The following is a 72,089-nucleotide window of genomic DNA, read 5'->3' as shown; positions in this document are numbered from 1 at the left end:
TAAAAAAATGTGTAAGGTTTTACCGACCATTTTAGTTGTTTAATTTAAAAATGTTTAAGAAAATGCACAATAATTTGGTAATTTATTGTCACGTGATTAAAAATTACCACTATAATAGTTGAAAAATTCTCAACTACGTTGTTTAATTTGAAAATGTGTAAAATTTTAACACTATAATAGTGTGAAATCGGATAAATTAATTATTTACTTGCGATCTGTGCGAAATTTCTCACTATTATAGTCATAAAAAATTTTCAACAGTGTTTTGTAATTTAAAACTGTTGAAAAATACTAAAAGTTACCACTATTATAGTATGATTATAGTTTTTCACATTACTATAGTGTGAAAAAATACACAATTTTATGGTATTTTTTGTCACATGAACAAAAATTAACACTATTATAGTTTGATCATAATTTCTCACACTATTGTAGTGTGAAGCCTTGTGTATTTCAACCAAAGTTGTTGAATTTTTAAGTAAAAGTTGTGTAAAAACTGTTGAATTTCTACTTAAGACATATACTTCAGTCGAGATGATTTTCATTGGGAAAAAGTCATATAGAACATCAAATATTTATACACTGAGAAAAAAAACAGGGGTGCGATTAACTTGTTTTCCTTATAACTTTAACACTTTTTAGGTGAAAAAATATATCAAAATTTTTTTTAATGTTAATTTTACACCTTTTCAAGGGTAAAATTAGCATGAAAAGGGTAACTTTAACCCCCAATACACCAAAAAAGGGTAATATTGACACCGATGTTCCGATCAATACTGCATGGTAAAATAAACATTTCCGGAATGTTATTTTAACTTTTTCGGATTTCTCTCAGTGTATGCATAATAAGTACATCATGAAGATCCGAGCATCAGATGTAATTATTTCGCATTAGGGAGGATCACGAGTACAGGAAAAAAACATTACAAATGTTTAAACGGCAAAAAAAAACTAAAATAAACGAAATGAAATGAAAATTCAACAATTTTTGAGTTTACACACAAAAATTCAACAATTTTTAAATTCAACAACTCCAAAATGAACAACTTGAAATTCAACAACTTTAAGGTCTGAAACCCGTATAAAAGTGTATCAATTAAGAAGTAACAAAAATTTAAAGAAAATACCTTTGGTAACGAAAATTCAAATTCAATTTGAATTTTTCGAACTACATTATTTATAAAATACAATAAATAGTTTCTCAATAGTTTTATAAGGAATTACCCAAGACGGAAATATGTGGAATTTTATTGATACTATTTTTCTTAAAATAATGTAAGACTTCCATTTTTAACAATGAAGGTACTTCTAAATTCGAAAAGGAGTAGGAAACCGTATGAGACTCGTTGTGGAATTAATAAGAAGTTGAAGTAACTTTTTTTTAGGATTGTGAATGAGATCTTCATTTTTTCCTTTTGGAAAACTATGGCTGGTATTCAGGCTATAGACTTTGGTAATCAAATTTTATAAAATAATTTACTTACACTAAGTAAGATTTTTATCCTAAACACTATCCTAATTTTTAGTTTTTGTATTTTTTAATTTTATTAATTGAGTTTTTTTCCAAAAATCGTAGACAAACACTAAGAATCCCCAATATCAAGAAAATCCTCTATCATTGACACAGTTATTCAATGGCATTTCAGTGCAAAAGGATCATCTTGTTCTGAAGACGGAAACTGTCTTCAAGGATAGTCCCTTGTTCTAATTAAACATCTCAAGTTGTCAGAGTAGTCTCCGCATTCGCAAGACTTTTGAGAGAAGTCCAAGTTGTGAAAAAAGGCACGTAAAAGACGTGTTAAATCATCCGGAAGCATCAATTTTTGTACCACATTCACCACCCACACTCTCCATTGTGTCTCCACAGTGTCTTCTCAAGTGTTAAAGAGACATTACACAAAACGAGAAAAGAATCAGAGACTTTTATTGTTTGGATCTCTATTTAACATTGCGCACAGGCCATGTACACGAAAATTCAAACAAATTAACATTAACTACGTGGTACTAATTTGAATTTTATTCCTCACAATTATTCAACTTATTCTCTAATGCGAAAATTATTTTCTGGGTACTGGCATCTATTAACCACGTGGAAACTTTTGCAGTTTATTTAAGAAGTAAATATCATAAATTATATACGTTGTCAGAAGACAGTCTAAATGGTTCAATTTGCTGAAGAAATAAAGCGATATCATATTGTTTCTTTTTTTTGTTGCAAAAACAAGAAATGCAAGAAATAATATCGCAAGTAGGTGAGTGAATAGAACTCTTATTAAATCAATAGATCACATTAGATGAGATTTTTAACAGTCTCATTTACTACGCACAAAATTTTATGTCCTCCGATCGCGCTTAAACTTTGCCAAAATGTGTTTAGCTACTTCCTGATAATTAAATAATACTGTTTTTTTCTCAATTGTATTATTTTTTAATTGAAAGTACATAAGATAGGATTTACAGTAGGAATCATAAGTTTGTTACGGTGTACGAATCATTAAAGACAGAAGCCAGGATAAGATTGAATTGAATTTTATGTATTAACATATTCTTATGATTGAATTATGATTGAATTTTACTTTTTATTAATATCTTCTTACGAGTTTATGAGTCTTTTCAAGGATTCTTTTGATAAAAAAGTGATTTTTCTAGAAAAGAGTTTTAAAATAAAAGAAAATAAAGTAGGGGGAAGTGGGGTACCTTGGGATTTTTCACCTGTTTATAAATAAAATTGAGCCTTATTGTGATATAATTTAGCTGCACAAACAGATTGAGAAGCTAAATTACATTATGATATGGTTCAGTTTCACTTAAAAATAAGAGAAAAATCCCAATTTCAAAGGTGCCCCATTTACAAAGGTGGACCACTTTCCCCTATGAAGAATTATATCTTGGATTTCAGACAAAAAGTGTCCAGCAAGCGTGATTACCGTAAATCGGACTTTCTGAAGAGGCAAGTTATCATAAAGAGATTCCGTAGGGTAAAGTGGTACAAGTTGGACAATGGTACAATTTGGACAGCGCTTTTTGTCTTGATAAATTTAGTACTTCATTTTTATTTGTATATTTTTAATGCATTAGGTTTATAATTTGGTTCCTTGTGCTTCAAAACAAATTTTGTACTATATTTATCAAGAAAAAAGCCATGTCCAACTTGTACCGGCGAATTGTCCAACTTATAACACTAATTCCAAATTATACATTTTACCCTATTGGCGTATCAGTAGCAAAATTTACCAAGTTCTATAGAAAATCACGGCCCTCAATCAACAAAGTGATTAAGGTCCATGGTGAGAAAGCAAGAGCTTAGCCAAAAAAGAAAGCTTCTGATAGTCCAAGATCAACAACCTGGAGAAATGCATACTATCAATCTGTCTTGTTCGGAGGGCAAACAGGCCCCTTTTGTTTGCAATATTCTACGAAGACTGCATGCAAGAATGAGAAAATCGCCAGAAATTTTCCCTTTCCAATTAGAGCAATATACAGAAAAGGCTTCAATTCTATTTGGATCACGTTTTCAAAAGCCCAGAATTCTGGACAGATGAATCGATGATTCGAAAGAAATATTTGCATGGTCGAGGGTTCATGTACCGTCGACAGAAAGAAATGTTATCTTATATAAGTGTACAAATTCGACTGTTAACTCTTTCGCGTCATTAGGGTCATATATGACCCGGGGAAAAAACAATTTTTTTGACTATTTACATTAATTGAAATCTATCTGTTCGTGCACGACATCATAATAGAAGGATGTAAGATTCTTGGCTAATTTTCTCAAGACTCCAGATATTCAGGAAAAGAAAATATTTGAGATGAAAAATCACGAATTTCGAACTTTGTGAAATGACTTTTCTTTTTCAAAATTTTTTATATTAATTTATTTTTTTCAGCAAAAAGTTCTTTAGAAACACAAAGTAGAATATCCAAAGATTGTATATTGCATATTTTGATATAATAAACTACTCTCAATTTTCCAGAAAAGCGTGTAGAATTTTCCGGGTCATATATGACCCTATTGTCCCCAAGGGTAACAATGTTTTCGTCCCAAACGTATAGCGAAATGTAGTTGGGACATTGTTTTTCTTTGTGAAATGCAGGTGGGACATCTTGCTTCTGGACATTTCATCTTATATCTGATGAATTATAACATATTTTGCAATATTTTAGAGTATTTTGCAAGCGTCTCATATTCTGCAATTGTATTGTGTGTGAATAAATATGTGGATAAGTTTATTTTTGCCAAATACCACCCAAAATATTGTGATAGTGACTGTTCAAGGGATTACCAGGAAGATTCCTTGAACACCAGGAGTACAGTGTTCATCAAGACAATCCAGTTTGCCATGGTTTTGGCCAAATTAATAACTTCAAGCAAAAAAAAACTCTTAAAAAGCCCGTGATATAGATTTTGAAAATGGTATGTACTCTTCATCATAAAGATCATAAAGCATTAGGAAAAACTCAATTTTACATGAATTCATCTGCTGAATAAAAGTGTGACGCGAAAGAGTTAAAGGATTATGGCAAGAAGGTTAAGAAATAGACTCCCTCTGGATACGTTAGGGGGTGTAATCCTTAGGTTCTTGACAGACCTAAGGATTAGTCGAGAGACGGCTTAACGTAATTATTTTAGAAATAATTGTTAAACTACATTTCCATCATTTTCGACTAAGTCGTCTCTTGGCTTAAGTCACAAATGTGTCTAGGCCTAGGGCATTGATTACAGAACAGAAAAACACAAAATTCTTTGCCAAAGCTTTCGACGCTTCAATGCGTCTTCCTCAATGGTCAAATCTGTGATTTGTCTCTGAAATTTTGTCCACACTGTGTATCCACTACTCCAAATGAGGATTTACAGGGAAATTTAGGAATTCATCGCGGGTACTCCTTCTTGCACAATGGTCTAAGGCCAACTCTGAGTTCAAAATTTCAGAGACAAATCACAGATTTGACCACTGAGGAAGACGCTCTGAAGCGTCGAAAGGTTTGACAAAAAAATTTGTGTTTTTGCTATCTTGAAAGGAATACACCCCCTGACGCATCCGGAGGAAGTCTATTTCCTTAATCTTCTTATGCTATTTGTCGTCAGTAATCTACCAAGATTATAGCAAGTTGTCATGGTGCGGGACTGTTTGACGGTTAATTTGATGTGAAGATTGCTCTTGGAAGTGATAATACGAAAAGGAAATCGTCTGACTGATCCCGATTTTATCATACAGCAAGACAACGCACCAATTCACAAGGTCAAAATCTTCATAAAATACTAAAATACCTTTAGAATGGAGGCATTAATATTATCAAGGCCACCCTAAAGCCTAGACTTCTCGCCTATTGAAAATTTTTGGTCGTTGTTAAAAACCAAAATCGCCGCTCAGAAACCCCATTGTTTGCAAAATTTTAAGGAGATTATCCTTGATTGAGACTCCCTCTTTTAACACAAGCTAAGTGTATCAAGCTTTGGCTTTTCCATGCCCGAATGAATTGCTGATTTATATCGCAAGAACGGTGGAAATATAAAATATTGCCGTAGACCGTAACAAACTTTTGATAAATGAAATGTTGTATTTTTTTAAAAATTAATTTTATTAGTAATGAAAAATTAAAATAATCTTTTTTCTAACCTAATATACCTATAGAATGTAATGTATAGAATGAAGGGGAATCAGTGGCGCAATAGGCAAGACCGTTGGCTCTTGGGCGGATCGATTCCCTGGCTCGACTTACTGTTGTGAGTTCGAGTCCCGCCCGGTGCAAAGATCTGAATGTCTAATTTAGACAATTTTCATATGTTAATAACGTAATATAATGCACCGCCTACGCCCAACAATTCCGGGAGCATAGAAGAAGCATCCACAATACGGGGAAGGCGCTCCTGGGCGAGTCTACAAACGGACTAGCAGGTTCTTCTAACACGGGATATGGACATTCTAAAAATGATTACCTTTGTAATGAATATATCTCGATACGATTAATAATAATAATAATAGAATGTAATGGAATTAAAAGCTTAACTTTTAAAAATATTTACAGTAATTTAATACCGCCATTATACCTAGAATTGAGCACCGTAACAAACTTATGATTCCGACTGTATATGGAATATTGACCGTTTCAAAGAAATTTTTGCATTTTATGTGTTTTAATAAGGGTGGCTTATAATAAAAATTATGATAGTCAGACTTTCTTAATAAAAATTTAATATAATTTTCTAGAATTAAAAAAAAAACAAGATTGTGAACAATCCCTGCTGCTATACACATATTCCACTGAATTTCCCTCAATTAATCTAAAGTAGTAAAATGTAAACTAAGTTGTTGACATTCTAAACTGATTCTTCGAATTTGCCTTTGCAAATTTCAATTGTTTGCAGAATTATCTATCAATTAATTTGTTTACACACCGAAAAAAAAATTATATGACAAAGTCTATAAAATTATTAATTGTTTCCTATTCTGGATTGCATGGAAAACTTCCAATTTGATTAACTTATGGGGCGCGTACAAATAAATTTGAAAAGAGAGAAAATTGGACTTTTGCACTTACGTGAGATTGTCAAAGTTGAGTCGTAGATTTTTAACATGCATATTCATCTCCCAGAATGCCCTTGCCTCCAAGTCCTAGAAGAGAGGGAATGATTTTCCGGAAGGTTTTTTTTTAGTATAATTTTCGTGGAAGAACTTTAAATGGCGGTATGATGAAGTTTACCTCTAGTTGCGAGTGCGTAATCTTCAGCCAAATTGCTGCATCCATCTGAAAGCGATCCTGGAGAGCATCGACGACCTGGGTGAACGTCTCCATTCGCTCACAGGTCACCACAATGGTATTGGGAAAAGTTTCATGGGGTGCACACGTGCAAGGTGATATTTCCCGCCGGACAGCACAATGCAGAGATGCTCCAGCTGTTATGCCGAAGATCGTATAGAGCAATGTGGCCATCGTGAATAGAAATCACGAAGGACACTCTTGAACAAAAAAAATATCACTTGATAGATCACTGGAAAATCTCTTTCTCTCTCTTTCACAGATCACTATTAACACTGATATTCTATTTTCTTTTGTTGGATTCACTTGAAAGAAAAAAATCCTCCCAATTCTTCCTTAGATATCGCAAGAAAATCCCAGTTTTCGGCGCACTTTTTCTCCACTTTCCCAGAGGATCACTTGCACCTGTTCTCACAGATAGGACTCCCCACTAGGATAAGAACTGATATATCTTTCTCTAAAAATTCTAGTCACCAGAGAGATGCTGCTTCTAGAACGTCCACAGCATTGCATGTCCACGAGATGACTGAGAAGTCGTGCGATATTCAAATCCCATTGGACTTCCCATCCATATTCCCCCAAACACTCGAGCTCTGACACCGTATCTCTCTCCAGTCTCCCATATCACTTCTGCCCGAGAGACAGAGAGAAAGACAGAGAGAGAGACAGTGAAATTTACGCAACCAGCTACACACATGACCAGGAAAGCACCACTTGAAAACCTCCCCAGAGTGCAGAGAAAAACATCTTCAAGAGTTTTTCCCATTTTACTCCCATCTTCAGGATTTCCTCCATGGCTATCGAACATCCATCCTGAAAATGGAAATGATCTAAATGCCACATGAGTTTTATTAATAATGCCTTAATCACACATCAAATGAGTCACATGCTTTTTTTGCACCTCCTGGCGTGTGGGATTCTCTTGATGTTTAGATAGAGACCAGGTGACTCTCTCTCACCCACAATTTCTATCCCAATTTCAGAGGAATAAAAAATTTCAAATGATCTGTCACCAGAAGAAAGTCCCCGAAAATACACCCATTTCATTGAATTTCTTCAAATGATGAATTTGGAAAAATAATATATAATTGTTATGGTTCCATTCCATACTATTCTAGCCAAGAATAAAGAAGACGCAGATATTTAATCATATTCCCGATAATCGTAAAAAAATTGTATCTTAAAATAAGTCACTTTAATAAACCCAAAGCTAAAGCATAAGAAAAGAAATTGAAAAAATATGACAAAACTAGGATAAAATGTATAAAATACTAGGGTAAGTGTGCCAAATTCCGGCCAGCTTGCAATTTCGGCCACCTTTTTTGTTCCTCGAATTTCCATGAACTTTTAGATTTTACGTACTCTAGAGATTATACAATGCAAAAGAATAATAAAAAATGTAGCTTCGACAAACGAGATGACGTGAAAAAGATATTGGAAGAATTCCCGAAGGGCAAGGAACTATGAGAATGAAGGTGGCCGAAATAGGGCACCAAAGCTATGTCTATATTTTTATTCATTTTAAAATGTATTAAGAATGATTATAAAGTAAATAAAGACGGTAAACTCTTTACAAGGTTCCAAGCAACACTCTTTAAGAAGAAAGTATAAAAAAATCAATTTGAATTTAAAATATTACATTTCAAACTTGAAACTTTGACGCTTGCATGCAACTATGCCGAAATTTGGCACACTTACCCTAAATCACTGAAATTGCAAAGTTTTCGGGTACCAAATCTAAAATGTCTTGTATCAATCTCCTTTAGTTGGGCGTAAAAGAATAAAAGACAAAATTAGTCGTCTTGATTGACCGATTGAAAGGTTAAGACTTGTGTAAAATTTAATACCTAACTTATTTAAATTTTTTGAAAGCGAACGTTAGAATGAGCATTTTAGTTCCATTATTGTTACGAATATAACTGATTATACGCTCCTTGGAAATTACAAGGGGTCAACTCACTTTTTTGCGATTTTGAGATTCCAATGCACTTAGAAAGACAATTTAATAAATAATCAAGTAATAGGGGAAGTGCTTCTGATTTTGGACAGTCTGCATATAAGCATCGATATCCTAAGTTTGAAGTGCCATATTTTCAATACTATTTGACTTTTCTTGTTATTCTCTTTTCAGAAGGATTGTTTAGAAACTTGGCAAGCTATTTATCATCTCATTTTTACTAAAATTAGTTTTAATACGTTTAAAAATGAATTGATATGTAGAGGTGAATTTGACTCTTATTTTGGACAACTTGGTTATTAATTTTTACAACTTGTCTGTAAATTTGGACAGATAATCCGCCTCAACAGGATGCCCATTGTTCTTCATTTTATGAACCAATCTTACCAAGTCCTCTTCCTGGTCATGTAAGGGAAACGTGGAATGTCACAAGAAGCCCACAAACTTTCCATATCATTCATTAAAGTGAGTTGACTTCGGTACTCCAAGTACGTGCGGATTCGCTCATTCCCTGCCCTTTCCGGGAGCCTTTCAAGGCATTTCTCACTGCATCTCTTTTGTAGAGATGATGCTCCTTCATTTCTCCAGGCATTTGTCCAACTTAGTCATCACAAAAGCTAAAACTTCACGAAATTTCGTGAGAAAAACACCTGTCCAAAATAAGAATCATCACCTCACTGGTGAATGTCTTAAAAAATTTCCCATTTTTCACACGAAAAATATAATTCACAAGGCAAATCTCACTTCAGGTCAAATGTACAAATCATCAGTAACGTGAATCAACACAATATTCAATGAATATTCAATAATATCACTCAAAAACAGCGAACAAACTTTGTTAGTACTTCACCAAAACTAAATAAGACTGAAGTAAGCCACGAAGTCCTGTCATATTTCTCGTAAGCAATTGCTCACACTGAATTTTCAACAAAGCAATTTCAACTCAAATCATATTCAAATTTTAACGTATTTAGTGTTAAAATATTCCAAAAAGAACAAATATTTAGATAGAATTCATTATTCATCAAATATTGGAATAAAAATCCATCATTTTAATCAATTTATTTTTAGTGTCCAATGTTATCCTCAAAGTGTCCAAAATAAGAAACTGGACAAAATTAGAAGCATTTCCCCTATAAGTCATTAAATTGCGTTATTAGAAAAGTTTTTCAAAATTTTAAGCTTTTTCATTAACTTGCATAATTTTGTTTGAAGTAAAAGGGCACAAGATCTATTCATCGTTCAAATTTTTGTGAAACAGGGGACTAACTCAAGGAAGTTGATCCCTTGTCATTCTAATTTCAGAAAAATTTGCACATCAACGACAAGGAGCTAACTCATTAAAAAAACATATTTTGAAAGGTAAAAATACAAAAGTTTCGATGTTTATATTAGTGATCATACAAATAGAAAAGAAATAAATTGTTTTTGTTCAGTCATTAAATTGAGATACTTATTTACACAAAGTTGAATCTTTCATGTTGTCTCCTGAAAAGTGGCCGAAAATTAGTTTGCCCCTTGTAATTTCCAATGAGCGATATGATAGATTAGATACTGCACACTATCGTAGTAATTTTATTGACCGAATTCAACGAGACCAATAAAACAGAATCCTACCGGGCTATAAGCCAAACGGTAAGAAATATCAACTTTCGAACTGCAGTGACCTCCCCTATCTCGATATCATTTAGAGGTGTCTTGTTCTTTTTTCAGCATATCACTCCCCTTTCCGAAGAAACCACGCTTTTTTTTATTACTCCCTCCGTTCTGACAAAAGGCGTACATTTGCTAGTTCATTTTGTATATAAAAATATACGATTTTTTTTCAGAATAGAGGGAATGTATTCTTAGAGTTTGTCCCAATCAATTTCTTTCGTTTTCGGATATGTTTTAGAATTCGTTTGACCGGACATATCAGCCAAATAGGGTAAAGTGATATAATTTGGAATTAGTGTTACAAGTTGGACAATTCGCCTGTACAAGTTGGACATGGTTTTTTTTCTTGATAAATACAGTACAGAATTTGTTTTTTAAGCACAAGGAACCAAATTATAAAACTAAAGCATTAAAAATATACAAATAAAAATTAAGTACTAAATTTATCAAGACAAAAAGCCCTGTCCAAATTATACCATTGCATTGTCCAACTTGTACCACTTTACCCTATGCTATGACCGAAACATTTATGACAACAAATATTTTAAAATTAAAGATAAAGTTTTTAAAGGTTTACGAACCGGTTTAAATGCGGTAGTAAACCGGTAATCACTCAAAAATAGCAGAAGTAAAGGAAAATTTAGTAGAATGCCCTATAGCATGAGTTTGAGCATTTAATGTACTTAAAGCAATTTGTCACTTCTGTACGTTAAGGTAACTAATGAGAAAAAGAACTTTTCAAGATCGCAAATTACTATCTCTAAGTATTCAGCCACTATCTCTGGCGATAGATAAATGGACAAATAGCGTGACCTCTAACTTTGTACATTACAAAGATTTTTAGAAGGTTTAGGTATCTGAGAACGAAATGTCTATCTGGAATCTGGACCATTTCTGGAATATATCCAAAAACGAATGACTTCGATAGCTTAGTTCTCCAAGACCTTTCCAAAGTGGATTCTGGAAGAAAAGGGGTGGGATGTTCAGAAAATGCAAGTGATATTTGGATTTTTTAGACTGGCCAGATTAAATTAAAGGAAGGGGGTATTCTGCAGATTCCAAATAATTAAGCTAATAAATTAACACCTTGGCCGTAAAATAATCAGAAGAATCTCTTTTCTTCTGACCAGTAGGGGAATTCTGTAACAGTATGACAATGTTATGTGACAAATTTAATTTTTTTTAAATAGTAAATCCGGAAGCACTAACCATAAATCTGACTTATATCAGTTACTAAAAACTTCATAGACTTCCTTGCAATGGCCATTCGATGGTCGCTGGATTTTTATGTTGTCCTACTCCCGATTTTTTTCATACAAATTTGTCATATGACATTGCCATACTGTTACAGACTTCCCCTTCAGGTCTTATACTATGTGGTGAGAGGAGTGGACCGTATTTGGGATTAGGATGAGATTAGTGTGGTATTTAGTTCCCTTTGGTAGGTTTCCTGTGGTTTAGGGGCAGGGGTTATATTTAAAGGATTTCAATTCTTTTTGTTATTCTTTTAACAAAAGGATTATTTTTGATCTTCTTCAGCATTTGACTTGTGAAGATTAACATGGCTGGATAAAAATATTAACGTGTTAAAGAAGGTTCCTAGTTTATTCTTTTCTAAATCTTTGTTATATTTCGACATAAATTATTCTGTATAGATGATCAAGATTGGATTTGAGCAGGAGAATTGTGGCAGAGCGCAGTTTCTCAGCGATAGTCCGAATATTTAAGAAATATCAAGAAATTGCAAAATAGAGATTATTTCTGTTAATATGTTTACGGACTTAAAACGCTGCTAGGAATATAATATATACATTTTCCACCTTTTGTGCTCCTTTCAGAGGAATCAAATATGATCGACTTTCTCAAAAAGTTTATCTTCACCCCAGAGGGACCACTTTTCTCAACATATTTTCGCTTTTCAGGCGATTTCTGAAAATTGGTGTTACGGTATACCGTGTGTCCGTCTGTCTGTCTGGCCGTTATCACGCTTAGTGCCCAAACTGTTAAACATGACCATACTATCGAAGCTATGATCTGTCTAATTCTAATTGATGAAGCAATTCTTCGAGTATTAGCTCTTCATGAACGGCTACGTTCTTTACTCGATCTCGACGAGTGATTCCCTTAACCGCCCTGAGGTACCTCATATCGGCAGTTTGCACTCGCGATCTTACTTGTTGGGTCATTACCCAAATCTTACGACCATAGGTGATAATAGGAATGAACACAGCCTTGAAAACCGATAATTTAGTTAGACGAATGACTAAGCTCAGTCTTTCTCTCTCCGCTTTTGCCAAGTTCCCTCATTACTGAAGAAGATTGACCGATTCACTATGATAGTTCGGTGTCCATCCTACCATCACTCGTGAATTTATTATTATTATTATTAATCGTGTCGAGGCTTTAAAAAAAAAATTAAGTATGTCTTGCCCAGAAACGGGCCACGTAAATGGGAAGCGGATTTGCCGACATCAAATCTTCTGCTCCACAAGGGGCAGGGGACAACGGACAAATACACAAATGGGGGGGGGGGGGGGTGGTGTGGAGTGGACCACCCCACAGTCACAAAGGACGTCACAATTGGAGAAACCCCATCGCTGTCTGTTGTCTCTCGAACGCGCTACGCCGCTTCACAAACGATTGAGAGACTTCCATGTCTTCCAGTCTTGGTCACCACTAGGAGGAAGGCCTTCCCTTAGTTCGACAAAATCTGGTGGAAAGACTTCCTTCCACAGATTAAGTCTGGCCTCCTCTGGAGATTGGTCAAGTGGTTTGACAGAGTGGCAAAAGCTCTTGCGAGACTTCAGCCTTGCTCTTGGTTTTTTGTGACCGTGGAGAAGATGCCTTGGTTCGGAAAGAACCAAGGCAAAAGAACCAAGACTCGTGAATAACACTCTGAGATTCTTGGACTTCTCCACAATGAGACTCCTCTAATATGTAGAGTACATTGTACAGGCTGTCGGGTAGGGAGATCACCATTACCTCCGACCATGCTTTCCAATGAAAAACACAATGTGGTGACTGTTGTTTATTCATTTTGTTTAATATTTTATGTCATATTTCTGGCTAATTTTAGTTAAATTAAGTGCTAATCTTTATTGTTAACGGTACATGAAGTTTTCAAATGAATTAATTACTTATTTCGTGAACGAAAAGGTGTTTTCTGAAGTGTCTGCAAATGCTTCAATAGGAGACCCCGGAAGTATGATATTCTTGGATGGATTTTCTTATTGTTTTAGATGATAAAGGAGAAAAGACCAGGAATAAGAACAAATCCTGCACTCAGGAGCAACTCTACAAGATTTTGAAAGCCTTTCGTCGCAGTTTAAGTTACGCTGTTTGTCTCCAATTAGAAACTTTTCTTGTCTCCATTTGGATTAATTTGTTTCTAATAGCAGCATTTTACACTCGCGTATTTTTCTTGTATTTAAGAAGTTTTCAAATTATATCTAAAGAATTTTCACTAAACAGTAACATTCTAGAAGAGTCAAGGAGCAAATTTATGTAATTCTCTTCAGAAAAAAATATGAACTTAATGTGTTGAATCTTCTGTCAAAGTTAAAGCGTCTGGAAATGGTTTTGAATTAGGACATTTACCCTATACTCGAAGGGAGAGTACTTTCCCCTAGTTCCTAAAAAAAATTATAATGCATTATTTACTCTGCACTTCTCATCAATATGCTAAATGATTCGAAATTAATACCCTAACAATTATATTTCTAGATTTTTAATCTGTATTGATACATTTATAACATAGTAAGAATGTAGTTAGAATACTGCGTAATAAGTGTGACCATTATGAGCTTTAAAATTCCCATCTAGCCATTAATATTTCCACGAATCCGTGACAAAAGCAACTTGGGCCAATAAATAAAAGGGAATGCAAATGCAGAATAAAAGATCACAATTTTCTCAATGATAGGCATGAACTTGTAAAAGAAACTGATAATGGAGTCACACAGATTTTCTCTCCTCTCCTCCCAATCTCATTCTTCCTTAAACTCGGATTTTTTTTTCTTTAATCGTCTGTTGTCATGAATTCCCAATGATATGAATTTGGAAAAGGAATGCTTTCGGATGAGTTAAAATTGCTGAAATGCTTTCATAATACACAGTAATATTTTTAAACCACATCCAACAATAAATTATCCATGAAATTCCCACACGTTTTTCTCATTTTTTTTTCTTTTCATTTGCATTTAACTTAATCTCAATCTAAAAATATTAAATTTTCGATAAGAGACACATTTTTCTCCTTTTATTGCTTTTCCTTCCGATTATTTATATTTTTTTCTGACACATTTGTTATTTTAAACTCCGCAAAAAGGGGTAATTGCAAATATCATTTTGATAGGTTCAAGAGCAACCCTTTTGCCACTTCTATGGTCACACGAATTCCATGGATGTTTTCCATCGCTCCCGGTCACATATTATCAATTCTTCCGTCACCACACTTCGACCTTTGGCACTTTGTGCTTCACACCAACTCAAGATGACGATACCAAAATTGAATTTTGTGGTATTGAGTCAGTTTATTCAGGCCTGGAGTGGTTTTTGTATTGTCAGTCTTGGAAGATAATCAATTAATATTAAAAGACTCTCCTTTTGTCATATATTTTCCCACTCTTATTTTATGCTGTATTTATGCTTTGATCAATCTTATTTTCCATTTTTCTTTTATTTGCAACAATGTATTGCACGAGATTTTAAAATGTCAATTAAATTGAACAACACAATTTTGTTTATGTGATTTATGAAAATAAAAAAAAACAAGATAAATGTTTAATAAGGCCCATTGGGAAAAAGAATTTGAAGAGCAAATGGCTAGGGAAAATTCTTTCAGATTTCGCACATCCTCTGGCTTCAAACACTTCATATTTTTTTCATATTCCTTTAACCCTTTAAGGACGATTGGAACACCGGTGTCCCATAAAGAAAATAATTTTTCCTGACTACCTAAAGTTATTTTTTTCTTATGTCTGTACATAATTGTAAAGTAGAAGGTTGAAGGAATCTAGAATATTTTTTGCAAGTCTTCGGCTATTTGCTATGCAGTAAATATTTAAGCTCAAAAATGGCGAATTTTTAAATTCTCAAATTCATAATCGATTTTATTTATTTTTTATACTTCCAATTTTTTTATCAAAATCCTTTTGGCAATAAAAACTACAATACTCATACGTAATATTTTTCATTAAAGCGAAAAATATTATTTATTGGTATTGTCAGAAAAATTACTTAAATTTTTGGGCTATTTTTGTCCCTATCGTTCATAGAAGCACAAAATACACCGAATCAGACTCTTTTGGACTTTCCAAGGTTAGATGTAAGACTTATCTCTGATTGTTTCTCAATTTATTTTTTATTGTTGATTTTCAGTCCGTGAAAAGTGTCTCGTCGTTAAAGGGTTAAGAAATAGGTTGAATTAATTTACAAAACGCTTTTCATTACAATAACGGTTTATCTTGCATTTTCGATGTCAAGGGACAATTTCTCTAGATTTTTCTAAAACAAATCATATCCCTATCCTTTCATTTTTCTGTATTTTCTTGATTTTCCTCACAAATCCTTGAATATCCTTCAAATTCAAGAAAGCCAAGAAGCAAGATAGCTGCCTTATAGAACCATGTATAAAACAAGTCTTTTATTGCACTTTTAAAAGACTTAAAGTGAGAATATTCTGTTGAAATTCCTATAGAATCTCTTAAGATCCTTAAGACTGCGCCACTTGACTTATAGTAATCTCTGTGATGGAACCAAGAGCGTTATAAGCAAATAAAAAGATTTTTGGTTCTATAGTGTCTTACTTAAGGAATCCTACAAGACTATATTAAGAAAAAATTGTTTCTTGGGAAGGAATTGCATGTATGGCAATATCTTTTGTGCATAATTATTAGCCTAGAAAAACAAAAAGAGTTAAACTTTCTGGAGATTGGAGGGTCCTAAAAAATACCCGAAAATACTGCTATTAGGGGAATGTTGGCATGGTTCGCACGCAGTGAGGCTTCAAACGATGCCCATTTTCTCTTTGTAAAGATCTGGTTCGTCCATTCTCATCCCGGCTCATGAGGTTTATGATTATCTATCTCATGGTTAAGAAAGAGACGAATTAACCTCTTGAAAACCAAGAGAAAATGGGCATTGTTTGAAGCTTGACTATGTGCGAACCATGCCTACATTCCCCTATACCCTGAACTTTTCTTAATAATTTTTTAATAACGCGATACCTTTTTTTTAATCGTTATTGAGTAGCGGGAGATATGTTCAAGAAACAGGTCCCGGTCAAAATGCCGATAATCAAAATACCGAAAGATAAAATCCAGGAATAAACAAAATACCGAAAGACAAAATCCCAAATTGTTAAGAGTATTATAGCCACTCGCATGATTGCATCCACTCTTGCTGGCAGGAGGATAGCCAGTTTAATAAAAAGTGAAGCTATTTTTTACTTTACCCTGTTAATATTTTGCAGATTTTGCACCTCAATTCAAACAATTTGCTTGATTTTGTGTTTTGGGAAATCATTCTGAACATTATTCTCAGTGTGATTTCGACTTTTTCAGGATTTTGAAAACTCGGGTATAGTGGCCCATTTAGGATTTTGGCTTTCGGGATTTTGGTTTTCCGGATTTTGGTTTTCGGAATTTTGACTGCCACCGCAAGAAACACAAATGACTCCGAAAACAGTGGTGATTTCCCATTACAGGAAAAGCTGTAATCGATAGCTCGACAGCTTTAAAAACTCATTACTTTAAATGGGAGTAACTAAATGAAGTAATCAGAGGTGCAATCTAAAAATATATATTTAAAGCTTAAGTGATACGTCTACTTTGAGCCGAATTAAGCATATCGTTAATTTTCCGAAAACTGATAGTTCTTTTTGGCTTAGGATTTGGTAGTTTTTAAAACTTATATCAATACTTACAATATAGAGCTAGCCCAATCTCAGCGAAAGGTTGGATCAGTAGCCCAATACATTTTTTTCCATTGTCCTTTACTTCTTGACTTTTTAAGAATATTATTGTTTACTAAATAAATACGAGAGAGCAAAACACTATGCTAGCATGAGCGAATTGGGCAAAATTGGAATAAGTATAGTATTGGAGATATTAAGCTAATAAATTTATTGCATACAGATTATTTTATCTGTTCAATATTTAAATTGAATTATATTAAATCTTCTAGGGGATAGTTCCCATGCTTTGCACGGTCCCAAGCTTCATAATGACTAAATTTTTTCTATGTTTCTGAATAATATAGGAAAAGCTAGCATAGATAAAGCTTGGGACAGTGCAGAGCAGAGGCACTTTCCCCTACTTCTTTTAGGTGTGATTCCTTCTAATCACACCTATTTATCGTTTTCTTTTTACCCATCTAAAACAGCGATGAAATCTCTCTAATAAAATCATATTCTCAGAGTTTAAATTGATATTGTACAAATTTCATAAAACCTATTTTATTCATAAATTAATAAGCAATCGTTATTAAAAGTTTTGTACAGCAAACGAAGTTTGAGTTTCTGATTCGAATAAGGTGGCTCGCAATAAAAAAATTAAGTTTAATTAGCAATAAATCAAATTTCAGTACTACTCAATTTAGAACTTTAAAAGAGTGAAATTTTCATGTAAGTTTTGACCGTTTTGACAAAGAGAAAATAAAGAGTCTTCCATTGCATCTGGAATCATAATAGATATTAATTTAAAATGAAGTATAGACGTTTTTTTGGCAAAGATTTAGAGAAATTGTGACAAATTTCGAACAGCTTGCAATATCGTACACTTCTTTTTTCTCAATATTTCATAAATTTTTTTATTTTTCCTGTTTATTTTCTAGATAAGTTGAATAATGCCAAAGAAATATAAAAGTGTCACCAATACCAATAAGATGATGTAAAAAAGCTTTGAAAAAGCTCTGGAAAGGTAAGGGACTTCGAGTGACGTAGTGTCCGATATTGTACACAAAGGAATTATTTATTTTTATTTAATTTTAAATGCAAAACAAATGTGATAAACTGTTTTTAAAGTTCGAAAAAACCCTGAAGAAGTAACAATTTTTTTTTCAATATTACCCTTCAAACATAGAACTTTTGGGCCTATATAGTACATGTCCGAAATTTGGTAAAGTTCTCCTACATTTTTTACAGACTTAACTTTATTTTTTTTTACTGCTCATTTGTTCTTTTTTCTGTATAAAATTGACAGAAAAATTAAAGCAACGATTTTTAATGATGATGCTAAACCACGTGTTTATATAGTTTATACTTAGATCCTTTCCTTACTAAAAACGATCGTATCATCTCGTCGTGCAAAAATGTCTAAAAATTATCTGCACAAGATCGAGCACTCTGCGAAAATTCTTCAACTTGACCTTATCCTTTTCTTTTCCAGAGAAAACGCAATTTTAGCAGATGATGCCATCTTGGACAAAGAGTTGAATGGAAGGAAAATATCTGTTAGAAATCCAATGAAAATTTCTTAATAAATCACAAGTCATGCATCATTTTGGTTTGGGATTGGAAGGCAGATAAATAACATGAAAAGTGAAATATTGCATTTTAGTGCAAAACACTGTCAGCTGCAATTTTTTTTTTCTTCTTATTGTTGAGAGACTTCTGACACGAGCCTGAAAGAGCAGCGATTCACCCACGAGAGATTCCTAACTAAAATAAAAAGAATTAATATTACAAACGCCTGGCGCCTCTCACATGGTGCGGAATGCCAGTGTCACGCCATCAGAACCAAGTCACGGGACAATCTCTGGGTGAATCCCAATAAATCTCTCACTAGTACTTTTTTTTTAATGCTGTGTGTGCCCCTTTTTGTACCCTGGGCCCAGCAGAAGTCTCTCTCTGCCACAGAAGAGGACACACAAAACATTTTGGCACTCAAATCACGCGACAGAGATGATGCCATGACTGAGGCATTTTAATTATTTATGAGTGAAAATTCTGTGCAATGTGAAGAATGCGCTTTTTTCTCCATGTTTCACGCACATCACTCTTTCACTGAGAGAGAGATTCATAAATTTATGGACATCGAAAAACTCAACTCCTGGCGCCTGCACAAAAATTCGCTCAGCATTTAACAAAAAAAAGGAACAGTTTAAAAAAGTCACAAATCAAAAGTTAAGCGACGAATACAGAAAAAATATGCTAAATTGGAAAAAAATACAAGATGATACTGTGAAGCTCTCTCTGGGGTTTAATATTGATTTATTTCGAAATATTTTATCTTTTGTTTTTCTTAAAAAAAAATCAGTAAACTCTGTAAATTCACGTTAACACGAGGCATTTGATGACCAGAAGACAATTCATAATTCGCTAAAAAAAAAAACGGTAGAATTTTTAGGGAAAAAGGCAAAAGAGATGGCAAAGCGTCCCAGCTGATGCTGATCAGCTTAGCTGGGAATCTATACGGTCGATTTCGTTGTTCTTGCAACTCGGATCGAAATGCGTATAAATTCGATCGTGAGTTTAATTTTGGGCGTAATGGCTCCGGCACACCTTTTAGATCAGGAAAATTTCGTAAAGTTGAAATTCGAATCTCTTCCTTTCTCAAAAGATTTGCATAAGTCTGTTTCACTCTTTCGGTCTCAAAATTGGACTGAACTAAATTAAATTTGGTGTGATGTTCAAAAGAAGAAGAAGAGTGCGAAAGAATAGGATAGACTTATGCAAACAATTTGAGATGGAAAAGGATGTGAATTTCGATTTCATGAAATTTTCCCGATCTAAAAGGTGTGCCGGAGCTATAAAGCTACTTTTCATAACACTAAAAAGATTTAAATTCTGATAATTGGGACTGGATCTACATCTACAGCCATATTAATTAAGCTCCATATAAATCGGGTCAAGAGAGATAATTAAGAAACTCACCTATTTGGTATGGAAGAAATAGACTGACGAGAATAAAAGGAAAAACACAACTAGATAATCTCAATTTAGAAGAGATTATCTAGAAATCGTAGTAGATTAAGGAGAAGCCTATCTCTTACAGTCCGAAAAAATACATAGGGGAAAGTACGATCCCTTCGAACGTTCATGCCTTCGAATAATGTGAATTTCTTTTACTTTTCCTAAGACATTTCCACATGATTGTCACATAATAATCAATAAAGCTAACTAATACTTCATAGAAATGTTTAAGTCTCTTACTTAAAGAAAATTCACATTATTCGAAGGCATGAACGTTTGAAGGGAGAATACTTTCCCCAATAATGAAAAAAAAATTCAATATCAACAAGAGAAATATCGATATTTTATTGATTCATTGCCAATTACGATCGATTCTATCGAATTTCTAAAACCATTTCAATAAAACCTAATCTTCACCTAATCGGTTAACAAATAAGGAAAAGTGGGGCAGCTTTAAAATCGGTTTTTCTCCTATTTTTCAATAAAAGTGGACCTTATTGTGATATAATTAGTTCCACAAACCAATTACGAAGCTAAATTGAATTGAAATAAGGCTCAATTCCATTTAAAAATAGGAGAAAAAACTCATTTTCGAAGCTACCGCAATTCCTACTAAGCCTGTTTTAGAATTTTAAAATTCTGAATAGAATTGGAAAATTCAAAATGGCGAATTTTCCTATCATTGGTATTGACTTAAAAAATGTACTTTTTGAAGTACAGGATCGGTAACGTTGATTTTATAGAGCGGTCATCGAAGACTAGAATTTGATATCTCTTATCGTTTGAGGTTCAAGTCATTGATACACTGAAAAATTTTTGGGTATAAATTCCTATCTCTTACAATTATTTGAACAGTAAAATTAATTAATAGGGGTGGCAAAGCGGCTTAGGCTTTGCGAACAGCTCGAACTCGTGACTTAGATTCTATTCCTCAAAAGTACTTTCGAATCATTTACCATTTACCGGTTCTCAGTCGATTTAAACCGATTTGTAAATCGCACTCGAAAGATTAAACAAAATAATTTTAAGGGTAATAAAATTGATTTTCGGATACAAATTACTTATCGGTTCATTAGCGCTTGACAACCGATTTGAACCAGTTCAGTTTTGTTGGGAATTCCAAGACCTTTCCAACGAGCCCAAACATGACTCCAGGGGGGTGCTATTAGCTCTGAAAAATGCAACCAGTTTTAGTGTAATTTTTTTCCTGTTTTCGTACACATTTCACGAGATATCTCCGAAACTACGTAGGTTGCCAATTTGGGGTTTTCCGTTGCCCATTCCATATTAAATTGACTTTTATTTTGTATTTATATTTTTTGCTAATTCATTCTATACTGACAGAAAACACCGAAAAAGCGTTTTTTCGGCACGCTGGAAACATATGGGAAACATAGGAAACGTTATGCCCCATGACCCCATTCGCCTGATAAATGTATCTAGAGCTTTTTTTAATCTTTGATCTTCAAAAACCGTTATTTAGTAATGATTCAACGATATTTTCACATATATGGTCAATTGTCCGCCTGGGTAATCTCCTAAAATATATTGACTTGTCAGAATATAAGTCGAATAAGTCGATTTTTTGGAAAATTCGTTTTTTTTTGCTTTTCGGATACTCCTTGACACCCTCTACCTTCCCTGTAAATTTTATACCGGAAAGTCACTTACAGTAGACTCTCGCTAATTCGGCTCTTTTAAGATCGAACTACTTTTTAATTCGGGCAGCAGTTATTATTATTATTATTAAACTTTTAAGGATTTGTTAATATAGCCTTTGGTTTTGAGTGCTCAATGCACTTTGTGCATTTTATAAGATTTATTGTGTATGTAAAATTTTGATTGATTGTTTATTATTATTATTGTTTTTGTTTAATTTTGGCAGCAGTTAAATTTGAAAAAAAATTGCCAACATTTTTCAAGTTTCCGAATGAAGCAAATATGCTCAACTTTACCATGGTTAATGATGTGATTTTGCATTATTGAAGGGTTTTCATACAATTTACAATAAATATGAGAAAGTAAAATTAATATCAGTGGTGCATATATACAATATATCGCTGCATTTCAAAAAGTTTAACCCCGAATTTCTCTCTAAATCGGGTGACATTTCGGTCCCAAATGCCCGAATTTGAGAGAGTCTACTGTATTCCCAAAGTTATAGGGGTATTTAAATCTCAAAAACCCTATACTGAGCATGTAAAATCTTAACTTGACAACGCTCTTTTGTAAAGTTGACCATTCGTGAGTTATTCGTTTTATATTCTGAGCTGTCGAATATTCAAAAATGAAAAAAAATCGCACGCGTTTTCGAACAATTCTCAAAAAACATGGTTTTGGAGGGGAATGAGGGACGTGTTAACGATCCTTGAGTCGACTTACGGGGGGGGGGGGTCCCCTTATGACTCAAGTCGCTATCTCCAACCGTTTGGCCTCTATAGCTGGTGACAGCCGGACGGACAAACGGACAGATGGACAATCGGACAAACAGCGTAACGACATTTCTCTCAGAAATCTTATGAAACGCGATCTGTGGCGTTCAAGTAGTAAAATTCCCTAAATTTCGGAAAAAACTTTATGATCCTTTGAGATTTTTCCTAATGCCATTGCTAAATTCAACTTGATTTATCTCTTTCTAGAGTTAAAATTCAAATTTGAAATAGCCAAGATCGCTTTCAATCAAATATTCTCAATTGTTCATTAAAATTTCTCCCTCTAATTGAGGAATGTGATATGGGATAGTTGGAATGGATTGATTGAAGTGATTTGAGTGAAGTGTTGAATTTTGCTATTTTGAGACGTCAATTGGTGCGAAAGAGCATTCAGCAAACAAAATAATCCAATAAATCAAATCACATGCCATCCATTTTCGTGATTATCATTCAAGCATTTTTTCTTGAAGAGAGAAAAATGAACGAGATATTTTTCTCTTGTTCGCCAAATCCTTCCAAGTTCATCTGAATGAAATTTCTTGCCTCAAAGACATTTTGTCTCGAGGAGTTTTTCATTTTTTTTTTCTTAATTTCATTCACACTTTAAATTTTTGTGAATGAATTTTTTCTCACTCTTTTGCGTCATTCTCTTTTTTTTCTTTTGGACTATTTCAATTGAGGCCTGATGGCACGAAAAACAAGGAGTTTTTCGAATGGAAAACTGAAGATTGGACTCAAGTGTTTTTGCACAGAATAAAAAAATTACCTTCAATTTCAGTGGCTGGCGCACTTGAAATTCTTCAAATTCCTCTCATCATCTCTGCATCTGGTGGAAATTCCTGCAAAAATAGCCAATGAGTTCGTCTGCACTTTCCCATAACATTCTTCTATCGCTGTTTTTTTCCTTCTTCCATTCACAACTTTTTTTCTTCAACGGCTACGTGGACTCAGCTTTAATTTATCTTAAATAATTTTACTTTTTTTCAAATAAAAATTCATCAAGGAGATCTGGAACGTCTGGAACGAATTTAGAAAATTTTCCAAAATACTTTACAGCCAAATTGAAAAATAATATATAAAAAACAATGTGTTTTATTGGATATTTAAAATGTTTATCTTCAAATTATTTTCATTACATTTCTTTGCTTTTTCCTCCTAAATATCATTTTTTTTTCTTCAATAATAATCCAGAAGAATGGGAAATTTTTAAATTAGCATATTTTTTTCATCTATCATTTGCTCTTTTGATAAATTTATTAAAAATTTTCATTTGATTCACTCATCTTTCACAAACTTTTCCTTTTATACATCCAAAAAAAAAAAATTAAAAAAATGAATATCATATGAAAATCACTTTTAAAAATCTATGAAAATACGGAAAAATAAAAATGGGCTTTTAAAAGCAGAATTAAATAAAGTGAAAAACTTTTTCTATGATAGTATGGAGAAAAAGCAATTAACAAATTATTTGTCAATAATAGTTAAATCAATTAATAGATTAATAATATTTCACTCCTTTTTTGTTTTTACCTTTATCTCTATCACTCATCCAAATCACGCATTATTTTACCACAATTCTTCTCCCAATAGCCCAATTTGTAATTATTTTTTTTTAATTATTCAGAAATGATTTCATTTCATTGGATTGAAATATTTGGAAATATTCGGAAAACGATCCGGACTGTAGTCAGGATGATCCATATATTGATGAGGCATCCACTCCTTCATCTGATCATGATACGATGCCTGGACACTTGAATCTGTTGCAATTGCCCTAGAGATATCATCAACTGGTGTTTGGCTTGCACAGCTGAGTCCTGTAGCCTTAATGGCTTGCCTAACACCCTCACTCACCACCTCCTGAACATCCGTCGAAGCTTTCGAGCACGCAATCATCTTGCGCCTCTTTGATGACATTCCAGCTAGATAGGCATCAGAGAAAGGCAACTGACTCGACTGTGAATCACAGAGAACGAAAAGAAGGGAGTGAAGATTTATCCCAAACGAATCATACACTTAGGGTTTTAGGATCATCGATCAGAGATCCTTGTAGTGACTTTTTGAACTTCCATCTGAAAGTGATCATCGAGACGAAACCAAAAAGCCAAAATTAAGGTCAAAATGTTAATTAGAACCGGAGGTAGAGGCCGGTCAATATTCGAACTTTGACCCCTTATAGCTCGGGTCAAGGGTTATGGATCGACTTAAGTATTTTTTTGTTTGATAGGTATAATCTGCGGCTACAACATACTAAAATTCGAGCCCGATGCACAAAGGAATTTTTGAGTTATTTACCTTAGAAAATTCAAAAATCTTCTTATTAATAATAACGCCCCTAGCGGTGGTTTTATGAACTTTCGATGTTAGAAGGGGAAGTGGCATTTCACGAGAGCTTTCCAAAACGCCCTTACTTTTTAAATTCTGACATTTAGAACCTGAGTTATGCCCATTTCAAGATTTGTTTTGGACCCATCTTTAAATTTGGTACTGATCGAAAGCTTTAAGGTCCAGTTATAACATACTAAAACCAGTGATAAGCCCAGATAAGCTTATGGTAGCTTGAGATTCTTTACAGGCGACCTCGAAATGCGTGCAACTCGGTGTCAGTCCATTTGATGGTGAACTTCAGAGTGAAGAATTGTAAAAAAGTCCAAGTGCAGTGCAACAGCAGATTTTCTCATTTGTACGTGTTTTTTCCTCCAAATTCGAAACCTGATGAAGAGGATATCTATCCTCGAAACGTCGTGAAGAATTAAAGAAAAAAGGTCAAGAAAGGTCAATATTTCCGTTCACTATTTGCTATAACCCATTAGACCGAGAATTCCTCCTTGCAACTCGGAATGCGTGAAAATTCGATTGTGAATTGAATTTTGCGGGTAAAGAATCGCGTCGAGCAAATGGTTTTCGGCCACCGAAATGGAGAAAATTGGCTCGGCGCGATTCTTTATTTAATTTAATTCACAATCGAAATTTTACGCATTCCGAGTTGCAAGGAGGAATTTCGGTCTAATGGGTTATAGCAAATAGTGATCGGAAATATTGACCTTTCTTGACCTTTTTTCTTTAATTCTTCACGACGTTTCGAGGATGGATATCCTCTTCATCAGATTTCGAATATGGAGAAAAAAATACGTATAAATGAGAAAATCTGCTGTTGCACTTCACTTGGACTTTTTGACAATTCTCCACTCTGAAGTTCACCATCAAATGGACTGACACCGAATCAGTCTCGAATCAGTTTCGGTGTCAGTCCATTGGATGGTGAACTTCAGAGTGAAGAATTGTGAAAAGTCCAAGTGCAGTGCAACAGCAGATTTTCTCATTTGTACGTGATTTTTCCTTCATATTCGAAACCTGGGGTGAAATGATAACTTTAGCTTTCGCTAGTATCGACTCGATACTATCGAATCTCTAGTATCGTTAAATTCAAATGATGAGATGAAATGAGTGTCGGCTCTTCTCGCATTGTCGACTCGTTATTGTGACACTTTGGGACAGTGCAACATAACCTCGCTAGTTCCTTATTTTGATTTGCAAACAAAGTTTTTCCAATGATTTTAGTGATTTTAATTAAAAAAAAAGATGACTCCGGAGAAACGTTTTTAAGAAAATTGTGATATACTGAGGGACTATAACTTTCATTTTGGACAAGGACTACTAAATTGCGGCCTTAAAAGAATTCAGAAGCTTCCGGAAGATGTGTAAGTAGCAAATGTTCATCTTTATAAATTTATATATTTACGCATACCTTTTTACTTTTCCTTAAAAAACCAACACAGTTACTGACCCTGAAAGAATTGCTTCACATATGCTGAAGAAATGGTTCCAGTAAATTCTGAAAATACGTCGTCCGTCATTCCAACAATGCATTTGAACCTCAAGATCGAGGTTAAAAAACAATCTGAGAGAAAAGTTGTACATCAACGAAAATGTAGCTGATTAAATTCTCTATCAAACCCACAAAACAGATTGTTAGGAACAGTCCTAGTTTTCGAGATATTTTTGATCAAAGTTGCTAAAAAGTTCGATTTTCCCATGTTTTCTGACATATTTGAGACTACAGCGCCCCTGGTGTCAGTTGTACAAACTTCATCTGTTCAGAGGATTTATCGGACAAGTAAAGGAGACCAAATTATTCCATAGTGAGAAATACATCAGTTCATCAGAATCGGAGATATAGGAACCCAAGTATCAAAAAACGGTAAAAACGGTTTTGCCTGGATTCCAGGCGCAAAATCCAAATGAAATCAAAATGATAAGTATTTTCGTAAATCATTTGACTCTAGCAATAGAAAAAATAGCATGAGAACCTAGGGACAAAAAAAAGTTCAAAATTGTTGCACAGTGTTAGAGTCCGGTACATTTAGATATAGTAAGGGTGAGACATCAGAAATTGCTTCGCTTTTTTGTTACTTTTTACCCCAAGTGGCCATTTTTAATAAAAGGATTTCTGGAGAAAAGAATTTTTGTGAAATTCTAAAATAGATAGCGGATTCGTATTTAAAAAATCCAAATTATTTAGAAAATATTCACCAGTGCATCAATTTTGGAAAATAAGTAGGTAATAATTGTTATTTTCTGCAAGTCAAATATTTCAAAAATAGGACTAAAAATTTCGATATTTTTTATTTTCTAAACTCCTTGTTCGAATTCCAAGAAACTTAGGACATTAAAGAAGGTCTATGGAGGCTATCTATAGAAAAACATTTGAGCCGCTATCTTTTTTACCTTGGAAGATATTGAATTTTGAATTTTTCGATTTGTGACTTTTTGCACCAGTCTCCAATACCTATTAAAATTTCATCGAAATCGCTTCAGAAAGATCAAAAATATGGTCCGGTCGAGACATTTTCAATTATAGCTCAGGTCAGGGAACCTCGAGGGAGGAATGCGACCCATTGTCGGAAAGGTCTCGACCTCACCTACAACATACTAAAATTTAAAGAAAAAGCATCGTCTGGTTTTCGAAATATTCGAGATCGATTAATTGAAAATCGATTTCTCGATTAATCGGACTGTCGATTAAATCGTATAAAATTTTGTTGTCATAAGGGTTGTAGTATTCCACGAGAGCTTTCCAAAGCACTAATTTTTTTGAAATTCTGATAGAACCGGAGATATGTCCATTTGGAAACCGAATTGTTGAGCCCTTTTATCTCGGGTCAGAGGGGTCAGGATACCTTAAATTTGATACTGATCGAAAGGTCTTAGGCCCAGCTATAACATACTAAAATTTAAAATCGATCGATGCCATATGGGCTGAGTTATTAAAAAAAAACAAAATTTGGGGGTATTCCAAAATGGCGGAAAATGGACACGATCTGACGAGGTCAGATTTAACCTGTGACCACAAAAGCTGAGATTCTAAAAAATCTCAGCTAATATGGAAAGGAATAAAAGGAAAGTAAGGTCGTGTTATCTATTTTCCAAGGTCTAATCGTGTGACCTTTAGAAATCTCAAAATTAACTATGTCAATATGAGTCCCTCCTGGATGAAAAACAGATAACTATAAAAAAGTTTCGATAAATTTTGGGATTCACTTTCAGGGAGTAGTTTTTTTTTTTAACCATTTTCCATTTTTCAATACCCTGTAGATTTTGAGAAACAAGACAAAGTTGACATTTAATAAAGGAACTAACCTGTGGTCGCCTCTGTTTTTGCACATCTTTCGTTATGATTGGAATCCAATCAGTGGGAAATTGTCTGTGCCATGGTTGAGGTTCTATAGGGCCTTCAAGAGGATCATCATCGACATTAGTATTTTGTGACTGACTCTGTGAAGGCTCCTCCAGGACAAACTCATCTGTCTCCATGGGTTCTTCTGGTGGCTGTTCAGGCCTCTGTGCAGTCACTTCGGGTACAACTGTTGCAGCTGGTGGTGCTCGGGCACGGATCACCAGGAAAGACTGAATCTCTTCCTGATTCACATTGCCAACACTATCGAGAATTCGTTCAATTTCATTCATCAAATGTCGATGAAACGGTCGCAAATCTGCAACAAAACCTTTAAGAATTATCAATCAAAAGTCCTAAAACAAAAGACTTTGGGTGGGTCATCGGAAACTCACTGTCTGCTGGTGCTTGATTATCTATGTACATTCGTGTGACTTGACTCAGATACCGCTCGGAACCTTCTCTACCGATGCAAAACAGAAGAATTCGACAGAGACGTTGACTGAAATTGTGAAACATTGCAAGGACACGTCTCCCAAAGTCAGTTGGATTTTCCGACATGACCACATCAAATGCTCGTGGAATTGTAGCACGTAGGAGATTCTCCACAGAAGCCCTCACATCGTAATCTGAATCTTCTATTCTAGGCATAAGGGCAAGGACTTGCTCTGCATGTCCCATGAAGACATCTACAGCCTGAAAGGGAAAGTATTTCATGCAGAAACCGTCGACGGTATCTTACTAGTTTTATATCCCGCGATTGATCTATTTTAAACAAGTTTTGCAGCATTTGTTATAACCCAACAATTTCTGGAGCTCTTGCCTTCTAGGACACCTAAGAGGCCTAAGAGGTAGCTTAAAGTCACCTACGAATAATAGTGCTATTCCAATGATTTTTTTAGCACATGACTGTTCTCAAGTGCTTCTGCATTATCGACTTTTCTTTGTCTTGGTTCCTGTCATGACTATTCGGTAGTTTTAGAATTCAACGAGGACTTGGGAAAAGGGTCGAGACAGCAACCAACACGAAGAAAAGTCGATAATACAGAACCACTTGAGAACAGTCATGTGCTAAAAAACAACTCCATTTTTCATTGGATTAGCACATCATGTGCTTCTGCATTAACGGCTTTTCTTTGTCTTGGTTCCTGTCACGACTATTCGGTAGTTTTAGAATTCAACGAGAACCTGAGAAAACAGTCGAGACAGCAACCAACACAAAGAAAAGTCGATAATACAGAAGCACTTGAGGACAGTCATGTGCTAAAAAACAACTCCATTTTTCATTGGATTAGCACATCAAGTGCTTCTGCATTAACGGCTTTTCTTTGTCTTGGTTCCTGTCACGACTATTCGGTAGTTTTAGAATTCAACGAGAATTTGAGAAAACAGTCGAGACAGGAACCAATACAAAGAGAAATCGATAATACAGAAACACTTGAGGACAGTCATGTGCTAAAAAACAACTCCATTTTTCATTGGAATCACGCATCAAGTGCTTCTACATTATCGAATTTTCTTTGTCTTGGTTCCTGTCACGACTATTCGGTAGTTTTAAAATTCAACGAGGACTTGAGAAAAGAGTCGAGACAGCAACCAGCACAAAGAAAAGGAGACTTTCGTCGAAGTAACCGCAGCAGCTGAGAGGATGAGACTCAAGGTTTGCGAAAGTAAAACGAAGTACATGGTCACTGGCGACACAGCACTTACATCCCGTCAGAATTTCACTTTGGACGAGTGGAATTTTGAGGTTGTTTGTTAAGGACTTCAAATACCTCGGATTGGTACTGACGACGAGTAATGAACTCGGAATAGAGGTTAACGAGACTAGCGGCAGGGAGTAGAAGTTTCTTTGCACTCTCGTCGATATTTCGGTCAAGGAACGTCTCGCGGTCAACAAAGATCAAAATATACAGAACCATACTGAAGCCAGTCATAACGTATGGTCTGGAAACAGTACCGTTGACCTGCATAAAGGAGAGAAAGCTGCTGATCTTTGAGAGACGGGTCTTACGACGAATCTATGGGCCTTTCCATTAGGAAACTACAAGGGAATTCTAAATAAGGATGAACCACGAATTGGAGGAGCTTTATGGAGAGGCCGACATTGTGGCCTTTATTCGGGCGAGTAAACTGAGCTGGCTCCGTCACATCTGCCGTATGTCAGAGGAGAGGATGCCCAGGAAACTGAACGAGAGAAATCCGGAGGGGACGAGGAGGACGGGGCGTCCCCGGACAAGATGGAAAAACATAGTGGACCATATAATGATTTTCGGCCAATGAAATAGTTTTTAAGAAGTGAAAACACGGGATTTTGACCTTTGATCTTCTCTTCCTTTATTCCTTGCCAACGTTTCGGAGCTTGATGGCTCCTTCTTCAGGTATAGAAAAAGAATGGTGGGAAAAGGATGTCAGGAAAATGGTTCACTACTACTTTTCACAAATGGATGAAGTGGACATCACGATGGTCAGATTGGGAATGATCCCATCGTGATGTCCACTTCATCCATTTGTGAAAAAGTAGCAGTGAACCATTTCCCTGACATCCTTTTCCCACCATTCTTTTTCCATACCTGAAGAAGGAGCCATCAAGCTCCGAAACGTTGGCAAGGAATAAAAGAGGAGAAGATCAAAGGTCAAAATTCCGTGTTTTCATAGTGGACCATGTCTTCAAAACCCTCGGGGTGCTGTAACGCTGGCTGACGCTGGCTTTAGATCGTGTGGAATGGTGAGGTGTTGTGCAGGAGGCCTTGTCTCTTAAAGGGACCTAAGTGGCCACTTAAGTAAGTTTTTTTTTAGCACATGACTGTTCTCAAGTGCTTCTGCATTATCGACTTTTCTCTGTCTTGGTTCCCGCTTGGACTATTTTGTAGTTTTAGAAAACGATGAGGACTGGAGAAGAGAGTTGAGACAGCAACCAACATAAAGACAAGTCGATAATGCAGAAACACTTGAGAACAGTAAATTACTAAAAAAAAACATTTTCAGTTTTTGTTTTTAGAATACTGATTTATCGTTGATAATTGGTTTGCAACCGATTGAAACCAATTTATGGTGCTGTTTTAATAAAAATTGAAAATGGGAAATCTTTCTCCTGAACATTCTTTTTAGCACGTGACTGTTCTCAAGTGTTTCTGTATTATCGACTTTTTCTGTCCCAGTTCCCGTCTCGACTGTTTAATTGTTTCGACTGTCCTGGCAAACATTCGTGATAGGAACAAACACAAAGAAAAGCCAATTATGCAGAACCACTTGAGAACAGTCATGTGCTAAAAAAATGTTCAGGGTAAAGATTTCCCCTTTCCATTTTTTATTGAAAATGGCACAATTAGAATAATCAAAGATTCAAACACTCTCCAAACTAATTTAGACTACTAGAATAGATTTAGATTACTATCCTTTTAGGCCCATTCTAAATCATATTCGAAAATATCCTTGAGTGTCGAGATATTAAAGAATAAACAGGTTTTTGAACAGATGAAAGAAAATTAAAGTCATGTTATTATTGTAAAAGACTTATGGGAAGATCTACTAAAATCTCCAAATCGCTATATTAAACCGTTTGGTCTATAGCTCTGATAATATCCGAAAACTTCAGATTGGACTGGAACTTTTGAGTTGCAACAGAATTGGCAGTACTTTGGAGAAAATGGCCAGAATCAGACTGATCTTAACCAATTGTCATGCGCACTTCATATCGTTTTTGACTCACTACGAGCCTAAGAAACGGTATCACGCGTACAATTGAGTCAAAAACGAGTTGAAGTGCACATGGCAATTGGTTGAGATGAGTTACAAAAGCAGTCAGAGCCACTACTTCATAACTCATTTTGTAGGGCATTCGCCTAGACAGGGAAAGGTCCTGAGTTCAATTCTGGTTAGAGGCACGAATTTTTTCCTGTCTCTATTTAGGTTAAATTTGTTGGGTAGGAAATCACTAATTGTGGGCAGAAGTCTGTTCAAAAACACACAGATTCAGTATAAACAAGGTTTTCGTAAGTAAAATAGTAAACTTGGAAATTTTGATCTTATGAAATTTTCGCGATGTTAAGTTTCGGTAGCTGTGTTTGCTGTAAATACTGAAAATCGTACCTGTGCGGTGCTTTCTTCCGATACGGCACTTCCATTGAAGAAGATATCCCTAACGATACCCTGAAGTTGGGATCTGATATCATTGATGAGCTGTGGCCCAATGTGCAGCACCTGGAAGACATCCAAAGAATTCCCAAAGATAGGGAAGCCAGCAATCTGTGGTCCCTGCCCCTGACTGGAATTTCCAGCTTCTGCCGTTGGCACCTGATTCTGCCCCGTCCTACTCTGAGGTGCACTCTGAGGCTGGGCAGACACCCTAACCCTAGGCTCCCCGCCGGTCTGTTGGTTGGGATCGCGAATGTGATGACTATTGCATGGCAAGAATCGGTCAAAGGCCGAAAAAATGTTGCTGGAAGTTGGTCGGAAATTGCGCATCTGAGCCGTCGGCAGATTTCCAGAGTGCATTTGCTGTCGTGCAGTCGAACGTGTCTGGGTGGATGTTGTGGGCAATGTGACTGTTGTCACACGTGGTGGTTGATTTGGTCCACCACCAATCACTCCCAATGCACCAATATCGCCCAAATGAACATTTATTGTCAGCTCTGAAAGAAACAAATTTGTTTCTCTTTTTTTTTCTTCACACAATCACCATCAAAAGACTTTTTTCGTTTTAATTTCATTTTAAGTATTGGGGAGATATGAAAATGAAGAAATGTGTTTTCAACAAATAAATTTCAAAATTCAAATCATTAATCATCAGTCGAGAGGTTTTTGTATTTGGAGAAAGTCAAAAATAACAACAACAATGTTGTTATCTTTCTACCAAAAATAGAATTCAAATATCAAATTCTTTCATTCAACTTCGACATTCTTACACTCTGCAGGGTGATTCAGAAAATTATTCCGTATAATTGATGAGGAGATATTCTCTGTGATAGATTCATTACAACATTTTTAAGGATAATTTCGTTTGATAAGTTGTCTAAAAAATCAAAGGAATATTGCAAATAGATTTAGAAACCAATGTTCTAGTTATTTTTTGCGCTTGCAAACGCATTGCATTTCTATTTTCCAAGAGATCAGGATCAAGATAGGGTAAATGTCCTAATTCAAAACACCATTTCCTGACGCTTTAACTGTGACAGAAGATTCAACACATTAAGTTCATATTTTTTTCTGAAGAGAATTACATCAATTTTCTCCTTGACTCTTCTATAATGTTACTGTTTAGTAAAAATTCTTTAGATATAATTTGAAAACTTCTTAAATACAAGAAAAATTCGCGAGTGTAAAATACTTCTATTGGAAACAAATTAATCCAAATGGAGACAAGGAAAGTTTCTAATTGGAGACAAACAGTGTAAGTGAAACCGCGACGAAAGACTTCCAAAACCTTGTTGAGTTGCTCTTAAGTGGAGGATTTGTTCTTATTCCTGGTCTTTTCTCCTTTCCCATCTAAAACAATAAGAAAATCTCTTCAAAAAATTTATATTTCCGGGGTTTCCTATTGAAGCATTTGCAGACGCTTCAGAAAACCCTTTTTTTCACGAAATAGGTAATTATTTCATTTGAAAAGTTCACGTACCGTTAACAATAAAGATTAGCACTCAATTTAACTAAATTTAGCCAGAAATATGACATAAATGTTAAACAAAACTAATAAACAACAGTCACCTCATTGTGTTTTTCATTGGAAAACATGGACAATCGATGAAAAATTCGATGGTGAAAAGGTTACTGCATTTATTATGGGAAAAAATGATGTTTCCATTTGGAGTAGCGAAAAGTTTCCATTTGGAACAGGTTTTGAATTAGCTTAATTTACCCTAATTTCAAGATTTTAATATCATTCTTCTGTAAGTGGCGCAACAGCAATGCTTGTTTTGCCAATTTTAGACAACATCCTATTAATGAAATTTACCATATTTTATACTTGAAATTCAGAGTAAAACCGCACTCGAAAATAATTTTAGGCCACGCCCCTTTCAGAAATTATCTTAAACTAAAGATGACTATATTAAATTTAAAATGTGGAATGAGAGATTATTGTAGCACCCAAACACTGGTACATCTTCTATGACCTCTATGAAAGTTTAGATTTCTAATAAAAATATATAGACTACGCCTAGTAAGAAATAAGCCAAGACTCCAATATAATTTTCGTGAAATGAAGTCCCCGGAAGCATTTTTTTCTTAATATAGTTTTGTAGAATTCCCTAAGTAAGGCGTTATAGAACCAAAATTCTTATAATCTGCTTCTAGTACTCTTGTTACAGCCTCTGTAACTACTAAAAGTAACGTGGCACACACTTAAAAGACATAAGCGCTCCTACAGGAATTTAAACACAAAATTCTCATTCTAAGCCTTTTAAAGGTGCTTTTAGACTTGAAAACGTCTTATCAGGCAAATATGTTGATTTTTGCGATATAGTTTTCAGTGTTGTTGGATTTTTGCACTTTCGTAAATATTACTGAGTTTAATTTTTTTAACATTAATTCACTTCAAAATCTATAGAACACAAATCGGCAACCAGAATTCAAATCAGGAAAGAGAAAAAAGGTCAATTTTAATAAATTCGACGGGATGTCGAATTTTCCGACCGCCATTTTGAGTAAAAATTTTGCATGACCTTCCGCGAAGCGAGAAAAGAACAACAAAATGTATTTTCATCTCTGTCGGACTATTTTTCTAAGTAACTGAAGGATTAAAGTTAGTAAAATCCATTCCCGACAGTAATATTGAATATCAGTTGCCCAGGAATAAATCATCTGAAATCACTCAATTTGAGTATGATGTATAATATCATGGTTAGGAATGGGTTAAGCTATGTCCCTTTATTTCTTACTTAAAACGCTTAGAAAAATTAAATTTTAAATTTCTTTACCATTTTAAAAATATGAACAATTTGTTTATAATGAAAATGTTACTGAGGGTGTGGTCTTTGTAATCCGCTCACAATAAATTCGGACTTAAACGGTAAGAGATATCAATTTCCAGTCTTTTGTGACCCCCATCCCCCTAAAAAAAAACACTATCTATAAAGCCATTTCCCCTTTTCCCCAATCCCCTCCATCCCACTTATGCTTTGTGAGTTTTTCTCAAAAAGACACCTAGACACCATAGACACCTATGATCGAAAAAATTTTCGATATCGAATTTACGAAGTTTAACGACTTTTCTGGGCTAATTTATTAATCAATTTGCTTAAATTTGGATGTTTTGGGAAGTTCTTGAATTTTTACAACCCGACTTACGGGACTTAATCGGCCGGTAAGTACCCGTATATTACTTATTTTTTCGAGAATTTTTATTTATTGGTTGTATTTATTTTTTGATTTAGACGCTAAACGGTAAGAGATATCGACTTCTTGTTTTTGGTAACACCCCCATAAATTTATATTAACTAGGGGAACCTTTCTTCCCTTTTTCTCTCACTTGTCTCCATTTAACAGCAGATTCCATTAAAAATTTTAAACATTACACTCACATCCAACTTAATCGTCAAGAACTACAAATTGATTCAATTCAGGGATGTCTTCGCGAGAATTTTAAAAAATAAAACTGGAATTTTTAAATTTTGCTCTCTAATTGATATGACAATTAAAAAAAAATAGTATTGAATATTTTTGAAAATAATCATTGTAGCAGAGACAACCACCTTTTATAGTTTGTATCATGGATGGAAAACAACTTTTAGTATAAATTTTTTTAGTGCATACTTTTAGGATTTTTAGCTGATTTTCTGAGATACGATGTGAAATCAGACCTCGTTATTTAAAGACAGTTTTATGTAAATGTTAGAGATTTTGTTTCTATTGTTTATCTCAGATAACATTATACCAGTGCTTATTCATAGTCGGACCCGTCCGACCACTGAGAAAAAAAAGGCTGCGACTAACTTTTTTCCTCAAAACTTTAACACTTTTTAGGTGTAAAAATATATCAACTTTTTTTAATGTTAATTTTACACCTTTTTAAGGATAAAATTAACATGTAAAAGGGTAACTTTAACCCCTAATACACCTAAAAAGGGTAATATTTACACCGATTTTGGATCAATAATGCAGGGAAAAATTAACATTTCCGGAATGTTATTTCAACTTTTTCGGATTTTTCTCAGTGACTGAAAATAGTATTAAGGACCGACCTTTCTTGGCGGTATAAACATTTGAAGGGCAATATCTAACAGCCCTACATTAAAAAATAAAGAAAATCATTTAATCAAAAAATAAATATCTGGGACACTTTATCTGAGACACACTCTTATTTTAGAGTTCCTATCACATCAAAAAGTCCATCCAATCTCATTTAAAGTCCCTTCAACTTTTATTATTTTTCTTACCATTTGGCGCGATAGTTGCTGTTGAATTGCTAGATGTGTTTGTCACTGTGCTCTGTTGATTATTTGATGCTGAACTCTGTGGTGGATTTATCTCAACTTGAACCTCAGCATCCATTGGGGCTGTATTAACAACAGCCTGAATTATCCGGGCAATTTGTAGTTCTTGATTAACTGGAATAAAACCCAATAAACCTAATCACCTATAGGAAATTTCTTATCCAATAAAAATCAATCTCAAAATCTGCTTATTCATTTTTTTTTTAGCAATAATTCACGTGAATGTCAATCTGCTTTAGTGCCAGGTTGTTTCAGTAAAAGAAACATCATGAAGAATTTTGTGATTAAAATCAAATATTTTTTATCAGAGAAAGCTCCCTAAACAAAAGACAAAGCCCAGAATGCAATGAGATGATATCAAGCAGCTCTGTTCTTTCCATCTACAACTAATTTAGCTTATTAATTATTTTAAAAGTTAGTTGATTAACGCAATAAACAGAAAAAAAGTAATTTTAAAAAAATAAACAGAAAACGGGAAGGAAAAGAGGAAAAAAATAGGAAACAATCTAACCTGGCACACCATTATCGGTACGAATTGCTGTTCGATTGGATATTGGTAAGAATAAAGAGAATATGTTGCGGGGAATACCTCTGGGCAAGCGATTTTCATCTGACTGATCAGCTGATTGGGGGGCAGTTGGGAGGCCCTGCCTCGGCGTTGTTTCATTACTTGCTTGCTGCTGCTGCTGCTGCTGCTGCTGTTGTCCTCCCTCAACAGTTGGTGCTTGCTGTCCATTTGCAGTGTTGTTGTTCTCATTTTGAGGAGCTGCAGCAGCAGCAGCCGCTGCTGCTGTCTCATTGTTATTCCCATTTGGCCTTGTAACAGTGGCCAAATTTGCCTAAACAGAAAATTTTTCTGTCAAACCCAGAATTTAAATTAAAAGTGGAAACTTTCGTAAATTTCCGTATGTTTTACCAAAGGTTATTATTAAGCTTCCTGCGTCAGATTCGCCAAGAGTAATTTTAGGCCACGCCCCTTTCGAAACATTTTTTAATTAATTGTAATCAATTTTTAGTCCGGAGTTGCTCTAATAAAAACTAAGCAAATTTCTCAAAACGTTTTAATTTGAGAAACTGTCCGAAATAGCCACTCCAATAAAATATAGGCCACGCCCCTACCAAAGTGGTAAGAGAAAAGGTAAGGTAGTAAAGTACCTTAAGTGTTTTCGTATCATTTACCATTTACCGTTTCACAACCGATTTGGGACCGATTTGAACTGATTCATAAATCATTCAAATCGGTTCATAATCGATTGGAATCAATCGATGAGCTTATGCAATAAACTTGGTAGATTCTGTGCTAACAAGATTATACAAGAATATTTCTGATTAAAAAACAGCCGAAAATCTTGTTATTTTTCTATTTGGATCAACAAGATTTTACAAGATTTTTACGAGCGCGTTTCTTTTTTTCAAAATGAAGGTTATTAACATAAAAAGTAGATAATATTTTTCAAGTAACAAGTCTTTCACGATTTTTTTCAATTAATAAAAAAATTAAATAAAGCAATGAAATTACAACGCTGTTTTTGAAGTTTTTAGTTTCCTCTTTTAGGGAAACGGGAAATTTTCTGTGTTTCTTTGAAGTTTTTAGTTTCGTCCTTTGAGGCAAAGGGAAATTTTCTTTTCGGGGAAGTTTTTAGTTTCGTCATTTGGGGCAAAGGGAAATTTCTAGTTTGGTCCTTTGGAGCAAAGGGAAATTTTCTTTTTGGGAAGTTCTTGGTTTTGCCATTTTATGCTAAGGGAAATTTTCTGTGTTTTGAGAAATTTTTAGTTTCGTCCTTTTTTGTGCAAAAGGTAAATTTTTTGTGTTTTGTGAAGTTTTTAGTTTCGTCCTTTGGTGCTAAGGGAAATTTTCTGTGTTTTGGGAGGTTTTTAGTTTCACCTTTTGGGGCAGAGGGAAATATTCTGTGTTTTGGGAAGTTTTTAGTTTCGCCATTTGGGAAAAAGGGAAATTATTTGTGTTTTGGGAAGTTTTTGGTTTCATTATTTGGGGAAAAGGGAAATTTTCTGTGATTTGAGAAGGTATCAGTAACTTGTGTCGGGCCAAAGGGAATTTTTTTGTGTTCTGGAAGGTTTTTAGTTTCGTTCTTTGGGGAAATAGGAAATTTTCTTTTTGGGAAGTTTGTAGTTCCGCCCTTTGGGGAAAAGGGAAATTTTCTGTGTTTTGGGCAGTTTTTAGTTTCATCCTTTGGGACAAAGGGAAATTTTCTGTTTTTGGAAGTTTTTAGTTTCGTTCTTTGGGGAAAGGGAAATTATTTGTGTTTTGGGAAGTTTTTAGTTCCGCCCTTTTGGGAAAAGGGAAATTTTCTGTTTTGGGAAATTTTTTAATTTGCGTCCTTTGGGGCAAAGGGAAATTTTCTTTTTGGGAAGTTTTTAGTTCCGCCCTTTGGGGAAAAGGGAAATTATTTGAGTTTTGGGAAGTTTTTAGTTTCACCATTTGTGACAAAGAGAAATTTTCTTTTTAGGAAGTTTTTAGTTTCGTCATTTGGGGCAAAGGGAAATTTTCTTTTTGGGAAGTTTTTAGTTTCGTCCTTTGGGGCAAAGGGAAATTTTCTTTTTGGGAAGTTTTTAGTTTCGTTCTTTGGGGCAGAGGGAAATTTTCTGTATTTTGGAAAGTTTTTAGTTTCCTCCTTTTGCGCAGATGGGAATTTTCTGTTTTTAGTTTCGTCCTTTGGGTAAAAGGGAAATTATTTGTGTTTTGGGAAGTTTTTAGTTTCACCCTTTGGGACGAAGGGAAATTTTCTGTGATTTGGAAAAGTATCAGTAACTTCTGCCGGGGCAAAGGGAAATTTTTTTGTGTTCAGGGAAGTTATCAGTATTGCCCGTTATTATTATTATTAATCGTATCGAGGCACTTTATTTCTATTGAAATGTAATCCTAAGAACGTGTTCGTGCTGAAAGAATCTGCTGATCGTAGATCGCCCAGGAACGCCTTCCTCGGTGGAAAAAAAACAAAGATTCCCGATCCTATATTTTAAAGTGATATCACCTTATTACTCCGACATTTCCCTAAAGTGGAGAAGTATAAGCGAATTCATGATATTTAGGCTGACATTTAATAGATTTCTCTGTTAAATAGACTCCCCCAGTACTCTACAGATATTACACCTTTTCATATGCCTCTTTATTAAATTCAACATCTATAGAATATTCACAACCATATTTGTAAAAATTCGATAATTATGTAGGTTCTTTAAGGAAGCATGGTCCTTTTGTGGGTGTGGCCTATTTGTCTAAACCATAAAATTATTAAAATGGAAGGATTATCTTCGACCACAGTAATATCCAACCATCAATAACCAGTAATATAAAAAGAAAAAATATAACCATTAAAAAAATTCCACAGGAAAAAGGGCGTGTTCGGCTTTACTTTTGGGGGCGGGGCCTATTTAATAATTCTTAGAAACTTTCCACAATCCAGGATAATATTGAAAAAGTATAAATAAAACAAATTTCACTTACCGGAACTGTGAATCCTGAACTAACAAATGCACTTTGTTCCACCAAAATTGGCCTACAGCACAAATGCCTGGGCGTATTTGAAGACAGGCACAGCATCAGATCACTGATAGCATGCTGAGCATGTGAGATGTAGTGAAATGCTTCAGAGACATGATCAAAAACACGCTGAGCATTGTTTCTTTCTTCCTGTAAAATCATTTTGATCCAATTAGCGAATGCACAGAGAAATGGCATAAAATAAACCTACATCTGTCTCATAAGTTGGATCATTCTGCAGAATATCGTAATATTGTTGGACAAAAGGCTCCAGGCGCACCTGAACATCTCTCATTTGCTGCACAACAGTCGCTAGAGTCTGTGTGCGTGTTGTTTGTTGTCGAGATCTTGATCCTGGAGTACTTCCAGCTTCAGAAGTATTTTCAGTGTTGCTCTGAGACTGAGATGTTGAGCCTCAAAGTAAAAATTACAATTTTCTATAGTTTAAACTTTAAAGCGTTTAAAGCATTCATAAAATAATTTTCTGCTCTTAAAAAGAACAAAGAAATTGAAATTTAAAAAGAACAATGGGCAGAAATGTATGAGAGCTGGTCCAATACTTCGCTAGAGATAGGACTAGGCCCATTTTGTGTGATTTAAAAATTACCGAAACTCCACACTGAGAAAGAAACCGGGGGTTCGATTAACATTTTTTCCTCATAACAACAGTTTTTAGGTGTAAAAATATATCAACATTTTTTAATGTTAATTTTACACCTTTTTAAGGGTAAAATTAACATGAAAAAGGGTAACTTTAACCCCCAATACATCTAAAAAGGGTAATATTTACACCGATTTCGGATCAATACTGCAGGGTAAAATAAACATTTCCGGAATGTTATTTTAACTTTTTCGGATTTCTCTCAGTGAAGCCAAAAAGGACGGTCAGACCTTGAGAAATTAGCAATGTTCTTCTGAAAATTCATAAGCTTGGCATTTTACTCCTAAAAAAAAGGTTAAAGTGGTTGCTTCTTAAAAATGGATTTAATGAAATTCAGCTCAAAGTCGACGTATGAATTAAGCCTGAAATCCAGTGTCGGTCAAAAGTTTCTTGACAAATCTATGTTCGAGAAACCAGGTGCAACAAATGATAGAAAAACGAACTTTTTAAAGTTTTTCATTTTGCAAATAAGTTGCTTGTAATCCACAGAAGTTATTTATGTATTTTAAAAATTTTAATTCATTTTATTTCTTATCAAAAATAATTTTTCTTCCAAAATTGAGCATTTTTCATCGGCCAAAAGTTTCTTGACACATTTAGAAGTTTCTAATGTTTTTGACGTACAACTAACTGCTCTTAGCACAGTTATATTTTGAAGTTATGTCATTTGAGAGACAAATGGTGGGTTTGCACATTTTGAATATTTTTTTTTATATAATTTGTCGTAATTTTCCATAAAATATAGCAATTGACGACGATAATTTATTTCTGAACCATCTCTGAATGAGTTACCATCTTTTAACTTGCAACTTGCAATTTCTAACCTAAATTATGAATGATCAAAAAATTGATTACTTCTTGTTATAATATCGTTGGTGTATAAACTCACCATTTGCACCGGATTACATTAAGTTGGTTGGATATTTTTAACCATTTTGAATTAATTATTCAAATAAGGCAACAAACTTTTGACCCAACAAAAATGATCATCTTTTGAAAAATAATTATTATTTGTATGAAATCATTTTTTTTTTAAATACATAAATAGGATCGGCGGATTACACGGAATTCATTTGCAAAGAAAAATTTGAGAAAGTAATTTTTTTCTATCATTTTTACAAACTTTTGATACCCACTGTATCTCCCCATTTTTCCACTGACATCTTCAGATTTTCTTTACAAATCCTTTAATAACCTTCAAATCTTTTTCCTTCGAAAAAGAGAGGGTTGAAAAAGCAACCGTTGTCAATTTATTGTTCTACTCGAACTCAAAAAGCGAGCAGTTAAAGAAATCCGCTTTTTACCATAAAGTTACATAAATACGCTCGTTTTTTTACCCAAATGCAGCTTAAACGGTTAAAGATATCAACGTTCAGTCTTCGGTGACCCCCAATAACAAAAATATTATCTCCAGACGTTTTCTTCTTTTTCTCCCAATTTTCCTCCATCTCCTCCAAAACCTTATTTTCTTTTGTTTTCCTAAAAAGTGGCCCAAGCTTTTTTTTTTAATGATTTTCGGATATGTTTTTCATGTACTCCATGCAAAGTTTTCGTCCATACATATTTATGACCGGAAAATACCCCATTTAGAATTATTACACTCAATTCCGGGATTATGCACATTTTCGGGACCGAAAAAAAATGCGCGAAATGGCATTATGAATCGAGAAAATTTGCCTATCCGCAGGGGATTTCTTTTGAATAAATCGGCCGTAGAACGAATTTCGCGCGGAGTAAAAGTAGTCAGAAGAAAAAGATTCAACTGTTTAATAGAAATGCATTAACAAACAGTACTTTTTGGCCAGAGTTCTTCAATAAATTGTTAGAATATTTAAAATTTTTACTTTAATAAAAGAAATTAAAGTTTTATTCTGAAAAAGAAACACAGTGTTTTCAAATTTCCTGCGTCGCGGGATAAGTATACATTCAGGCGTATTTCAAATATGATTTAATAAATTGACTCTCAATGGTAGGCAAACTTGCATAATTGTATGTGCATAATCTCGTCAGGTGCATTATCCCGAAGGACTTAATGCCGGGACGGAGTGTAAAGGTCATAAATTCAAACACTACTGGCGAGATCAATTTTCAATCGATTTGCTTAAATCTGGATTTTTTGGAAAGGTCTTGAAATTTCGAACCTAGTTGCACTGGTCTTCTCGGTAATAAATCGGTTAAGTACCCATAATTGATTCATTTTTTCGGAAATATATTTTTTAATTGAGCTTATGTTTGTTCCCAAGCTAGAGGTCAAATCGTAAAAATATAGACTTCCGGTCTTGAAATTTCGATCCCGGCTGCATCGGTCTTCATCGGAAATGAACCGGTTAAGTACCGATTTTTGAATACTTTTACATCCCTTATAATAAAAATCTCATTAAAAAAAATGTTTTTTCTTCGGTTTTTCTCGAAATTGGTCCAAGCTTTTTCAATCACTGAGAAAAAAAAAAACGGGGGTGCGATTAACTTTTTTCCTCATAAATTTAACACTTTTCAGGTGGGAAAATATATCAACATTTTTATGCTAATTTTACACCTTTTAAGGGTAAAATTAACATGAAAAGGGTAAATTTAATTTAGATTTCGGATCAATACTGCAGGTTATTTTACCCTGCAGTATTGATTCGAAATCGGTTCCGGTTAAAATAACATTTCCGGAATGTTATTTTAACTTTTTCGGATTTCAGTCAGTGATGATTTTCGGAAATGTTTTAGGGGTAGTCCAGGCGTACATTTAGAGCAAACACACCTATGACCGGAAAATTAGCCATTTTGAATTATTGAAGGTCAAATTTCAATCACTTTGGAAGGCTCATTTTTCAACCGATTTGGTAAAATTTGGATTTTTTAGAAAGGTCTTGAAATTTCTTATCCGGCTATATCAGTCCCAATCAAGCACAGAACTGTTAATGAATTATAACTGTTCGTTAATGAATTTAATCGGTAATAAATCTATAAATAATGCGAAAAGTTAATTCGCGGATAGACCTTCTTCGTGCAATCAAGCATTCCGCAAAGCTAAAACGCTTTGCCATCTTTTTTAACAAAAAGCTCAGAGTATAATGGCTTTAAGAGAATATTTTTATTTTCTAAATTTATTATTTTAAGATTTTCGATAAGAATCGTATTGAATTGGCGTATTGAATCGTATTACTTTCTTTATGGGACACCGGTGTTCCAATCGTCCTTAAAGGGTTAAAAATCATACGATAATAAAAGTCTGACTTTATGGCTTTTTATATAATTTTTTAGAACATCATTTAATTTGGAAATGACTTACCTTCTTGCCCGGATCCTCCAGTTGCTCCAGCTGGAGCTTCCGCGGGCGCTGGTGGCGCTGTTGGTGCCGTTGACATTGATGCAATGTCCTCAACTGGAGTGGCTTCGAGGATCTGGACAGTTGGCATTCCCTCGGCTCCTTCCGCTTGAGCCATTTGCTGCTGCAACAGCCGAATATTCGGCACGCCATTCTGCCTCAGAGCAGCCGAAACAGCTCCCTGGAAAGCCTGCACGAGGTTCTGCATCTGAACCTGCGGAATGTCCACTTCGCCTACAGCTGAAATACCCACCTCGAAGACCGTTGACTCGAGAGTCTGCTGAGCCAGGTCCTCCATGGCCGTATTGTTGAGCCCCTGTGGAACAGAAGATTGCTTTTGCATGGCATTTAAGATCCTCTCTGGAAAATATTTTATCGTGAGCGACTCACCCCTTCTGGATTCTCCAGGAACCTCGCAATGTTATTGGCACACTCTAGCATATGCCTGGCCACGGTGATGCGATTCATGCAGAGCGTTGAAGAGGGATTCAGGGAGGGAGCTGCAGCCTGAGGAGTCTGAAAAAGAATCAAAGAATGTGAAGAAACTGCCGGGAAGGCTTTTGCGGGATATAAAGGGAATCCTTACTCCGTTGTTGGTGTTCATGGGAATAGCCATTGCTCCTAATACCATCCCATCGATGGCCCGGATGAGAGGACTCCGGGGATTCAGATTCCTCACTCTCCATCTGTTCTGTGGGGCGCTTTCAGTTGTGCTTGTGGGTGTCCTGGTGCTTGGAGGAGCACGCTGGACCAGATGGACGACCTTCCCATTGACATCTGCACCAAAAAAAAGTCAGATTTACTCCAGGAAACTTCCTTTCCGGACTGAAATCACTCACCATATTCCTTCAAGAGTTTCTCATCCTTCAACAGTCGACCACAGTAGATGATTCTCTGAAGATCAGCCTCAACACTGACCTTCTCAGCGATGTGTTCCTTGAACTGGCGCACCGTGATCTAGGAACACAATCACTCATCAACCATTCTGGAATGTTCCTCTCCATCCATTCCATTTCACAATTTAACCCACTCACCTCATCATCCACAGCAAATTGATGATTCTGAGAATCCAGAGTCTTCACTGTTACATTAATCATCCCGGAAGTTTAGCTAATAATCCAGATAATCCTACAAATCAAAAGGACACCAACATAACCACACTTTTCTTCCGGATGTCCTTTTCAGGGACTTCTAACACTCTTCTCCCAGAAATCTCTACACTAAAATCTCCGCATATGTTTCCCGAACAAGATTTTCTAACAAAATTACCCAATAATCTTGAATAAAACGCAATAATATTCACTTATTAAATTTTTCCTTTGATTTATGGCGTCGAGGTTGCGATGAAAGTTTTTCACCCATTTTCATTAGTTTCCCTCAAAAAATATCAATTGTTTGCAACAGAAAAATGTGAACACACTCACCTACTTATCTTTTTCACTATTTTCAATCAAGATTTTAAGCAAATTCACGATTTTTAAACAAAAATATGTAATTTTTCACTGATACAAAAAGGCCACGGTACAGAACTGTAAGCCGCAGAATTTTCACTGGCGGTAAATGCCGTCAAATTCATTTGGTTCTATTGGAAATCCAATAGAGGCCTCTGAGTATCATTTTCAAATTTGAAATTTCAAATTGAACAACTCTTTGGAAACTAAAATTCATGAAGAAAATAAAAATGAATACAAAAATATGGATAATAAAGTATTTTATTTGGTTAATTCGATGAAAAAGCGCTTATATTCTGAAAATTAAAATTTGTGAACTATAATTTGTCAAAAGAATGTCTGCCCCTGATCAAATCTTTTATCTTTTTCGAATCTTTTGGGATTCTGAGTTACACAAAGGAAATTATGGATGTTCTGGGAAACAAAACGGATAAAAATACAATTCTTAAGGATGGTTACAAACTATGGAGATGTCAAAATCTAAATTTTTGTAAGATTCTCTGGTTAGGGAATGGTATGACCTCATATTGACTCTTGAGTTTATGATAATCATTGATCAAAAAATATTCAAATTGGCTTGCAACATGCGTGCAATGCTCTCAAAGGGTTAAGAGAGTTTCCCGAATTAGAAACCCAAGACTTAGGGGAAAGTGCCCATGCTTGATAATGTAAAATGATTTTCAAGGTTTGTGATTATTTTCTGATTACCACACAAACCGAAGCGATTCTTCCACTATGACAAAAAATGTCTCACTTATTAGGTTCACAATCCCACCTCAAATAATTCCTGAAAAACCTTAGATTTTTCTCAAGAAGAAAATAGAAATTCAATGGCGATTTTTATACAAGTTGGGTCCGGGGCCTTCCTGTATAATAATTGATTCGATAATTCGGAGGCCCATTTTCACTGTAAAAAATTTACTGGATAAAAAAAAACATCAATATTTAGACGGAACTCTAATCTATCTGCTTAAATCGTTTGTAAGACTGGTTATTAGTTTTAAAATCACTCTTATGTAATTTTTCTAAGCCATGTTTTTATGACATTAGGGCGCTAGCGAAAACCATTTTTTCACTTTGAGTCCATGAAAATGTCATTCTGCAACCCTTAAACTCGGGGAACAGGGTTGAAGGCTATGTCAATTGTCGATAAAATTGGAGGATTACAAAAGGTGTAATTATGAAAGAATCACATCTAATGATAGAGTTGCTACATTTAAATTATCATTCATGGACCCTTCTTAAAATATAGGATGGACACAGATAGAATTTATGAATTTGTTACCACCCTCAAAAACAGTGTCCCCAAGTAAAAATATTTTTTACATAAATATTAATACTGATGATATGTGCCTATGATAGTAGTTTTCGTGAACAGCGACATTAATTAAGAAATACTTATGAAATATCTTGTATCGAAATTACAGTTTTGGACCCATTTTTAATTTTTGCTTCCTGAAACTAGGAAAAAAGAGCTGGGATCCTAGTTTTTTTTAGGAAATGTGAGTTTCAGGACCAGCTATTAAAATATATTGCTATGAGTCACAATTATTGATTAACGTAGGAAAAAAATGGTTATTATCAAGCTTGGATCGTATCAAGCATGGGCACTTTCCCCTAGCTGTTTTTCGCGATTTTTTTTTGTAGATGAAGGAAACGACCAAGCTTTATGAAATTTTGGATATATATTTATAAACATTAAAAGTGATTAAATAAATTTTTTCGGAAAAAATTACAAAATGGCAGAATAATGAGTAATCTCTGGAGCGCTTCGTCACAGTACACCCTAATTGGCGGGAAATCTGCAGCTTATAATTTTTGTATGAACAAAAAAAAACAAATTAATTTGCTTTGCTTTCGGCTCTCTATCTTCGAAAATACTTGGAATAGAGTTCTGAAATTTTGGTGGTGTATTTATAGATAGTTAATCTATTATCGATTTTTAAGCAATAAAAAAACATCTATTTCCTTTGACCTTGTAATTTGGGAATCTTCCTTAATACACTGAGAAAAAAGAGGGTGCGATTAACTTTTTTTTTCTCGTAACATTAACACTTTTTAGGTGTAAAAATATATCAACATTTTTTAATGTTAATTTTACACCTTTTTAAGGGTAAAATTAACATGAGAAAGTGTAACTTTAACTCCTACTACACCTAAAAGCATAATATTTACACCGATTTCGGATCAATACTGCAGGGTAAAATAAACATTTCCGGAATGTTATTTTAACATTTTCAGATTTCTCTCAGTGTAGGGCTGGAGTGATGAAAAATCTGTATGTGTTAGATTTGGTGAATGACAGATTTTTAAACATTTATTAGACCATATTGTAACATTCTTAAAAGAAAGTGATTGTTTATAAATATTTATAATATTAGCTACAAAAAGTGCAATTATATAGCCTCTCTTAAGGTTTTCGCATAGGGAATTAAAATTAGAAATATAAAAAAAGGTAAATTAAAAAATTAGAATACAAAAAAAAATAAAAAAGAATTACAAGAAAATAAAAAGGGGGAAAAAATAAAAAAAAAAAACATAATAATGAAAACGCTAATGATAAGCGTAGATCAGCTTATAGTATGTGAGATTCCTAACGTGAGCAAACTCGGATTGCATGCAAATTCGATTTGGAACTAAAGATGAGAGATATTTATAATAGAGCTATATAGAAAATCAAATTTCTGAAATATTGTAAACTTTTTATTGAAATCAAAATATCTAGGTATAGGATGTAATTGAAGTGATAGAATAGATGATAAAGGAATATAGACCAGAATCTCCTCTATAATTTTGCCTCAAAACTTGATCTTATGGGTTGCTCGATAGCTGAGATAATTCAATTTTTGATTTGGAACGTTTTTCTCGACCAGATTAAATTTTATAAGAATTTTCTTTTAAACTCTATTTTACATAACGTGGTCGAGTAAAAGCGGTCATATCAGCACCTGCGTACTTTCGCAGCGTTATTGTAGGAAAAATCATTTTTTACACTACCCAGCAAAACTTCGATCTGCAATTCTGCACTTTTGAAATTTTAACGTTTCTTGTCATTCAATCGGATACTTCGTGTGGCTTCGGGATAGTCGTGTGACTTCGTGAGCATCGCGAATTTCTTTCGTGTTTTCTAACCATTTCCTTCCCCTTCGTATTTTCTATTATGGCTGATTTAATAATATTGTAAAAAAAGAGAGTATTCACGTAAAATTGTTGAATAAAAATTGAATTTTAAATAAATTGAAATACATATTTTTATGTAGTTAAAATAATGTTTAGAAACATTAGAAAGGGTAGAAGAAATGTAGAAATCATCTAAATATTCTACAGAAATTCTGCCGATAATTTTAAAATTTTCTATAGAAATTCTGCAGAATTTTCATACAACGATAGGATCCACCTTAGAACAAAATTCTGCAGAAATTCTGCTGATTTTTCGGCAGTTAGTAATTCAAACCACCAAGTTACAATTTTCATACGATATATAACTTTTGCCGAAAACCGAAAGTCGATATCTTTCTTAGTTTGGGAGCTATTAAGCTCCAAAGACCGGACAGATAGACGGACGGACGGGAACGGTTTTAACTACCCATATATTCGTGATCAGGAAGTGGCCAACCACATTTTGGCACAGTTTGGGTCCAATCGGAGGATATGGGATTTTGTTAGGATTATAGTAGGTGAGATTGTTAAGAATCTACCCTAATACGTCCTTGTCCTCCCTAAACATTGAAGTATTCTTCGGTTTGGTTGAATTTTATTTCGCAAATTATACGCAAAGAAAAATTTTATTTGCTTTCTCATTCTACTTCGATCAATGTATTCTTATTTAATTTTACTGATGAACTATTTTGGTAACTTTACAATATTTGTTCCAATCCGAGATAATTTTTAATAGTTAAAATAAAGTCTTCCGAAACGAAACAGGATTTAAAGAAAGTCTGCTTAATTTTCAATTGACGTGAACTTTCAATTGGATTTCAATTTATACGATAATTACAGCGCCCTTGGCAAATCATACTATGTTGAGTCCCTAATTGTAAATCAAAGTTCTCGAACCCTCAACTTTATGTGAACTCTCCCATCCTTTTGCCTGATTTCTCGAGGGGCTGGGAATGGAGGTGAGAATAGACACTCTCGGAGTGGATTAAAACCCCCGGAAATGGACTCACTGATAAGAGTGATATATGCGCAAATTATACTGAAAGTTGCTTAACGGAATTTGTTCCAACAAGCAAAACCGCACGGTGGTTCCTTTCGATAATTTAACAGTGCTCAATGAATGGATTAGTTTAGTTAAAAAAGATATTTTAATTCTTTAGTTCCTTAATTTTTTTCAAGCCCTATGCAAGAAATCCACAGCATAAGCTTTATTGAACGCTCTCAATTGCGTGACTCTTAACCGCCAAATACTGTAAAAATCTGTTTTAATAATTTAAAACAGTTTATCACTTAATGGGACTCTGTGGGAAAATTTTATTAAATAATACACCCAACCCCCATTTAGATATGGGCTATGAAAAAATGAAAACCCCTGCTGGAGAGGGAGGAAATTCATTTAAATGCCGTGTCAGTAATTCCCAAGAAAACCCTCTTTAGTGTGACCGAAACGACGGTGGATTTTAACCCCTTATTTGCATCTCTGCCCTTTCTTAGGGGACAAACCATTTAAATTATAATTTGTATATTCAATTAAATTTCATCACCTGAATCCGCTGAGGTGGAAAATTCACGTCTTCTCTGTTGTTCTTGGGCTCTTTGAACGCGTTGTTTGTTTCCCCGGAAAATGTCAACTGACCAAGAAAGAAAATTTACTGCTAGCTCGTGCATCACGTACGAAAATATCCTAACATCTGGGGACTATTACACCATTATAGAAATTTACAAATTCTCGAGTTTACACCAATTATAAAATGCAAATTAGGCTTTTCTATGATGGAAAATAAAAATTCCAAGATTAGAAAAAAAAAATACAAAAACCGATATAAATTCCTTCTGTTTAAAATTGTTTAATTATTTTGTTTTAAATAAGTTTCGAAATTCTTTACTGCAGACATTGGGAATGTAGAGTGCCCGCTTCGTAATCCGGATGATTGGGAGACAATATGACAGATGTCCGCTTCGTAATCCGGATGGATTTTTGAAATTTGTTCAACGTCTCAAAAATATAATACAAGATTTTCGTGTAGAATTAGTATAAAAGTTATAAAGAAGATTAAAAAGAAATAATTAGTGAATTCTATGCTATTATACATCATTTATTAAACAAAAACTTCACAAGATAATTCATTTTCATTGGTGAACAGACATGCATACATAACCTCAAAATTATTTTATATGTAACCGTCGAGAACTCGTCCGGATTACGCCGATCCGGATTAGAGAGCGGGCACTGTAATTTGAAATGTGACACAAATTTGAAATTTTTTAACTGCTCGAATTCCAAGAGAAAACATTTCCATTATCCAATTTTTTCAACTTTTCACCATCTTGGCTACCAAACGGTGAGAGATATTGACTTACGATCTTCGGTGACCCCCAACAAGTTTTTTTTCGACTTTGCAAAAAATTGGCTTGGCGATTTCGTTCATTTTTGGATATTTTTGGAGGTAGTCCTGCTGAACATGTTGACGTCGACACGTATCGCCAGAAAAATCGACATCTTGGATTATTCAAGAACCAACCAACCTAGAGGACCTAATTTTCAACGGATTGGATTAAATTTGGACTTTTTTGAAAGGCCTTGAAATTTTGAACCCGACTTCATCGGTCACAATCGGTGATGGACCGGAAAAATAACGATTATAGCTTAAATTTAAAAATACTGTTTTCTTTACCTTTTTTAGTCTTTTTACCTATATAAAATTCAAACGGTAAGAGATATCGACTCACAGATTTCGATGACCTTTCTAAAATTACATAATCTCGAAGCTAATCTCTTTCTTTTTCCCCTTCCCCTTTATGCGCTCCCTATCCCCCAAAAATACGCCAAAAATGAGGTTTTACTAAGTTTGCAAAAATTTGACCCTGGCGATTTCGTTCACTTTCAGACATGTTTCGGAGGTAGTCCAGATGAACATGTCGACGTCGACACCTATCGCCAGAAAAATAGCCATCTTGGATTATTGAAGGTCGAAGGTCAACCAACCCGGAGGGCCTAATTTTTAACGGATTCGGTTAAATTTGGACTTTTTTGAAAGACCTTGAAATTTTGAGCCCGTCTGCATTGGTTTAAATCGTCAGTTAATCTGGAAAGTAACAGTATTAGTACTATTTTAAAAATTATGTTTTTCGAGTTTTTTCAGTCTTTTGGCATATATATATAAAATTCAAACGGTAAGAGATATCGACTTATACGGGCTTCAGACCTAAAGCTTTTTTATCAATCAGCTTATCAATCACGATTTTTTTGCGAAAATTTAACTTTGGATTGGATCATTAAAAATAAACAATATATTAGTCTCTCAAAAAGCAATGAAATTGCTCACTATTTACGATTTTGAGACCTTCGGGAACTGGGCTAAATCTTTAGTCTTAGGACCGCTTTACGATGATTTATAGACAAATTTAAATCGACGTTAATACAAGGCAGAGCTCCTTCTCGCGAGTTCGAGCAGCTCGAAAAGCTTCGGACGCTTTGCCACCCCTTTCTAGTACAAATCGAAACAGAGAATCATTTTTCTTGAAAAATACAGTAAAATTTAATTTATTTGCTATGCTTGCGGTCTTATTATTTGGTTCCTTGTGTTTCAGAAAAAAGTAAAAATCCATTGTTATTGATAAATTTTAAAACGTAAATTTCTTACCTTAATTGACAGTGTAACTTTTCACTGTTAAACAATTTCATTGATCATTAAGTTTTTGAGCTAAAAGCACAACCATAAATTCCCAAAATGTATTGAAATTACGATAATTACCAAAGGATTATTATTTATTAATTTCTTCGTGTAACTTATAATTAGTAATTGAATAAGGAGAATAAATGTAAAGTGTTCCATCAATATTTTCGGAGTTCTATCAATATTTAATTAGGATCGAAGGGGTCGAAGGAACGTCTCTTCGACAGGGAACCCTATTGACACTTTTACTAAAATGTTGAAATTTATTTAATGCATCCAATAAAAACTAAGTAATATAAGTTTTTTTTAATCTGCGTTTTTCGATAAGGATAAGTTTTCGAATATCGAATTCCAAATGGTACAGATGTATGGTGTCAATAAGTCTTGACACGAGTTCTTAAAGTGTCAATAGGTGTTCCTTTCACCCTACACTAAATTTAATCAAATAAATAAAGTTGTTTATTTTGGAAATAATTCTGGCTTTAAAGCCTTATTGTAATAAAATAAAGATCTACTTTATCTAAATTATAATTTAATTTAAAGCATTATTTCAAATTTTTAGATTATTTCACCCAATTCTTTCACCTGATTGAGAGATTTGTTTACCAATTTGAGATTTTTTGGATTTAATCTTTAAAAAAATAAATAAATAGATATCGCGTAACACAGAAATTTATTTTGTCAATTTCATTTTCTCTTATAGGGGAAACTGGGGCACCACCAAACACTAATTTTCATTTCTAAACTACTTGGACTATCTCTACCATTTCTTTAGTGGACAAGCATCCCTATAATGCCTAAAAAATTCTATAGGTTTTGTCTTCAAAAGTCGAATATCTGATTAAAAAATCACAGTGTATGGTGCTACCCCGTGTTTGGTGGTGCCCCAGATTCCCGTAAATCAAAAAATCTTTCTCCTGTTGTTTCTGATTAACGCGCGAAAAATATTTTAAAATTAATTAATTGGATACTTATTAAATATTCAATACAAATTTTATTTTTGATAAGTAGTATTAAAAAAAGTATAAAAAATAGTTTACATAAATTCTGTAAAATTTATTGTCCATGAAAAAAACCTCATTTTATTGAAAACTAAATATTGTATAATATTTCTCTAGGTTTTTCTCTCTGAATGTTGTAGCTATGCAACCTTTCAAGTGCTCCCCGTACCAACCCTCAACTCTGGACTAGTCACTCTTGGACGGGTGAGAATGAGGCTTTAAATGGCAAATTGTGCAATGAACAACTCGAGTTACTTTTCTCGTATTTCTTGCACATACAGAACCCCCAACATTCTCAGTGGCTATATTAGAATCCCCCGGAAATACACAATACACACAGTTTACTGATGCTATTTCCATGAGATTCTGTCTCACCATCATAAAAATCCCGGTCACGTAGAAATGAGTTATTGTTGACTTTCATGATTATGGGGCGCTTTTCGAGGGGATGCCATTGGCTTCCTATTTGGGATCGAGAAGGGTGGAAATATGGAGTGAATATTATTATGTTTAGAAAGAGGTTATAACATATGTTTGCAATGTGATGGCTAGACAATGATTATTGTGATAGTAGCACCAACATTATTTCTTTATGGAGCTTTTTCTCCAAAGCCACAGAAATCCCATTTGGCAAGGCGTGAAGATTTGCTCTTTTGGCACTACGACAAACATGATGAATCAATGCAATTTTCTTCTAATTTGAGCCAATATTTTTTATGCTTTTATGAGGGAAAATGTCATAAATTTAACATAGCGCAAAGTGACTAATGCAGGGATTTCCAGGAAATTTGAAATTTTTTGTTGGAGAAAAAAGTGAAAAAATTCTTTTAATTTTTTTGTCATAACTTATTATTTATATATTTAACAGTTATTTTAATATTTTTATTTAGATACAAAAGGCTTGTTAAAACTTGGATAATTCGAAATGAATTTCACTGTGCTATGTACCGATGGGTCTTAGATAATATATTGTACCTTAGTGGTTTGTTCCTGGGATAAGATCTCCCTGTCGACTGTTATAATTCTCCCAAGAGTGTCTCGGCTTAAATGGAAAGTCAGGTATACTTCCTATTATTTCCTTGTAAACGATGCAATATTAAAACAATAAAGAAGACAAAATATTTAATGGAAGACATAAATCAGATCCGTTAGAAACCATGGAAAAGTCACATTTTGGGAAATTCGTCGCAGTTTCAAACAAGAAACATGGCAGAAAACTAAAAACGTGAAACAGAATACAGTAGACTCTCTCAAATTCGGGCATTTGGGACCGAAATGTTAACCGAATTAGAGAGAAATTCGGGCATCAAACTGTTTGAAATCCAACGATTTTTGTTCATCTGCGTGCGTAAGTTTACGCTTATTGTTATTAAAAATTTCATAAAAACCTCTTAATAATGTAAAATGACATCAAAATTAAGACAAACTATGGCAAATATGAGCATATTTGCTTAATTTGATAATCCTAATCAAACTTGAAAAATTCAACAAACTTTTTTCAAATTCAACTGCTGCCCGAATTATAAAGTAGTCCGATCTTAAAAGAGCCGAATTAGCGAGAGTCTACTGTAACTAATTTAATTCATTTGTGGTGCAATTAATAGTTCACTACAATTTCCATAATTTTGTATTTTTTCTAAAAATCGCACTCATGACTGTTTCTAAAAAGAATCTTCGGAAAATTAAATCAAATCCTTATGAGTTTATATGAGGAAATTTCGAAATGCACCTTATTGTACTATGCATCTGTGAATCTCGGGAATCTTTCCATACAGAAGTAGATCTTGAAAAATTCGAAAATCTATTTGAAGATCCAAAAAAGACACTTTCTTACTTTTAGATAATTCCGCAAGGTGGCTGAGATACATCCTGTCCGAATTTTGAAGTGCTCACGTGTCAAAATGTGACGGTCTTCATATTGTTGTGAGAAATAAAACAGAACAACGACGCTTACTATTCTTTTTCCATTACTTAATCACTCCATAATCACTGAATAATTCTTTTGCGAGCTTTTTAGTGTGATATTTGATAAATTTTCCCCACCTTGTTCGAAAATTCGAAATTGAATTTGAATTCTTCGATCATCAACGACTTTTTGTGCAAATAAAGTTCCATTTACCTTTTATCCAAGACACTATTGGAGAATCAAAATCTACTTGTGTTTAGGCTCAACCTTTTAGTGGTTCTTTTCTGAGATAAATTTTTCCACTCTCTGTGATAAGTTCTCCAAATGTGGCCTGACTACAATAAAAAGTCTGTTAAGCTTTCTATTTTATTTCGAAGCGTTTCGAATTTCAGTCTCTCGGGGCTTCAATTTTTTTTTAAATTCAAAAATAACTCACTGCAACACCGGACATTTTGTAAGTATAACGAAGCACGATTTAAGAGAGAAAGAAATATCTTTTGAAAACCAAAAAAAAGTTGATATTAAATGGTTTAAATGCCATAATATTCGAACAAGAACAATGGAGGCTTTCGAAGGTAGAGATTTTGTACGCCGAAAGATTGGCAGAAATTCACTTGCCTAAAGCTTAGTAGGTAACTTTTATTTCGAAAAGGACATTTCAAACCAAAATCCCCCGCTCTCACAGAGTTTTCGACATAAGACTTTTCGGGACCTTAAAGATAAGCAAAAACGTACCGAAGGGAAATTTTATTTCGAAAAAACATGATCTCAAATCACAATATTCCTATTGAGTCTTAAATATTTACCAGGGATGACCGAGTAGATAAGAGGATATATTTTCAATTTTTAAAACTAACATTACGAGGGGTGTTGAGGCAAATAAGGAAGGGAGCTTTTCCTCCAACTAGTGAAATTACAAATTTTTTATTTAGGTGACTGGTTGAAAGCTCTTGACTTGGCCTGTACTCGAAAGCTCAATGGATATTTATTGTAAAATAATATTGCACGAAAAGGGATGGAGACTCATTTACCATTAATTCAGAATTCAGTGTTGCACAATATCACAAGAGAGAACTATGCACATCAGAAGAGGTACTTCACATGTATACGTATATGAAGTAAAGCTCACACAGCTTTTTTGGATGATGCACCATTTGTGGTTATTGATATTGCACACATTCACCTAACAATAACACAAAGCTCCCTCACCCGCCCCAACATAATTTTATGCAAAAATTGGAAAATACATATTGGGAAATACTGTCAACTCTAATAAATATCGCAATAAAATTTTATTCAGTCACTCTTGGAATATTTGAGCAGCACGACGCTTTCAAATAGTTATGAGCTTTTTCATGTGCACTCCACCAACTCCATTTGCCCGCAGCTCTAACAGAAAAAAACTGGCAAAAGTCCCATCATCCACCCGCGAAAATAATGCCAAGAGTCGCAAGAGGGTGGATATAACGTTTTGAATCAATTGGCGTACCAAATTAAAAGCTCATGGCTCTTGTAGTTTTATTGAATAAAATTAAAACCATATAGAGATACTGGAAAATAAATATGATCTTCGTGTCATTGACAGTTTTGTGGAAAAGTTTTTGTTGCAATTATGAAATAATGAATATATTTATATCAGTGGAAAATGAAATTTTTACGATAAATAAAATACCAAAAAGAAATTTAACTGAAAAGTTTTGAGTATCTCTGTTGTATTTTATTGCAAATTATTAAAATTAAATATTTTGGTTGATAGTTAATTGATGTGTGAAAAAATACAAAATTATATTTAGTAAATATTTTATAATCCCATTGTATCTCTTAAACATTATAATTTAAGATCAGTCAAAACAAATTATATTATGGTCGATTGATGAATAATAGTACACTAGCGGAGCTCTGAATAAGGTCGCATGTTCTTAAAAATTGTATATAGGACTCCCAAAGAGATAATAAAAGCAAGAATATTAATAACATTCTAATATTAAAATGGATTTCAATTTGGAATTAAACTACTTTTTCTTGTACTGTCTGTCCTTCTTATTCACTTTTTCATTCGTGCCGCAGATTTCCTTAGTATTTCGGAATTTAAAATGCAATTATGCATACATATAATTAAATGTAAAATAAAAAGAAATCTTGTAATACAGTTTATAAATAAAAATTAAGCCCAGATAAGCTTATAGCAGCTGAGATTCATTACAGGAGACTTCGAAAAATGTGCAACTCGGGGTGCTTGCACCTCGCAATGTGTGAAAATTCAATTGTGAGTTGAATTTTGGTGGTCATTGCTCCGGCACACCTTCCAGATCGGTTAAATTTCATGAAATCAAAATTCCGGTCCCTTTCTTTTTCATAAGATTTCCAAAGGTCTATCTCACTCTTTCGAACTCAAAATTGGATTGAATTAAATTTAATTTAGTGTGATGTTCTAAAGAAGAAGAACACTGTGAAAAAGTAGGATAGACATATGCAAAACTATTAAGAAAAATGGGAGGTTAATTTCAATTTTATGAAATTTTCCTGATCTAAAAGGTGTGCCGGAGCTATAAATAATCGCGTTGAGCCAATTTTATCTGTTTTTGCCACTAGAAATAGTTTGCTCAACCCTCGTCCATGCGATTCTTTATCCCTAAAATTCAACTCAAAATCGTATTTTCAAGTACTCCGAGTTGCAAGCACACTGTTTTGCGAGTACAGTATACCATAAACTTATCTGGGGTAATCACTCGTCTTTTATTTTAAGTATTTTAAAGGCCCAACAAAGCAAAAAGAACGTTCATTGAAATCGATTAATAAGCATCAGAGATGTAGAGTTCGGTCAATTTCGGTATAGAACGGGTAGGGGGAGGTAGGGCTAATTTGAACTGTGGAGCTAAATTGTTATACGATTTTTTCACATATTTTTAAAGGAAAGTGTGTTTTAACATGATGTAATTTGGATAGACAAAACAATTGTAGATCTAAATAAAATAATTATTGTAAGGTCCAGCATCATTTAGGTATGAGAAAAAATCATACATCAATGTAATCCGACCTCCCCCCAAGGGTTTAGTGAGGTAGAGTAAAAATTGAAGGGACCCATCGTTAGAAAGGTAACGATCTCAGATACAATATTCTAAAATTTCATCGAAATCGCTTCATAAACACCGAAAATACAGTCCGGTCAATGCATCTTTGAATTATATCTCAGATCAGAAAACATCGAGATCTCACCGTTGTTGGAAAGATCCCGATATCAGCTACAACATACCAAAATTTAAAGAAAGAGCTTCGTCTAGTTTTCAAAGTATTCGACAATGAATTTTCGAAAATCTACTTTTCGATCAATCGGATCTTTGATTAAATCCGATGATATTAGGGTGTCAAAATTGTTGTAGTATTTAATGCGAGCTTTCCAATACACTAGAATTTTTCAAATTTTGACGATTATATGCGGATATATGCCATAGGGGCATATATCCGGATTCATCATTCATGCCATAGGGGTTGAAATAATGAGAAAACAAAATTTGGTGGTTGTCTAGAATCCGAACGGGATGAGATGGGACGTCCATATATTAGCACATATGATATTCGTGATCTGTGAGTGTTAAAACGTGTATAGGGGAGACTGGGGCAAAAAGTCACAAAACGAAAATTTCAAAATTCAATATCTTCCAAGATAAATAAGATAGCGGCTTAAAATTTTTATCACAAATAGTTTCCATAAAGTTTCTTCGATGTTGTATGTTTCTTCGAATTCGAACAAGGAATTTAGAAAATAAAAAATATCAAATTTTTTAGCCCTATTTTTAAAATATTTTCCTTGAAGAATATATCAATTATTACCTACTTATTATTTAAAATTTATGCACTGATGATTATTTCCTAAATGACTTGGATGAAGTCGCTATCTATTTTAGAATTTTACAAAGATTCTTCTCTCAAGAAATCTTTTTATTATAAATGGCCACTTGGGGTAAAAAGTTACAAAAGATATGGAGCAAAAAGTAAGAAAACCGAAACAATTTATGATGGCAAAAAAATTTCTCATGGCAAAAAAATTTAAATGCCATGTGTCGCCGCTTGTTGTTTGCATTGGTCAAACGATTTGCAGTCTTTTGTGTGTTTTTTTTCTAAAATAGCTTGAAAATCGTTTTTATCGTTCAGTTAGAAAAAATGGTGTTTTACAAAGGTGTAGAGGAATAAATTTCCTATGAAAATATGTTATCTAGGTTTTTTTTAATTTACGGAATTCCGTAAAGTGAATCAAAATATGATAATATCCCATGCCTGATGACCATGTCACATATAAGATTATTATTAAGATTAATACTTTCTGAACTGCGAGAATGCCAAAAAAAGATAGCAAGTGTTTTATCATGCCTCTCTCTCGCGCTTTGCTCGAAAACTGACCGAATAACAGTTGGCACGCATGAAAAATTGCTCGAGTTGCCTGTAATATGATTCAGAAAGCAATTAATACGAACAGTAATATCTTACTCATCGTATTGCTCCACTAGAGTGTACTCTTTCTAACACACGTGATATTCCATTTGAATTTTGAATACTATTATACCTCTCTCTCCGGCTTTTCATAATATTAATATTAATCTTATATGTGACACCGCGGTGATACTGTTTGCCCCAACATTTTTGAGAATGGTCACAAAATTACCTTTTAGAAAATGGCTCGATAAACGTATTTCCTTACAAAATAGAGGAAAATTACTTTTACAAGGTGATAGAGAGGTAAATTTCCTAGAAAACTGCGCTAATTGGAAATTTCTGGGGCGTTCGAGTACTTTGTAAAATAATAAAATATCCGTTTTGTGACTTTTTGCCCCAGTCTCCCTTATTCAAAACTTGGGCTCGATCTGACAAAGTCGGATTTCACCTAGGACCAAAAGCTGGGATCGTAAAGAACCTCAACTAATAATATACATGCTGTGGGAAAGTCTCTTAAATGTTTTTGTAGCTTACTATTGTTTATGTCATGGTTGTCACTTGAATTCCACCACTCATTCCCCACTTTAGGACATCGCTATTTTTGCAATTGCCCTTCAGGCAACACTGCAAGAAAAATGTTCGAATCTGCCCTTCTGGCAACACTAGTGAGAAAAGATCTCTTGAAATAAAGCATTCTTTGTGAAAGGACGCATTTTTCTTTTATGCTGTGAAAATCCACAAATATTTGGTCTTCTGTTAGACATCGAGATCTGGATCTTGTCTTGATAGTTCTCTTTGGGAATTGTGTATTCCTCTCCAATCAAATCTGGCCCAGTGTTGGGCCATCCAATTGATTTTCTGTGTGGAAAATTATCGACGTTGGATTTTTCGCCGTTCGAGCGGGATAAGCTCACGGTGTATTATCTATTTGCAGGTACATTGTGCTATCTAAGATTATCTTGAAAGGGATTTATCAGGCGTATTCTCATTATTATCACAGGTATTTTATTGAGGATTGTCGCCCAATATAGTCTACCTCTATCACAGTGTGTTTCTGATTTATCCCAGGTAAATACCTCACACATGCGTAGGAGAAACTGGGGCACCACCAAACACGGGGTAGCACCAAACACTAATTTTTATTTCTAAACTACTTGGACTATCTCGACCATTATTTCAGTGGACAAACATCCCTATAATGCCTATAAGTCTTGTCCTCTGAAGTCGAATATCTGATTAAAATATCGCTGTTCACGACTGTGAACATGAATAATTTTTTATGATATATTTAATCCTTTTCTTTTTATTATTTCTTTCTAAAAGTTGATAAATCATACTAACTTCTCATTGTTTATATTTGGAAGAATATAGGGCAATTGTGGAAGAACGTACAATGTACTTGCAAAGTAGGGGAAGAAATTTGCTTGCTCATTATATTTTGTCACATTTCCCCGAAGTTGCAGTAGGCGTGCATCAAAATTTGTACTTTCTCCCACCTCTTTAGAATTAAGAAAGTATTGTAATATAAATAATTGATTTGTGGGAAAATAAATCAGTCGCGTCTTTTCCATGGAATCTAGCTACGGCTTATGCATAGAAGCTCACAAGAGTGATGCAGTAGTGGAAAGGACAAGTAAGTAAGGCAAAAACTTTGTCTTTTCACTAAGTCTTCTCATGCAAGGAATCCTCCCAAGTTCTTTTAAGAAAGAGCTGCCTTTAAGAAGGCGCTCTAATTATTAGAATTTTGTCCCCCAGTGACTGTAGAGCGTCATAGGCGCTCTCTTCACCGGAATTCCTAGGTAAACCCTCCCAAAATTCTAAGATAAATCCTAACAGCTCTGCCACTGTCTATTCAATCGCAGTGTTTGGTGCTACCCCGTGTTTAGTGGTGCCCCAGTTTCTCTTATTATGTTTTGAAGGCAGTATAGACGGATGTTTATTCCAAATTTTTCAATAACTTCCATTTAATATGTTAAATTTAGCAAACCTAAATGATTATTTTAAATATTTTCGAATTCTTAATCGAATGTAATCAAGTGGTAGAGCACTCGCTCTATGATGTAAGTGTCCCGGGTTCGAATCTCCTTTAGGTCACCAGGAATTTTTCTGACGTTAAAGGTGTTCGGATTGCATCCAGTGAACTTCTTCACTGCACTTGATTCCACGGGCATGGGACTGTCAACCTCATCCCGTACAAGAAAAAAATAATAATGCATGTCTAGAATTCCCTTTGCGGGAAGGCCTTGTTCCTTCATGGAATGTTGTGCCAGCATTATTATTATTATTATTAATCGAATGTGTTAATAAAACGGTAATGGAATACTACCATAAGATTCAATCATTGTAATGTTCGTTTTATGGAATTTCGATTGATCTATGAAGAGATTTGAGCATATTAGAATTTGCCATAATGGGGATGTTTTTCGTAATTCTTTTATTTTATCTAAACATGAAATTGAAAAATAAGCGAGAAATTGATTCATTGCTTTATAGTTCAATAACTGGTGTTTTATGGCCATAATTGAATAAAATGATCAAAATAATTATTTGACACATTAGAAACGTATGTGAGACCGAAAGTTTGGGGGACCTGTGACAAAAAGTCAATGGAGAAGTCATAAAACCTAACGACATTTTCGCTCTTTGCGCGCCCATAAAATCGACAAGCACCATCAATGGGGGGATATCAGAATGGGGTGGTGATTCGATTGGAATTGGAAGGAGGGCAAAAAGTCATATAATGTCATCGGGAGTCCCCCAGAAAAACCGAATACTGTGCCATTTGGTTGGTATTTTCACCATGAGATCTCTCGCTTCATGTTTCCCACCTCGTGAGCCGGATGAAAGGGTTGCAATCTCCCAAGGGGCTTGGGGGGTGTGTGTATGTTGTGCTGAAGGGGCGTCCAGAAAGGAGTGACATAGGATGGAAAAAGCTCATATATCACTTCCTCCGATGGAGTTGCATTCTAGCTGTTTAATCCACACTCTTTTCGTTCTTTGGAATCAACTCATTTTTTTTTGCTGCCCTTCTATCCAAGCATTCATTTGCACTCGGGAGTCGAATGGCTAAATTTGCCGCAGTTGCAGCACCATCCATGCCTTTCACCTGATTTCAACCTGGGAATCTCCCATTTAGATCTTCTGACAATCCTTTTTTCTGTGTTGCACTCCAACCCCTCAAAAGCATCAAACATGCGCTTATTAATCCAAAGAGGTGCAAAGAGAATCATCAGATTAGATGACACTCTTTCGCTCCGTTGAGATGAAAGTGCAGAAAATACCTTCGTTGAGCAAAAATTCGCAACATCTGAAACATTTTCCTGGGATGACATATGATGTGTTAGTTTTGAGGGGAGGTTGTGCCAGGAATGAAATGTTGCATTTTTCTAACCCCATCCTACACCGTTTTGCAACAAATATTTTATCATGGGCGGAAATTACATCTCAGTGGTGTATTGTGCAAAATTTTGCGGTGGGAAATCGTGAAAAGTACCTTATTGTGGGATATTGCCAATTTGTCAGAATTATAAATATCGCGTAAGAGGTGGAAGAGTAAATATCTGAGAAATATTTTCTATGACTTACCAAAGGGATTACAAATTATTGCATCTTGGTGTTTCCGTCCCGGGAATTTATTCTGCCAAATGCAACTGGGAAAGTTTCATTCTCTTCAACCTGCATTGCAGCAATTTCCAAATAGGGGATTTAAATATTTAACAAGAACTTAGTACTTATTAATTTCAGCTTTTGCTTCGAGAAATTGACATATTTTGAGAAAACAATTTACATATTTTGTAAAACGAAAACTACGTTTTATCATTTGGGAAATTTTTACATTGTCAATTCTTTTAATAAAATTTTGATATGGTAAATTAAGCTAATTTAAAATCTGCTCCAAATGGAAATTTTTCGCTACTCCAAATGGAAACGTCACTGTTTTCAGGATAAATACAGTACTAAATTATTATATTTATATATTTTCTATACCACAGTTTCATTATTTAGTTAATTTTGCTCCAAATAAAGAAAAAATCCATTCATATTCACAAATTTTAATTTGTTAATTTCTCAGAAAAATTAAGAGTATACCTTTTCACTATTGAATTTTTCATAGATCGACCATGTTTTCCAATAAAAACACAATAAAATGACTGTTATTTATTCGTTTCGTTTAACATTTATGTCATATTTCTGGCTAATTTTAGTTAAATTAAGTGCTAATCTTTGTTGCTAACGGTACGTGAAGTTTTCAAGTGAATTAATTACCTATTTCGTGACCAAAAAGGCTTTTTCTCGTTTTTCTGAAGTGTCTGCAAATGCTTCAATGTGAAACCCGGGAAATATGATTTTTTTGGAGAGATTATCTTACTGTTTTAAGGCGTCTACACATTGGGAGCTATTTTCGTCAAAAATTGCGTTTTTGACAGAAATTTGACGTTTATCCCTACAACGCTGCAGGGAATTTCTTTCAAAAAAGCAATTTTTGACAAAAATTGCTCACAATGTGTAGAGGCCATTAGATGGGAAAGGAGAAAAGACCAGGAATAAGAACAAATCCTGCACTCAGGAGAATCTCAACAAGGTTTTGGAAGCCTTTCGTCGCGGTTTCACTTACACTGTTTGTCTCCAATTAGAAACTTCCCTTGTCACAATTTGGATTAATATGTTTCCAATAGAAGCATTTTGCACTTGTGCATTTTTCTTGTATTTACGAACTTTTCAAATTATATCTAAAGAATTTTCACTAAACAGTAACATTCTAAAAGAGTCAAGGAGTAAATTTATGTAATTCTCTTCAGAAAAAATATGAACTTAATGTGTTGAATCTTCTGCTAAAGTTAAAGCGCCTGGAAATGGTTTTGAATTAGGATATTTATCCTATATTTTTTGATTATAGTAAATCTGCTCAATAATACGAATAGGATGTAGATTTTTTTTTAATTGGACCTGAAAATGTTTTGCATTATTCAAATGATTATATGGATTCTACGCTACGAATTGCGAATTCACACGGTGTTTCAGTATTATCTCACATTTAGACTTAACCTTTTAAGGCCGATCGGTTTTTTCTGACCCCCAATTATCCCAATTAAGTGAGATTCTTACAAAGTCACACCTATTTTTGAATCTCTCGTCCTTAAGCGGTTAATCCTGGGACCCCCTGTATTAATTAGCCACTAAAAATATTTGCTTTATTTACTGTAATTGAGACAGAAAGTTTTGAAATAACACTACTTTACAAATTCGATTTTAGATTTAAGCATATAAGCATGTCTAAACGACAACTTTACCATTGAAATATTAGGATATATTCAATTGATGAGTAAATTTTTTTAATCTTGTTGAGAATTTATAAAATTATTGACGAATAAAAAAACATTTTACCATATGGATATTAGAATTTGACAACGGGGTAGCAAAGGGGAAACTGGGACGCCACTAAACACGGGGTAGCACCAAACATTAGTTTTTATTCCTAAACTATACTTGGACCATCTCGACCATTTCTTCAGTGGACAAGCATTCATATAATGCCTTTAAATTTCTAATAGTCTTGTCCTCCGAAGTCAAATATCTGATTAAAAAATCGCAGTGTTTGGTGCTACCCCGCGTTTAGTGGTGCCCCAGTTTCCCCTAAGTGTAAAATAGGGTGCCAATAGCTATTCTTTCGACTCTATTAGATATGATCTTTAGGGATCAGGGGTAACATGATAACTTATTCTCGATAGTGTCGACTGTCGATTCTGAAAATTTTAAAATATAGCTACACTTTTTGTAGCTAATATAGATATTTATCAACAGTCACATTCGTTTAAAAATGTCACAGTAAACACATCATTAATCTAACAGATATAGATTTATCGATACTATCGAGTCGATAGTATCGAAAGGTTATCATACCACCCCTGTTTTCGATCTAATCACTGAAACTGTTGTTAAACATAACTTGACAACATTTTTATTATCTGAACTTAACTCTTTAACAGTAACCTGTAGGGGAAGGTCGTCTGCCTTCAAACGAAAAATGTAGTTCCAAATTTAAGATTTTTTTCTGAAGAATCCACAAAATGGATTTTATTTTCTACTACACCAAAAAATTCTCTTGTTCATTCGGCGTATATAATTACCTTCTTTAGCACTTACAAGTCCTCAGTTTTTCCTTCTAAGGAAATTAAAAAAGTGATGTCGGTTTGTATGAAGGCAGCTGGCATAGTCTGCCTTTAAACGCGAGGCAGCTACCTTTAAATGTTTTTTTTTCACTGAGAATATCAAATCAATAAAACTAAATGGGCTATAAATGATTAGATTGAAGCCTAACGCACTCACTAAAATCATCACTGCAGTCAAAAGACATTAAACAATAACTTTTCTTCACATTTTTCTGAAGCACTGTTTTGCACTTGAAAATTTGGAAGAAAAAGCCATTGAAGTTGACAATTGTCAACTTGAAGCATCCCGGCCGGAGCAAGATAGCAGGTTATAAGTATTTGTATGACGTTCGTCAGAGAAAAGTAGGAGTTCGATTTCACATGTTTTGATGTATGGAAAGATAGGATTTAAAGGCACACGACATTAGCATTTAAAGGCTGCTGCAGGGTGATATTTGCAAATTTTTGCCACCCACAAAAATTGTGTCATCTGAACCAAAATGTATTAACAGAAATATTAAGCCTGATTAACCTTCTATGTGTCACAATGGAAGATTTATTTGTAAAATGATTTTTACTATGAAAAATCACATGATTTGTGGAACATCAAAATTACAGTTTAGAGCTCATTTTCATTTTTTTTGATCTAGCATCTAGGAAATAGGAGCTAGGCTCTCCATTTTTTGATGATTTGTGAGGATGATGGATAGCTACCTAATAGTTAATAGAATATAATTTATGCTTTTGAGAACAACGAAAAAATCGCAACATTTGAAGGCTGCTGCATTTAAAGGCAGACGACTTTCCCCTAACTAAGTATCTATTTTACTTTCTGAATGAAAGTAGCATATTTTTGAAAATTTTCATAACGATGTAAATGCGTACATATCGTCGGTTCTGAAGAAGAATATTGTAAGTGTACTTACAATAGTATAAAAAGATGGTATCATTGGATTCAGAATCCCCACAAAATTTTATGTTGATTAAGATATTCCTGCAAAAGTTACAAGAAAAAAAACTTAAAATCAGCGTGCCCAATTATTGAGTTTTTTGCCCACAATTTTGCTATAATTAATTTAAAAGTAGTGTTAACTAGAATATATTCTAGGAGTAAGTATGATAAAATAGTTTCAAAAGCTGAAAGTATACTAATTGCAGTGAAATTAATGAAAATAAATTTTAGCTGTCAAACTTCAAACCTCTTTCCTGTAAAGTTTTCATTTTGGACTTACAATAGTCTTCTTCGGAACCGACGATATTTTAAAGGCATGTCTCTTTTACGATCGCTCAATATTTAATGATCGTATAACATTGTGAATCTTGATGTGCGAACATATAATCATAAACGTTTTCTACACATTAAGAGCCACTTTTTAATTAAAAAACACATTTTCGACACAATTTTGACGTTTCCATATCGCTCAAAAAGGCAAATTTTGACAAAAAATTGCTCCTAATGTGTAGAGGCTTTAACAAACAAATTGAAATAATTTCCAACATTGATTAAGGAATTGAACTTACATCAGGGGGTGAATAAGTATGCACAGAAAAAAATATTTTGTAAAATTGTTCGTAAATGTTTGTGAATTCCTGTGGGGGAGTTACGAAATGCTCGTGAATCATATAACCCACAAACAAGTTCGTAAAATTTTGTACTTTTTCTCAAATATTGTTCGTAAAATGATCATTTGACGAACATTTTTTGTACTTTTTCAAACATTTGTTCGTAAATGTTCGTAAAAACAAAAAATGTTCGTAAAATTTTGTCATTTGTTCGTATTTGTTTGTAAATTTTTGTTTGTCTGGCAAAAATTTACGAACAAATACGAACACATGACGAAATGTTACGAACATTTTTTTGTGTGTTTACGGACATTTACGAACAAATGTTTGTAAAAGTACAAAAAATGTTCGTCAAATAATCATTTTACAAACAATATTTGTGAAAAAGTACAAAATTTTACGAACTTGTTTGTGGGTTATACGATTCACGAGCATTTCGTAAGTCTGCCATAGGATTTCACAAGCATTTACGAACAATTTTACAAAATATTTTTTTCTGTGTGGCCAGCAGGTGAACCGTGAGTGACAGATCGGCAGATCGTGCGGATCTGTCTCCAAGATCTCTCAGATCTGTCTCCAAGATCACACGCTCACTCTCCAAGATTGCGAAATCAGTCTCCAAGATCGCACTGATCGTACGATCAGTTTCCAAGATCTCACTGATAGCGCGATTAGTTTCTAGATTCGCGATGTTCGCGCAATCAATCCCCAGGATTGCGCTGATCGGCACCCCAGTTGAGTTGTGAGTGACAGACCTGTTTACCTATTCCCCATTTTGGATGTATTTTTTTGAAAATAATTTTTCGGTATTTGTTAATGAGAACAGCTGCTATTTGCAACTTATCGATGAAGAGTAAGCACATTATCAAATGCACTACAGCGTTCTAATAAGAAAGAGTGGGACCGTGTTAGGCAACTAAATTTAATTTCTAAAGCTAACTATAGTAAGGTGGGGTAACTGGATCGTTTTTCGAAGAGTGCTACTTAAACGCTTGTTTTTGGACTGATGAAATTCTTTTTTACTTCTTCTAAATACATAGAATTATTGACTGTTTCATTCAGAAACATAATTTTTAAAAAATATCAAAAATATAAAAGAAAATTTATAAAATAATGATAATACTGAAATAAGTTAGCATGCGCTAACTGGGTCGCCTTTTCGCTAATTCACTTTTAATTAAACCTTTGGATTTAAAATACTTTTTTCACAAGGAAAAAAACAATAAATGTTTTCAATCAACAAGATGTCATTAGCGAAAATATCACTGCTAGAAAAATTTTAGTGCAGAACCCAGCTGGCGCAAGATTGAAATGAGTCGATTACACTCACTTGTTTAATGGATAAAAATATTATTTTTGCTTTTTCTCAAAGTTGAATAGTTATATTATGTTACTGTAGTGACTATATTACGGAACTAAAAATAAAAATATTATTTTAAGTGGATTAGTCATAAACGATCCAGATAGCGAAGCGCCCGGATTAGCACACTTGACTGTACTTCATATATCAATTCAGTAATTATACTGTTCCAAAATTTCATGCTTTTGAAAGTCATGAATGCCTGAAACTGATGCACCCTCTCCCCTATTCTCGTAATCCGTATCATTAAGCATTATTATAGTCATCTCTCAGTTCTCATTAATGGCATACCTCTTCATAATTGTTTGGCCAGTTTGAATCGAAAGTTGTGGTATTCTACTAAGTTGTTTATGCTCTATGAATATGCAATTTTCTATATACTCATGTTTGGTACAGGAAAATTCTACATACACGAATTGAAGAAAATACTAACTCATTTTTTTCTCTACAAAAAATATCAGGGATTATTGTTGACTGTTTTCTCGGTTTTCTCTTTCGGATAAAGAGATAAGGGAAATTTAAAAGCTAATGAAAAACTGAAACATCTGCCAAAGTAACTGCTTGGTGGCAAAATAATACTATCAATGACACTATAAAGCGTTAAGACATAGTAATCTTAAAGATTGTGGGTTAGAATATAAAAATGCTTTTCTTTCCGAAGTGCGTCTTATCTTTTTTTTTTCTTTTGGATGGAAAGTTTATAAGCCAGTGAATGAAAGCAAATTGACGATGGTTTTAGTCGTTACAAAATGGAAAAGGACCTATAAAGAGGAAAATAACATAATGGCAGTTTCCTTGCGTCTTTATTATTGCCATTCAAAATTATTTCACTTAATGGCAGTTTTTTTTTCTTCTTGAGGCGAATCAATTTAAATTCGTGTTAGGAAAGTACAAGGGAGAATGAAAAGAAGAAAATTGAAGGAGATAGAAGTATGATTATTGCAATTTTCACTTTTCTTGTAGCAATTTTGCGGATGATTTTCTTCATCTTCGTGGATGTAGGGGAGTTGGAGAAAATCATTCAGCAACAAATGGAGGGAAAATTACTAATTTCCTAATACTTAGATACACTCTCTATGAATTTTCACATGGAATATCCGTTTTAGGGGTTTTTGTAGGATGTTGGGACAGGGAAAAGTGTATGGTTTTCCATCCAGAGGAACGTGAAAATAAGATAGAACAAGCAGTAAGGGGATTTAGAAGGGTCACTTTCGATGGGTTTGTGGGGTGATGGGTGGAAATGACACACATTAACTGTGTAAATCACAGTGGAAATCTCTAATGTACGCGCCCCCCTTAAGTATCATCATTAATACGGAACATTTGTATGCCAGCAGATGCTCCAGATTATTTCCACACATTCTCGGGTCAAAATAGACTCCGGGCATTTCATGAGGATGAAGAAGAGTTTTGGTTGAGAAATCAGTAGGGAAGGGAGATTTCTGATAGGATCACCAAAGGCAGAAACACGGGATTATACTTGAGATGGAAAGGTATGAATTTCTTTTATTTGAAGCCTAGAAAACAAACCTTCATGAAACAATCCCTGAAGACAAATTCTGCATTTTGGTGATTGCATAAAAAACAAGGAAATTTTCTTAAAAGCAGATGAATGTTGTTGGGGATTTCTATCTTTTTTTTCAATTATAGGGGAGACCGGGGAGATTTGGGACACTTTTTCATGTTTTGACTTTGAAACAGTATTCCAAAAAATCACGATAGTGTATTACAATTTCATGCGGTCTATAAGATACTTATGGGTACACTGAGAAAAAACGGGGGTGCGATTAACTTTTTTTCCTCATAACTTTAACACTTTTTAGGTGTAAAAATATATCAACATTTTTTAGTGTTAATTTTACACATTTTTAGGGGTAAAATTAACATGAAAAAGGATAACTTTAACCCCTAATACACCTAAAAAGCATAATATTTACACCGATTTCGGATTAATACTGCAGGGTAAAATTAACTTTGCCGGAATGTTATTTTAACTTTTTCGGATTTCTCTCAGTGTATTGACTTTATAAAAAGTACTCGATAGAACTTGGGAAGCAACTGAATGTTCTTGGAGAAGATAAAACATTTAACTTGACGCTGTGTCCCAAACCTCCCCGATGTGGGGCAGTATGGGATGCAAAAAGGGATGTTTGGGACGCCTTTTTTCTCGCGTAATTTGCATTATTGGAGCATGTTAATTAATTTTAAATACTATATTAAAAATATTTCTAACAGAAATAAAAATATTTAATCTTTCATTTCATACCTAGAAATTAATATCAATTTAATTTGTACAATAGAGTCATTTTTTGTCAATCACTTATTTAATATATTTTCTTCTTATTTACTATCCTAGATTTCTTTGCTTTTTTATTCTAAATATTGGAATCATCATCATCAAATTTCTCAGGCGAGTAAATTTTTTTGACACTTTTAGTTTAAAACTCATTGGCGGATTCCTGTTTGATTTTATGACAACTGCATAGTAACTGTTTTTCCTTTTTTATCTAAATGAGCTCTCGCCTAGCCTTTTCTGAGGAACTTGTGAGAATTGTCGAGGATACTGCTCGAGAAATTTTCGAATAAATAGTTTTTAACGAGATTGGCCAAAGGTCGTATATCCTCAGGAGAAGAAATTATCGATTATCGATTAATTGTCTCCGTAGTTAAAGACATCTGATCCATTTCTAAAGTTTGCACAAGAGGGAGATTTCCAGTAGGAATTGGGAATTACTTTGAGAAATTGGCCGCTAGAAGTTGGTGATGTCAGACCCGTCACCTCCTTCAAGCTCTTAATGCTTACTGTGTTCGTCAGAAGGATATTACTCTTTCAAACTGAAAGAATCTGATTTTTCTCCAAAGCTTTCAACCCTCGGTATGGGTCTTCTTCAGTGAGTCAATTTAGAAACTTAGAAAGAAGACCCATACCAAGGGTTGAAAGCTTTGGAGAAAAACCAGATTCTTTTAATTTGAAAGAAGAATATCATTCTGACGAACACCGGAAGAATTAAGAACATAAAGTTTCCCTTCATCCTCATCTCCTTTCCAAATTTTGGAATACCCCCAAATTTTGTTTTTTAAATAACTCAG

General features: G+C 34.3%; 2 protein-coding genes across 15 annotated transcripts in view; both read right to left on the bottom strand.

Annotated features, from left to right (window-relative positions):
* LOC129800364 (protein artichoke) overlaps nucleotides 1-7,364 on the bottom strand; it is a 30,425-nt gene extending 23,061 nt beyond the window's left edge. Inside the window, exons 1-2 of the mRNA XM_055844698.1 lie at nucleotides 6,703-7,364; nucleotides 6,541-6,614 (exon numbers count right to left, since the gene is read on the bottom strand). Of these exons, the coding sequence (XP_055700673.1) occupies nucleotides 6,541-6,614; nucleotides 6,703-6,933 (305 nt within the window). The 5' untranslated portion in view covers nucleotides 6,934-7,364. The remainder of the gene's footprint in view (nucleotides 1-6,540; nucleotides 6,615-6,702) is intronic.
* A 16,443-nt stretch (nucleotides 7,365-23,807) lies between these two features.
* On the bottom strand, nucleotides 23,808-45,857 carry LOC129800362 (large proline-rich protein BAG6). 14 transcript variants are annotated; one of them, XM_055844693.1, is made up of 14 exons: nucleotides 45,727-45,857; nucleotides 45,337-45,430; nucleotides 45,142-45,259; nucleotides 44,889-45,079; nucleotides 44,693-44,818; nucleotides 44,267-44,636; nucleotides 40,537-40,739; nucleotides 40,290-40,475; nucleotides 37,413-37,662; nucleotides 36,767-36,937; nucleotides 32,484-33,025; nucleotides 28,787-29,087; nucleotides 28,358-28,722; nucleotides 23,808-24,673 (listed from the first exon to the last, which is right to left on the bottom strand). In XM_055844693.1, the coding sequence occupies exons 2-14, from the start codon at nucleotides 45,397-45,399 to the stop codon at nucleotides 24,350-24,352; spliced, it is 3,210 nt and encodes a 1,069-aa protein (XP_055700668.1). In that variant the 5' UTR covers nucleotides 45,400-45,430; nucleotides 45,727-45,857; the 3' UTR covers nucleotides 23,808-24,349. The 14 variants fall into 14 exon arrangements, with proteins under 14 accessions (XP_055700668.1, XP_055700664.1, XP_055700662.1 ...); XM_055844689.1 differs by having other exon boundaries at nucleotides 37,335-37,662; nucleotides 44,267-44,618; XM_055844687.1 differs by having other exon boundaries at nucleotides 37,335-37,662; nucleotides 45,727-45,854.
* Nucleotides 45,858-72,089: the final 26,232 nt, after the last annotated feature.

Source organism: Phlebotomus papatasi, chromosome 2 (assembly GCF_024763615.1).
Source record: "Phlebotomus papatasi isolate M1 chromosome 2, Ppap_2.1, whole genome shotgun sequence".
NCBI lineage: Eukaryota > Metazoa > Arthropoda > Insecta > Diptera > Psychodidae > Phlebotomus > Phlebotomus papatasi.
This window is presented reverse-complemented; position numbering and strand designations above follow the sequence as displayed.

Excerpts from the sequence above, each read along its gene's own strand:
- LOC129800362 (XM_055844683.1), bottom strand. The coding sequence starts at position 45,399 with ATGATTAATGTAACAGTGAAGACTCTGGATTCTCAGAATCATCAATTT. Across the intron at positions 28,723-28,786 it reads TAATCAAGCACCAGCAGACA|GTTTTGTTGCAGATTTGCGA; the intron begins GTGAGTTTCCGA and ends TAATTCTTAAAG. Across the intron at positions 24,674-28,357 it reads AAAAACAGAGGCGACCACAG|TCGAGTCAGTTGCCTTTCTC; the intron begins GTTAGTTCCTTT and ends TGTGATTCACAG.